Here is a 72,089-nt window from a genome sequence, read left to right on the forward strand (position 1 = left end):
TCTGGATCTCAATCTTCTCAGTTTCATTACTCCCAATTAAGCTTATGTATGCTCACAAAGCATCACTGCATGATTTAATCACAGGGTATTTTGAATTAATTATATGCCGACATTTTATAACATATTCTAGGCACCTCACTAACATCGGAGCTGCTTTTTATAGATGCACAAATGAGGTTAGCTATTGAAGTTCCATTTCTGAGAATCATCCTATACTTAAGTATGAATTTCCATATGTACGTTTTTAGAATGCCATGATTTAACATGGACCCACTTACTCTCAGTAAATATTTAACTGAAAAGAGAAGCCTGCACATCTCTACCTCTTAAAGCTGAGTAGCCTGCATAAATTAGAGCATATTCAGACATTTATTAATTACTTTTCCTCTGCTGGTTATTGGTGATGGATGAGGTTAAAGGAAGATCATCATTTCACAATGGCCACAACTACATTTGAGGTGGGGAGGTAATTAAGGCTCTTGAAAACCAGAGGGATTTATATTTTAGCTGGAGTTAATGATGAATCAAGTGAGAAAAGTACTCAGTTCCCCCTGAGGCAAATGAGATTACCATGACCTCTTCCAAGGTGCTAAGTGTTTCCTGAAAGTAAAATTCTACCTAACATTTTATTATATTTTACTCCCAGAGTGCTTTTCTCTCATAAGACTATAAAGGTAATCTATGCTCTCCCCTCCAGCCGATTTCTGGTGTCTAATCCTATATTTCAAGTATCCATTGCTCCTATACTTCCCATATCCACTCTCCAAACTACCTACCTCCAACCTCCAGCCTCCCTACTTTCTACCCATAGTTCCCCATCCTCCATCCACAGTTCCCCTTCTCTACTATACATTCCCCAGCCTCTCCCAGCCTCCATCCCTCAAACACCACTCCACTAGCCTCCCCAACTTTCAACATCCAACCTCCCTATCCTTCACTCCCAACCTCTCCACCTATTAACACCCTGTTTCCCATCCTCAACCATCCAGAAACTCCCTAGCCTCCACCACTTCTAATCTCCCCAGTTTCCACCCCTCAAGCTTCACTCCCTGAGCCTCCTCACCCTCTACCTCTCAATCTTCCTATCTTCCACCAGCCCCCCAGATTTCCATCTTCTACCCCTGTATATAGCTTCCCTACCCTTCACTCCCTAGCCTTCCCACCTCCCTTCTTGGAACTACTTCACCGAATTTTGGCCTTTATGTATTCTAAAGCCACCATCATTCTTACCTGCCTTATATACTATTCTTTAAGCATTCTCCTTTCTAACAGAAAATGTCATCAACAAGGTAATGCTAGATATAGATGACTGATGATAGGTTGATGTGTTACATTTCAGCAAATAATATTAAGTAAAAAAATATACTGATTGCATGAAATACAATACTTGTGCTAGGAAAGCAAAGATAAATGAGGAGTCATCTTGTCCTTCTCTCTTATTTTTTCTTGTTGAAATAACAAAAATGACATCATGGAATGTAGTCATCCACTTTGTCTTGACTTGTAATTAATTTGACTCTTCAAAATTAAATTTACCTTGACAAGACAATGGTCAACTACCAGTGAGGTTATTGGAAAGAATATGTTGCCAATTCTAGAGATAAATTCCAAAAGAGATCTGCTCTAATTGTAAGAGCGAATAGGCTTTGACACGTCTGGACAGGTAGGGGCTCAAATCTAAGCTTGACAGATGGTTAATAATAGGAAAATCAGCAAATACTTCCAAATGTAAGATTCCCTATATGCATAAAGGGGATAAAATCACCTACCTTATAGAGTGAATAGATGAGATTGAATGGCAGGTAGAATATTTTAAGCAAAGGCAGCATCATAAATAAGTGGAAAGTTTCTCAAGAGTCAACCTTTTATTTCATAATTATGTCATTGTATGTTCATTTACACAATAAAAAAGTTCTATTCTTTATAGTTATGCCTCCTACAGATGACCAAAGATGGATAGGTTGGCAATCTGCCACTTAACTGCACATTTTAAAAAATATTAACTCATCTGAAAATTCCCCACAGAAGAACATCTGGTCTTCTGTGAAATTTTTTAAGTCCACCAATATCCAATATTGGGGCTGGAAGATAGCAATAGAATATAATCTTGTAGCAATAGAATGCCTACATTCTATCTCTGCCCAGGGAGAATTGGGAAATGGGCAGTCCTGGGCTTACAAGTAAGAACCATATTCCTTCTAAAGATGTCTCAAAGCCAGTTTACTGTAATTTATGCTCATGCTGAATAAAGACTTGAGGCTTGGCGCTTTTGGATACTTTTTGGTGACCATTGGAGGGCTAAAATTTTCTAAAGCCTTTATGTGTGTGTGTCTTGGGGGTGAGAGGGTTAGAGGCTGCTTTTCGAAGGCACAGTCCTGCTTTCTCATGATATTATTTTGAGAGTTTACTTGTGATCTGAGAAATCTGTCTGAATTCCACTTACCCCCTTGTTATTTGGGCTCAAATTGCTAGAAATTCTTAAGCCTCAGTTTCCATATTGGGAGAGTAATAATCTCATCATAGGCTGTTATGAAAATGAGAGAGTGATTAGGGAGTTAGAGGATAATACGAAGCTGTTTAAAGCAGGGAGTGTAGTCCCTGGCACATACTAAGAACTCGGTAAATTCTGGTTTTCTTCTTTTATCTACCCCCAATCTCAGACTTAAGATTGATCTTACCTTTGCTAAGTAAATTTCCATCTATTGATAAAGCTTTACAGGTAACAGGAAATTCCCAGAAAAACAAACAGTCCAACAGAACACAACAGATTTGTCAATTCCTTCCAACAGAGCCTCATCTGACTCACTCACTTATTTCATGTAGAGCTGTATGCCTGTGTTCCCTCATCAGGGATGACTTCCCTGACCATCCTACCTAAAATAGCCCTGCCATATCTTTATCCCCTTTCTCTGCTCATTTTTCTTCATAGTATTTATCCCTACTTGAAACTATACTACCCACGTTTTTTGTTTATTCCCTGCCTTCCCGCACTAATATGTAGATTCAGGAACAGCAGAGCATGTATCCATCTTGTTCACTGCTGTTCTCTCAGCACAGCATTTAGAATGGTGCCTGGAGACATTTGACAGGTACTCCATAAGTATTTGCTGAATAAATGAATAAAGGGTGTCTTAAATTTTGCAACCAGTCTTTTTTAAAAAATATATTCTATTAATTTTTTACAGAGAGGAAGGGAGAGAGATAGAGAGCCAGAAACGTTGATGAGAGAGCAACATCAACCAGTTGCCTCTTGCACACCCCCTACCGGGGATGTGTCCACAACCAAGTTACATTGACTGGAATCGAACCCGGGACCTTTCAGTCCACAGACCAATGCTCTACCACTGAGCCAAACCGGTTTTGGCCACAATCAGTCTTAATTTTTTCCCCTTAAAGCTTTCATTATATGGATAATATAATTTAATCTTTTGGACATCCTCTATGAGGAAGGAGCAGTTATGATCACCTAATCTAGGTGAGAAAATGAAAGGTTAGAGATTAAGTAACTTGCCCCATCTTTCATTTACCCCTAATCTCAGATGCTGGCTGAGAAAAGATGCTGGCTGGTTGGATTTGATTATCTCCTGTGCAGTCACATCACTTAGTCGTTCCGCATATGATAGACCACAGCCAACCTGTCACTGTCTTCACAGCAGATAGGACATAGGTGTTTACTAAAAGGAAAGAACAAAAATAACAGGTTGTAATTTGAGAGATACCACAGACTACCTGTTTCAAAATATCAGTCTTAAATCTTAGTTTGAGATGTCCCCATTAGTGTCATTTCACTTCCATGAAGAGATTGTCTCCAGAAGTCTCCCCTGCTTGAGAAGGCAGGAAGGGCACATTAAGCTTGGATTAGCTAGCTGTTGCCATAGCAACTGGAAGTAAGGCCCTGCGGGGGATGAAACTTTGGGCAAGTAAGTTTTGATGAGGAGGAAAGGGACAGAGTAAGAGACTAGACCAAGTGGCACCATAATTGGTAGCCCTGGGCAGCCGTGGGGCAGTCATCTATAAAACAAAAAGTTACTAATTCTAGTCAGTTACAATCTGAAATTTCTCCATCACAATGTTGGCTATTGCTTACCTTAAAATGGTTAGTTCTCACAGTCTTTAATAATGTATTGTTATTTAAAATTCTTAGCCCTTCTCACCCTCCAGTCTATTTCTGAAGCAAATACAATTTCTTTTCAAGCAGCAACAAAAACAAAAATTAGACTCTACTTCTAGCCTTGTGTATGAAATTCAATTGACCAGATACCAAGATCTTTCTTATTATGTTTCCAAATATTCATCTGGGACAATTGATTGTAGAAGGGACTAGATTGCAGTTCATTTTTTAAAAAGTGAATTTTACAAAAAGTCAAACCTTCAAATGAAAGTATCCAATGCAAAAACAAATCTTATAAACATATCTTAGAGCAGGGAGGATTCTTAAAGGCCTTCAGATTCTATCCCCTTCTCTTACAAAGGAGAGTGCTGAGTGCCAGAGAGGTTAATTATGTCCTCTAACCACCTAATGACTCTGTCATTTCTAATTATTGCTAGAGGAAAAAAGAAAACCCACATAGGAATTCCCAATGCCCTCCATTTGTGTGCATTGAAAAATCAGTTTGCATGTCAGCAGGAAATGTCAGCATCAAGGCCAAGAATGTTTAATTTGTTCATAATAAGAATAAGAGCTGATGTGTATTGAGTACTTAAATGTGCCAGGCATGGGGCTAAATGCTTTACAATCTGTATCTCACTAAGCCTCCACATCATCCTGTAAGGCTTATCCCATTTTACAGATGAAAACATCAGAATTGAGAGAAGCTAGGTAACTTGTTAGCAGTCAAACAACTAGTAAGGGACAGACTCAAGTCATCACTTGTTGCCATGATATTAAATCATATTTCCTGGCTCTTTCCATATCTCATTTCCCTGTGAGAAGACCAGGGATCAATAATCAACTATATTCATGAGCTTAATACCTCACTCTGACAGCTAAAACCATCCCCAAGAAAAGCCATTCAATTATAGCCAACTAACCATATTTCCCAAGGATCTACTCTTTAAAAAAATAACTTTTTTTTCTAAAATAAGTGAAAATCATATAAATATGTAACATTTAAAAACATAGACAAATATAAAGGAGAAAATTAAAATATCCTATAATTATACCAAGCTGGAAAATCTTTTTTCCCCTTTCATTTTAAAGATCACTATACTTTTGCAAAAATTAGCAGTAGCTTTTAGTATTTTCTACATGTGTCATTTAGCCATAGGGAAATTCATGTAGTGAAACATCAAAGATTACTTGCTCTTTAGATTTTTCCTTTATTCAACTGAGATCTATTTCTTGAATATCTGCTCTATGCCAGGTGCTCCACTAGTTGCTAGAACCCACTGATGGTTAAAGACAGGCCCTGGTCCTGCCTCGTGGGACCTACAGCCTAATTCTCTGAAAGGAGTTTCCAGTATATTTCACCTTAACTAGCCTCAAAAGATACTAAAAGATGCTTTTAGTCCATATACCCAATTGAAATACAGTGGTGCCTCACACAACGAACTTAATTCGTTCCAGGAGCAAGCTTGTTATGCGAAAAGTTCGTTATGTGAAAATCGTTTTCCCATAACAATACATGTTAAAAAAAATAATTCGTTCTGTAGCATAAAATATGCTAAGATGATATAAAAAAATATGCTAAGATGACATATTTTTATTTAGATACATCTAAAAACATAATTTTTTTTTAAAAAAACACACATTTTTTTTAATTTTAAGACAGACTAAGTAGCGTCTACCGAATCTTGCACATCTTCATCCATTTTCTGCTTTTTGGCCGATGGTTTCATGAAAAACCTGTCCAAAGTTCGCTGTGCGAGGCGTTCGTTATGCGAGGCACCACTGTAATTCTTTTCCTCATCATGTTAGATGGAGGGCTGATATAAAGATAAGTCTCATAGCCTTGTACTGACACAGAATAATAAAATATCATTTTAAATTGTAGACCTGATACTCTAGTGTGGGAAACATAGCTGGAAGGCTGAGATTTTAGGGATTTACCACCTTAAAGATTCTTCCTATCCAGGACATGACTATCCCCTTGCTGCTAAGCTGGTAGCCTTACATAGAGAGGGACAAGAAATGGCCTCTTGTGCTTCGAATTCCTTTAACATAGACAAAATGTGCCTTTAGTTAAACACTGCAGATATTGATTGAAACATGTGACTAAAACGCATTATAAATAACACATGATGGGGCCTTCTCTCCCGAGAACAGTTGTTTATGAGAGTGCGGCTTCAGGAAACCTAAAAGCTATGGGGATGGAGGAGACACTTATTAAGTCAGCCAGGGGCTCTGTCTTAGTTTCCCATTTCTGCTGTAACAAATGGACATAAGACTCTTGGCTTAAACCAATACACATTTATTTCTGACAGTTCTGGAAGTCAAAGTCTACAATGAGACTGCAGGACTGTATTCCATCTGGAGGCTCCAGCAGAGAATCTCTTCTGGCCTTTTCTAGCTTCTAGAGGCTGCCTACATTCCCTGGTTCATGGCTCCCATCACTCTGACCTCCGCTTCCATTCCAGTGTTTCCCAAACTTTTGACATATGTGTACCCCTTCTATAATTTTCGTAACGCTGAGTACCCTTCGTACTCATGAGAATGTAGAATTAGGCACAGCTAAGCACGGTGCAGTGCATATCCCCACCAAACTCCAGTGCAATGCGTACCCCCACCAAACTCTTCCCGTACCCCTGGGGGTATGCGTACCACACTTTGGGAAACACTGCCGGATTAGCCCATCCCCTTCACCAATTGTGGTCTGTGTTGTGTTTATAAACACCCCGTGTTTACACAGGGCCCACTCAGGTAATCCAGGATAATTTCACCATCTCAAAACTTTAATCCCATCTTCAAAGTCCTTTTTACTATGTACAGGGACTAAGGATTAGGATGTTGGTATATTAGGGTGGGCATCATTTAGCCTACCACAGGCTCTAAAGATAATCTTGAATATTTCACATTTGTGTCCACCTGGGACTGTCTGCAAACAAAACAAAACAAAACAAAACAAAACAAAACAAAACAAAAAGAAAAAAAAACTTGAGTCCCTCCCAATTATCTTCTCTCTCTCCTCCTTCAAAATCCTTGTTTCCCTCAGCTCTGTCTGGTTCAAGGTCTAAGTAATTTTTCTTGGGCTCATTCTTCCTCTCACGGGCAGGAAGACCTTGATATCAGGGTTTTGTTTCAGCTACTCTTCCTTATTTATTTCACCATAAGCTTTATCAGTGCTTGAGAAGCCCAAGCATAATTGCATAATTGGATTTATGCTCAAAACTACTTACATCAGACCTTTAAAAGAAGTCTGAGTCACAGAACATTTATTTTAGCCATTTAATTACAAATTTGTGGTTGCTTACTTGTGGAAAGGTTAGGTCTGTTTAATTTTCAGAGAATGAACCTAAGAACAAAGGTCTGTTCTCTGATATAAGGTCTATAGGCATTTTGGTAACTGAGGCAAGCCAGTAGAAGAGCATTTCAATGCCTACTGAATCATACATTCAGTCAATCCCATGGGACCTAGAGGATCTAGAAAAAAAATAGTGCTGACTTGTTTTGCTTTCTGTTTTTGGTTACCACCACATGTCAGCTGAGGTGGTATCCCTGCAGAAGGAAAAGCATTCCAACATATAACTTCCCTAACCATTCCTCACCCAAGGCAGGCGTCACTAATCAGTCAAGCACTGTTCCTCCACAGCGCCTGGGTCTGGCCTTAAAACGCTTCCCAGCCAAAACCGGTTTGGCTCAGTGGTAGAGCGTCGGTCTGCGGACTGAAAGGTCCCAGGTTCGATTCTGGTCAGGGGCATGTACATTGGTTGCGGGCACATCCCCGGTAGGGGGTGTGCAAGAGGCAGTTGGTCCATCGACGTTTCTAGCTCTCTATCTCTCTCCTCTCCTCTCTGTAAAAAATCAATAAAATAAATTTCTAAAAAAAAAAAAAAACGCTTCCCAATTGAATGTCCCAGCCAGCACTGCCACTCAGTTCCAGTTGGCAAACAAATGGAACTCTAGCTGATGTCCCCGCATTATAGAGTCAATGCCCTCCTGTTTCCAGGCAGTAAGGAAAATTCCTTTTACTGCAATCCAGCCATAAAACACTAATGCCTAGAACACCACTTTGGAGCTGGCAAAATCCTGAGAGAGGCTGATTGGAAATGAAGCAAATGATTCCATCTCCCATTTTCTGTTTGGAGACCTTGGGGAGGGGGAGGGTTGGGGCTGGGAGCTCTTATCTTGCCTCCAGTTCTTCCTCTGGGGATCCCGGATAAGGGGACTTCTTCCCCCTTCCCCTCTATGGTACTTACTTCTGTGCTTTGAATTCCTGTATTTAATGAGCACCCTTGCCCCCAATTTCTGCTTTTTCTTGCTTAATTATGTGGCTCTCTCCCTCTTTCCTCAAACCAGAGTCCTGCTGGGCCCCCTAGAGCACCCTCCCCAGGGAGTAGTGGCAGTATTGTCAAACTCTTCAAAGGCAAGGAAGGGGAAGGAAACGCCAGCTCATCCATCCCTGTCTCTTTTTCACCTGGTGGTTTCCACTCACAATGGCAGCCTTAGAGGTTATCAAACACCCCAGCGTGCTTTGACAGCTATTCAACCATGGAAGCCTCTGATTGCCTGGCATAATTGCGGACTGCGCTCCTGCTCCGTGAACATGGCTCCTCAGTGGCTTTCAGGCACTGGCTTGCTTTTACATCACGGCTTGCTAGCAAATAGGAAAAAAAAAAAAAAAAAAAAGCTCATTCAAACAGCTCAGTGACAGGTGAGCCAGCCACATGAGAACATGGCGGGCAGGGGAGGGGGATGGGGAGGGGGGGCGGAACCAGCATGTGCAACTGTGTGCTTGCTTTTTATAAAGAGAAAATTATTTATGCAATTGGCTCCCCAAAATTTTAGCTAGGATCACAGGGAGATGTTTTGCTCTGGACCAAGGCCATCTGGAGCCTGCAAAATCCCGGGAGAGCCCGAATCAAAAGAGCAGATCCCTGCAGTCTCCCGATTTCATTTCAGCGCCTTTCTCAACTCAAGTCAATCATCCAGCTGCATGCACTGCAGCGAAGCACATTCATCCAAGCTTTGTGTCTGAGTCCCTGCCTTCAGAGGCGCTTTTCAGCGCGGATACAAGCCTGCTGATTAGCCTTCCTTGCAGGGTTCCCGCCCCGAACGCCCATCTGAGCGCTGGCAATGCGGCAGCCAATGCAGCAGCCTGCGGCGGGGTCACGCCACAGTGCCCAGGAGGCGAGCTGGCCTCAGTGCCCCCATAGTGGGGTTCCGAGAGCGCCAGAGCACCGCCACTGCGGCACCCCTGCTCAGGAAAGGGGCCAAGACAGGGAAAGCAGCCAGCAGCCACCGAGCCCAGGGCCCCTGCATGGGGGAGGCTGTAAGCCTCCGTTAGGGGAGCTTAAGGGGATGCTGAGAGGCATGTGGAGAAGGGCTTCAGAGGCAGGGCAATCTGTGACTCAGCAGAAGTCAATGGCAAAGCCTTCAGGTGGGAGAGAACTGGCGCGCAAAGCCTGGGCCTCATAGTTCGCATTTAGAGAGACATGGCCGCTAGATCTTTATTTTTTAAATTAATTATCATTTTTATTTTGAGAATAATTTTTAAAGAATAGAAAAGCACAAAAGAATATAATTACCTACATACCTCCCAGCCAAAATGTCAACGTTTCACAATGTTTGTTTCAAGACCTGTTTTTAAAATATTAGTGAAGTATAACACAAGATGGACGCCTCTTTTAGCACCTTGATCTTTCCTCCTTGGTCTCTTCCCCTCCATGAGAGGCAACCACCTGAAAGAAATTAAAGTACTTCCTTCAAATCCTCTTGCAGACTTTTACCTACACATAAACAGCATAGAGACTATATAATATTGGGGTTGCATTTTATAATTTGTATCTTTCTACACTTCTAATCAGTAATTTGTCTTCCCTCCCCTACCCCTACTCCACACTGTGATGTTTTGTTCTGTGTAGAGGTCTCCTTCAATCATTTTAACAACTCTGGTATTGGGTGGGGTGATTCCTAAGCCTTGTCTTAACACCAAGCCAGTGGTTTCGAGCTGCACATTAGAATAACCTGGGCTGATTTACAAATGCAGACGCCCAGGCCTAGCTTCAGAGATTCTGATTTCATTGGTCTAGTTTTGGGCCTGGACATTTGCCTTGGGATTCTGTGATTCCAAAAAAGGTGGATTGGGGATGCCTGCTATGAATCTCCTGGTATATTAGAAACACTTTTATATCTTCCAACAAAATTATACCAACCAAAATGAATTTGCTTGGGACACTCCCTGAAACCTCCTGATAGCTGTGTTGTGGGACGGCAAGAGCTTCTCTCATTTATCTTACTAAGACCGTGATGTTTATGGGCCCTAGCAACCAGCACTTCCTCACCCCTAACAAAAATGGAGGTGCTGCTATTGAGAGGAATCTCAGGAAGATGACCCCATCAGGTGAGGGGGAAAAACCTCAGAGAGTAGAATTTGAAAGAAATTTGAATTCCTTTCTATTTTCATCATGTTGCAGCATAACAAGGGAGATACTACTGCCAGGTAATTCTGCAGAAAATCTCCCAGACAACCAAATCTCCTTGAATTTTTATTTTTGCAAGGCTCAGCCTTCTCACAGAAAAGCATTTATTAAACTGCCACCTGTTGCTTTGCTAGAGAGAGGAATCTTGGAAACCTGGACCTTGTCCTCTAAGGGTCACTCTTTGGGACAGAGTTCAGACACTAAGGTGACCTTTATGGTATTTTATAATATTTTTCTTACTCTTTTCCCCCTTCTTTATGTCTAGCCACAGAGGAAAGTACCTGGTAAGAACAATGCAATAAGGTGTAGTTTAACCTTCTGTTCTTCTCTAATACACTCAACAAATATTTACCTAGTGCTCATTAGGTGCCAACCACTGTGCTAGACCATGGCCCAACAACCACAGGCTTTTCCTCCAGATTGGGATAAAGGCCAATGAACAGACAAACAATAGGTATACACGGTCCTGCAGCACAGGAAAGCACAGAATGCTCTGGAAAAGCAGAGGAGGTTAGAGAGAAATAAAGCAATTTAGTCTCAGGGTCTCAGGCACACTTCCTAGAACAGTGGTTCTCAAATGTGTAAGCATAGGATCATCTGGAGGGCTTGTTAAAAACACAGATGACTGGTTCTCCGCCTACCCCGAGGTTCTGATTTAGTAGATGTAGGGTGAAGCCTGATAATTGTCATTTTTAGTGTTTTGCTAGGTGATACGGGTAGCCTGGGCACCATACTTTGAGAACCACAATCCCAGAGGAATGGAAGCCTTTGATCTTCAAAGTATGGTCTTCAGACCAGCCGCATCACAACATGGGCCTCACCTAGGAACCTGTTGGAAACGTGGAATACTAAGTCTCATCTCGGATCCACTGAGTCAGGGTGATATCTATATACATTAAAGTTTGAAAAGCACCTCTCTAAACCATTGGCTTTCCAGTGTGGTTGCATATTGGAATCTTCTTGGTAATAAAAAAATATATAGTGATGTCTAGCTTTCACCCTCAAAGATTCTGGTTTTATTGGGGTAGGGTGTGAAAAGCTCCTCCCGGGTGATTTTAATATTTAGCAAATTTTGGGAATCATCTGCCTATGCAAAATGCAGCATGAGTAGGAGTTAGTCCCACATAGAAAAGCAGGAAGTGTGTTATGGAAAATAGAATGTGCAAAGGCTCGGTGGTAGAGAGTACAAAGTGGGTTTATTAAATGAAAAGAGTTTAGTGAACTCAGGGTACAATGTTAGAAAGGAGACGTGGGAAACTAGAGGATAGAGGGTTAAAGACTACAGAATCTAAGGTATCTGGTTTTTCCTTGAGGGTTGGACACACTGGTTTGCATTTTTAAAAAATGATCAGTCTGTGGGCCCTTCAGAGAAAAGCTTGGGAGTGTAGGGACAATGTGCCTAGTGTTAAGTCTAGGAGCTCTTTGACTATAAAGAGAATATTATTGCTCTTACTGAACATTGTTTCTTTCAGGAAAAACTGCTCTTTAAGCTAAAGAAGAGGGCAAAAAGATGGGTGCAGGGACCAATACAGACAGTACTGAAAGGTAGCAGAATGTTACCCCCAAAACATGCCACTTTAGCATGAGGATTATTTTGAGTTGAAAGCAATTAAGAAGAATCAGATATAAGAAAAACTCTCTGCCCTCTCCCTAGCTGCCTAAAATTAGGATATAAATTTGTAAGGGTGAAAAAAAACAAAATTTGTAAAGGTGTCCCCCCTCCCATCTGTCTCTACCAAACAGGATATAAGTAAGTTACCTGAGAAAGCTCTAGATACTTATCAGCCCAGAGGCAGCACTGGAGGAATCTACTAAGATTAGCCCTTATCTATAAATAATGTCTCCATATGCCTTCCCAAGATTTATTGTTCCTTAGGAACTCCAAGTGTTTTCCCCTTGTTTTGTTCCTTCCTCAAAATGTAATGTTCCTTTGTTAAAATGCTGTATAAGCCTAATTTTTAACCACTCCTTCATACTCCAGGTGTATGAACAATGCACACATTGACAAACTTGTTTTTCTCTTGTTAATCCGACTTTTGTCAATCTAATCCAGCGTTTTTCAACCGCTGTTCCGCGGCACACTAGTGTGCCGCAAGATGTTGCCTGGTGTGCCGTAGGTGCAGACAAGACAAGAATTTTATAATTTTTCACTATTTTGTTTACTTAATATTTCGTAATAAAGTAATTATAAAATACTTTCTTTGTGTTTATTTGATTCCTATTCAAGAGAATTACTTTATATATAGTCAATATAGGCACAGAGTTAAATTTTTTAACATTTTCTAATGGTGGTGTGCCTCGTGATTTTTTTCATGAAACAAGTGTGCCTTTGCCCAAAAAAGGTTGAAAAACACTGATCTAATCTACAAGGCCCCAGCCAGGAAAGCTAAAATGGGTAGAGGAAAATATCTCTTTTTTCTCTCCCCTACAGTACCAACCAACCTCTAAGACTTCATTTTGGCACTTGTGTTTCCATCATTCAGTTCAAACCAATATCTACTGAGCACTGTGCACAATGTTCAGTGCTGGTGCTGAAGGAGCAGAATCCTGATCCCTTTGCAGAGTGGCAAGGTGGAGAACTCAGACAAGGGAGTGATTTTTTCCCAAAAAGTGTTTGTTTAAGTCTGGTTGAAGATTTGAGAGAGCTGTTAATAGGAGGATTCTGTGCCATCCAACTCCACTTAAGCCCTCAGCTACACCATCAAATGGTCCCATTCACGCTGCAGCTGCAGGATTCCTGAGGTCATGCCAGTGGGCGCTGGGAATGCAAAGAGGACTCAGCCTTGGCTTCTGACACCCTGTGAGCTTTGAGGAAGAACAAGAGGCATTTGTTAGGGGATGGCCCACAAAGACACCACAGGAGAAGGGATTGTATGCCCCCACGGGATTCCAGGCCAAATGCAAAAACAAACAAACAAAACAAAAACTGGGGTAATCTCTGCACCACAGCTTGTGTGACCTCACTTGCTCACTGCCTATGGAGGCAGCTGAGGGCCTAGGATAGAAGCAAGGTCTCAAGCAGTGTGGGGGTGGCAGTGGAGGTGGTGTTCTATAGCCCATACCGTGAGGACTGTTAGGCCACGCCAGGTTAAGGAAACAAAGGCGTTGCAAAGCAAGGAGAGGATAAAAGCATCTTTTGTGAGTCTTTCTTTAGACCATTCTTCCACAGATGTGCCCAAGAGGGAAACAGGGAAGAAAGAGCACAGGTAAAGGGATAGAATTCCCTTACCAGAAAAAAAATTAAACACTTTCTAGATCATTCTTTGAGGAATTCAAAGAATGCCATTGATGGCAGTATTATTGCCATTGATACTGGCTATGTTACTCAGGCATCACTTAACTCCTCCTTATACTGTAGAGGTTAACACTTTTTCATGTTATAGGGTGACTTAGACCAAGTGTATAGAGTAGGATTACTTAACCTCAGCACTACTGAAAGTTTGAAGCACATAATGCTTTGTTAGATGGCTGTTCTGTGCACTGTAGTACATTTAGTAGCATCCTTGGCTTCTACTCACCAGATGCTAATAGAACTCCTGGTCATGCAAGAACCGGTTTGGCTCAGTGGTAGAGCTTCAGCCTACGGACTGAAAGGTCCCAGGTTCGATTCTGGTCAAGGGCATGTACCGTGGTTGTGGGCACATCCCCAGTAGGGGGTGTGCAGAAGGCAGCTGATCAACGTTTCTAACTCTCTATTCCTCTTCCTTCCTCTCTGTAAAAAGTCAATAAAATATATTAAAAAAAAAAAAAAAAAAAAAAAAAAAAGGAAAAGAAAGAAAGAAAGAAAAAAAGAACTCCTGGTCATGCTCCTGAATTTATCTCCTGGCTTTGCCACATATACCCTGGGGGCAAAATTGTCCCCAGTTGAAAACCACAGATATAAAGGAAAGGTGGAAGAAGGTGTTGATACAAAATCTTTAAAGAAAATAGAAAAGGGATTGATAGTCTTTATTGCTTAGAATTAGTTTCCATACAGGAAAGAAGCCTCAAATGACCACATGCTTGTGTAGGATTTTATCCTTCAACATAAAAAAAAGCCTATGTAGTAATAAAAGAGTAAGCCATATTTATAGCCAATCAATTCGGTCATTAACCCAACTGTCTGTTAAATTGCATTCAGAAGGCATCTTCTCTGCTTTGACTATGTGTTGAGTATTGCCTAGGTGCTCAGGCAGCCCACACACTATCAGCATTATTTGATTAAACAGTAATGCCCCAGGCAACAACTTCTGGGAGAGAGTTAATGGTGTTACACAGGAGGTATCAAGAAGCAGAATACAGAAGTTAGTTTCAGCTAGACCCAGAGATGGAAATGACTTCTCCCATGTCCAGAGGTTCAAATGCTTCTCTCATTGTAATGGTGCACCACAGAATGGCTGATTCCTTGGAGAAAACATACCTGCCAAAGTTAACTCAGATATAAGGACTCAGAAGATGAGAGATCTATGGCAATAAGCAGCCATCTTAATTAAGAAGAGAAGCAAACAGGCACATGCCAGGGGTTGCAGGCTCATCCTCAGTAGGGGGCGTGCAGGAAGCAGTCCATCAATAATTCTCTCTCTTTTCTTCTTCCTTCCTCTCTGAAATCAATAAGAATATATATTTTTTAAATGTTTAAAAAGTGGGATTGTTATTAATTAAAAGACACAAAGAGAAAGGGCAACCAAATGTAATATGTGATCCTTAATTTGATCCTAAAATGAAAAGGAAAAAGCTATAAAGAATATTTGGGAGACAATTGGAATAATAGGAATATAGACTGTGTATTTGGCAATAATGTATCAATATATCCACAGAACTTTGCACAATAAGGTTCATAATAAGCAAAAACTCAAAAGATCCCAGATAATATGGATAACAAACTGCTATATTTAGATAACATAATACCTACTCAACAATAAAAAGGAACAAACTGATACACACTATAACTGAGTGACTATTTCAGAAATATTATGAGAGAAAAAAGGTAAAATATGCATACCATGACTCCATTTATATGAAATTCTAGAAGAGTCAAAATGAATCTATGATAACAGAGATAAAATCAGTGCTTGCTTTTGGGCATGAAGAATATTGGAAGGAGCATGAGGGAATCTTTCATGGTGATGGAAATGCCCTTTATCTTGATAGGAACAGGTCTTGGTGAGTAGGGGCATGAATGATATGCATTTGTCAATACTTATAATCTGAGTATTTCTCTTTATGTAAATCATATATCCATAAAAATTTATTCAAAATTTGTATCAGTATTAAAGTCTATGGATATAATAATGATATTGTGATTAGGAGAAATACCCAAAAATATTTGTGGGTGAAGGATTATGATGTAACTTATTTTCAGTGGTTCTGGGGAAAATAATGAAACTCAGAGATATCAAGAAAATGCAGCAGAATTTAACAATTACAACTTCAATAAACTTTTATGCAGGCCTGAAATTTTTCAAAATAAACAGTTGGGATAAAAATAAATAATAATTTTTAAAAACTGTTCCCTTAGCCATCATTTCCTCAATAAGAGGAATGGAAAACTGACATTGACTACCACTGCACATTCTTTCTAGTTCGTTGTAATTAAAAATACCCAATTCCTCTATAAAATTTTTATTATGGAATGTTCTATTTATCCTTTTGAGGGGGCAAAAATATGTAAGAATCGGTCTCATAAGAACTTTGGTTAAAGGTAGTAGGAAATATGGGATGCCTCCAGCAACTTTCTGAGCTACTACCTGAACTTCACTAGGTTCCTTCTAATATTTACTGGACATACAGAATGCTTTCATTTACCTAAATGTTTAATATTTTTTTCATCTAAGTGCATATTTTGCAAGACTTCTGCATAGACTGAGTTGGCAGTTCAGATGGTCTGCCAACTGCTCAACTTGTGATCTAATTTGTATTCCAAGATTATCAAGCATAACCTTGGTCTGGAAGGAAGCAAACACAGCTATTTGATGGTGCTCTTGCCTTAAACATCACAGGTGAGAAAGGGCAGGTGCCTGGCTTGTGCTCAGATGGCACCCCATGGAGGGCAAAGGCAGAGCAACTTTAATTCACTATGTATATTACACTGTCTGTCAGAATGTCAGAGGGGTGAGAAAACAGAGATGTGAATTTATAGGGCAAATGTGTGAAAAGAAAATGATATGCCAGGTTCAAGCAGAGGATATGCCAGGTTCAGGAGAGATTTACTACAAGGATGGTTTCAGAGGAAATTCTTTCAGAAAATGCAGGGTCCAAATTTTGTTACTCTTGGCTCAAAAGGCAATGTGAAAAGGAAATTTTTTTCTATTGAAGAATGCACATAGCAAGTATAAAAATGGGGACACCAGAGGAAGTATTCTGTCAAGGAATTTCAAAATAGTCAAGGAGGCCAAAGGAGTTTTTAGGAACCAGACAATGTCTTCTGGAAAAATACCATAAAGAGGACCTACATGGTTGCCTGATAATGAAAAGAACTTGATTCTTTACTGTACTAACCTTTGCTTCTGTGTTAGTAACAGCACTGGGAAGAAGTAATCTCTATGATATATTAAAGACCATGTAAACTTGTGTATCTCTGTGAAGATAGAGATTCTCTTATCAGGCACAGCTGGGTCTATGGACAAGTTGAGCAGGGAATCACCAGAGCATGGGTCTTAAGAATACTTGGGAGTTCTCCATTCCTGGCTTCAGATTCCTACCACAGTGTCATTCATAGGGGTTATTCACAATGCATTGAGTTTACAAAGTGCTTTAAGTTTATCAAGCTTTTTCACATACCTCTCCACATTTGAACCTCCTCACTTGGTAAAGCATGGACAGTGGGAATTTTAATCTCTGTTTTATAGATGAGGACATTAAAGCTCAAAGACACTGAGTCTTGCCCAAGGTCATATAGCTAAGACTGAAGTTCTATATTCCCATTCCTCTTTCCATTATGTTCCTGAACAAACAGACAGGGCATGGTGGCTAGGTTGAGAAGGATAGCTCTTGGAGTGTCTTTTAGACTCCATCAGCATGATAACTTGAATAGGTTTAACAAATTATATAGCTAGAGACTTGTCTGGCAAAAGACATCTGGCCTTGAAGGACAAAATTAAAAAGATGTATGCTTCACTTGGAAGCAATTTGTTTTGGCCAAAAGAATGAAGAGATCGGGCAAGAGTGAAGAATTGCAACAGGCATATGGGGTCCAGAATTGTGTGTGTGTGTGAAACAGGTGGACAAAGAGATCCTTGACCATAGACTGTCTTAGAGATAGGACTATCCAACAGGTCACACCAAAGGCTCAGTGTCCATTACATCAATTGGGCAAGAGTAATCTGGGGACAGCATTTCACTCTTTCTTCCCAGGAGAACTGCTTTCCTGAAAGTATTCACTTCAGCAAGAGAAGGGATTTCTAGACATGCAACTAAAATGTTGTCTCTTTATCTACCTTGCTTCTTCTATTTGCTTTACTATGCAGTATGGAGGAAATTGGACCTCATTGGTAATTAGGAGAAGTGAGTTCAAGCCACAGCCTCAGCAGGTCTGTGTCACAACTCCTGTATGACCTTCAGCCTCTTTGGATTTGATTCAATTACTAGGAAAGTTCTTAAACTAAATCTCCCCTAGCTCTAACATTCTGTGAGCCTCAATGGAATGAGACATATATTGTAAAATGGCTCTCTTGGTCCCTTCTGTATCTGACCTTTCAAAGTCATCTGGTCAATACATGTGCCCCAATTTTTTCCATCTAGGGGTACCTGGACATATGTAGATAAAACTCCACGATCCTGATGGGCACAGTTCTGTTAGAAAGTGCCTTGATCTTCATTTCTACTTTTTAAAAAATACATTTTATTAATTTTGTACAGAGAGGAAGGAAGAGGGATAGTTAGAAATATCAATGAGATAGAAACATTGATCAGCTGCCTCCTGCACACCTCCTACTGGGGATATGCCCGCAACCAAGATACATGCCCTTTACCGGAATCGAACCCAGGACCCTTCAGTCTGCAGGCCGACACTCTATCTATTGGGCCAAACTGGTTTCTGCTCATTTCTATTTTTTAAGAAGCTCCTCAATGCCACTTCTTTCCCTGCTCCTCAGCATTCTAGTGGCAGAAACTGATTAATCTTCAGATACTCACTGAAGTCCTTTAGGCTCCTTCCTGGAATCTTGCCCTGGACTTTTTGAAGATTGACCTGCCATCAATAATGTGGGATAAATCAGAGATTATTTGTTACTACTACTAATACTTTATGTATTGGTTTTCTGGCAGTTCAATGTTTATATAAGTTAGAGTGAACACAATTGGAGAAGACAGTGAAGTTTAATGCACTGGGAATTGTACATAACTTTGGGTAGCCCACATCTGTGTATAATATACAAGGTCTTTTCTCATGTCTCCTCCAATGAAAAACAATATTTTAACTGATAGTACCACCTATGATTGCCTCTAAGGGTGGCATTTCAGACCAGGAGGAGAGAAGAGTGCTATGGGGTAGAAGAGGCATTTTGACCCTCCAATGGATTGGGCTAACCCTAAGCACTATAGTTCTAAGGAAAATGGGTTTGTTTAAAGCAATGTAACCAAGCTATTGACAGGTCCTTATTTTTATCATCTCTAATATATTTTGCTGCCTATGACTGGTGGCATTGCTCGACTGATAAAATAAATAGGTTCATGAATTTTGTGTGAGTGTATACAAAACTATGATAATATGATTATATATGGAACAAATATTTATGAAAACTAATAAAACTGTCTAAGACCCTGGGCTCACCTACCTAAATAGATCCTCATTATATTTATAGTTACCTATAGTTAGATATATGGTTAGATAAAGCAAGGATATGGGTGAAAATATTTTGCTAAACTGCAGCCAGGCCCCCAAAATAAATAGTTCTTGATTCCTCTGCTGGGTGGTCTAAGAATATTACTACAAGGTAAATGAAAATTTTCTAGTAGCCCTAAAGCATCTATGATTTCTCACACACAGAAATGCATTATATTTATGTGCTTAGCTCTACATAAAGGCAGTGATAAAAGGAGTTATTGACTTTGTATTTTGCATGCTGTAAAGTAAATGTCTAGCTACAGAGTAGTCACTATTCTGGGCATTTCAAAGAGAACTGGGGGAGAGAGCAGTATATGGGCTAGTCTTTTGAGTTCAAAGAAATAATTTTACCCACCTTCAACTCTGTGGGCATGCCAACATTCACAGCAGATCACAAACCTAAAGTTTACTTTTAAATTAAGTGATGACCTGTGGTCAGCCTGTAATTCTTTAAAATCCAATATCTGCCTTGGTGTTTTACAGCCATAAAATCCATAATGACATGTCATTTGTTTCCTCTACTGTGTTAGAAACACTCCAGAGGCTAATTCACAGTGTCATTTGCTTAGTGGCCATGATATTAAAGGGCTGAGATTTTAAGAGAAAAACAATTGCTTAACTGATACAAAGTCATGATGAGTGAGGAGCTATTAGGCAAATGAGGGGTAACCCAGGCCTCTATAGCCATGCTCTGTGGTTGCCTGGTGCTGCAAATTCTTGCAATGAGAGTGGCAATTTCAGTGCCTGGCCCGTAGGTGGCTATGATTAGTGTTAAAGAGAATAAAGCTAATGATACAGAGACATGATAGAGTGTCACTTTGATGGATTGTTGCTGTTTAGATTAGTTAACCCTAGAAATACAATGAATATTCTTTTGATTTAAAATTATTCAAGCCACTTTTGACTCTTAGATCTCCAAGTTCCTCTCCTCCTGTTCTTTCTTTTATTATTGGACCAGTCTTCTCTGCCTGCCAAGATGCCAGCAATATAGTCTGAAAAAACTGCCTTTGCCAAAGAAATCACAAAGAAATCAAGAATTTAATGAAAACAGTTTTCTTTCTTTCTTTTCATGGCCTAGAAGGCCCCATGAGATCTAGTCCCCTCCTTATCTCATATCATCTTCAGCCTGGTTCTGTGATACATGTTGGAATGCTCCTCACCCTCTCTTAACTAAGAATCTTTGAACATGCTGTTCTTCTGTCTGGACTACTTCTCTCTCCAACTAATTTCCTGTCCATTAAAACTCATTCTCAAATATTCAGTATTTTACTAAAGAAGTATGAAATATATATATTTCAGAGAGGAAGAGAGAGGGAGAAACATCAATGATGAGAGAGAATCATTGATCGGCTGCCTCCTGCACGCCCCCTACTGGGATCCACCCTGCAACGTAGGCATGTGCCCTTAACCAGAATTGAACCTGGGACCCTTCAGTCCACAGTCCCAACCTCTATCCACTGAGCCAAACCAGCTAGAGCCAAAGAAGTTATTCTTGACACCCCTTCCCCCCTCAGCATGTTCCAAGGTCTACTATGTGCTTCTCTATAGCCTCTTACCTCAGTGACCATGATTCCTTTGATGGCACATTTATCCCTCTGGAGGATGAGGTTCCTAAAGACTGAGATTGTATCATTTTTATCTCTATATCCTCATTACTTAGCCCAGAATCCGAAACACAGTAGACTTGATAAATAGTTGTTGAATTAATTAATAAATGACATGAGAGAAGAAATGCATGGTTTTTTCCAGTAACTATATTGCCTTTCAAAGTATAGTTTAAAAGGATGCCAATTATGCAAGTGTGGTGAAATCTAGGTCTAATGGAAACAGAGAATCCATGGGGTCCATGAAACTATCTGCTGGTTAAGAACAGCATTCTTTTTCTTTTGTTTAATATTTTTATTTATTTATTTATTTATTTATTTATTTATTTATTTATTTATTTATTTATTTTAAAGAGAGAGAAGAAGGGAAAGGGAGAGTGAGAAGCATCAATGTGAGAGTGAAATATCCACCAGCACACCCCTTACTGGGGATTGAGCCCACAACCCAGGCATGTGCCTTAACCAAGAATCCCATGGGCAACCTTTGATGTATGGGATGACCCCCACCAAGCCATACAGACTAGGGCATGAACAACATTCTTTTTAATGGTAATTATTCTGTACCTCCCTTAAGCTTCACCACCATTCAGACCACCAGTATCGCACTGGTAGCAATTTCATATAACAATGCACATCTGCCATCTACTGGTCATATCGGATAGCACTCTGAAACCTATGACCACACATTTTCATTTTCTTCAGAATCTTCTGGATTTGAACGCTATGAGGGGTTTAGATTCCGGCACACCAAACCGTCCCATTTTACAAAGGGGAAGCCATTTCCCGTGGAGAGTTTATGATCACCCAGGGCCATGCAGCTAGTTGGTGCAAGAGCTGGAATGGTCATTTAGGCTTCCTGACAAAAGCAGGATCTTTTTTGTTCTTCTTCTTTTTTTTTAATTTATTTATTGTAATTCTGGATACTAACAGAAGTACATTTGGTGAGCAAGGATGACTTTTTCCAAAATGAAGCGGAACAGTTGAGACTTGTTCTAGTTTGCATGCCAGTAATCTTTTACCCCCTTGTTTAAAGCTCCTCACGTTCCAAAAAGTACAGGATCTGATTTTCTGCTTTCTTGCCCAAGTATTTCCTGGATCTGAAGACAGCTTACGGGTCATGTGGGAAAGACTAGACTTACAAAACTTGGAATTTCACACCAAAAAGTTAGGCAAAGATATGGTGCAGGATGTGAGTTGCATGCCATTGGATCACATGCCATCATTAAAACTCAGAGGGATTAGAAACACGCCAGAAGTTTATGTTCCGAGAAGCTGTGATCTTCAATGGAAAAACTGACACATCATAATTGAAAAAGCTAGGAACTGCCTCCCTCATCAGAATAAACAGAAGTGACATAAAACCTTCCAGAAAGGCCCGCTCCATGAACCTGGCGGAATTGGCCACAGAAGCACTGCATTCTCCAAGATATGCATATTTTTCAGCTGCCCCATGGGACTGGATTTAACCAAAGTCATCTTTTTGTTGAAGTGTGGTTTGTATGGGAACACACCTCTTAACATTCCAGGGATCAACGCAAAGTTAAAACAAACCAATCATCTCAGTACCTGCCAGGAGGACTCTTGTCTTTCCCTAACGATTCCCAGAACCAAGCATTTCAGGGACTGGGCTGCTGAAATGAAGGAAAGATGAACTTTTCGGCTCTCAAGGTACTTTTAAATCTTCTGGACTCACTAATGAACATGTTCGGGCTGGTCATTTTGTTTCATAAGCTGGAAAAAAAAATAGCACCTTTCACTCCCTCGGACAAACCTGATAAGGAAAATAGTAGCAAGTCCCCACTAGAGTAAAAATCAATAGAAGTGCTAATTTAGTCCCTCCAGTGTTGCGACAAAGAAAAAAAAATTCCTCTAGGGAAAATAAAAAATAAAATCTACGGGAAATGTTTTATCACTATTCATTCAGTTATTCCTTTCTCATGATAGGCTCTCCTCTGGTCTCAACCACTGGTGTGGGGAGGGATGGTCACCATTGCCCCACCCCCCGATGTGATGTTCTTCCTTTGAATCTGAACCTCTGGGCACCCTTTTCCTCTCAACACAGTGCCCATGGCGGAGGGCAATGACACTGTCCTGATGGCAGAGCTGTAGATCACTGCATGGAAGTACGCTCCTCAGTGAAGGAAAGAAGGAGGATATTTGTCCAGAAATTCAGGGTGGGGTGATATTAGGACCCAGAGGTCCAAATGAGTGCCCAAAGCCAGGTGACGTTTCCTCTACTTTGGCTATTCCCACCACCGCCATTTCCCTCTTAGGAATGAACTCAGAGTTATTGAACTCTGCATGCTCAGATGTCCCAGATAACCTAGAGGCAATGCTCATTGCAAGTGACCATCCTCTCCTTACAAGACCCGTGAGGGACTTAACAGAGCTCAGCCCCTTCCACCATCTTTCCTCTGATCCATAGGAGGCACAGGTAACCAGAGCCTCCTTCTCCCTTTCTAGCCCTCCCATAATTCCACACCTGCCAACATAATTCCTTTAATTTCCACCCATTTCTACTTTTAGCTACATTAACTCCAAATTCATTTTCATCTCTTCCCTGACTCACCCTCTTATTTCATAGTCATCAATCAAGATCAAGCAATCCAAAATAGCCTTGCAGACTTGCCTTGAGACACAGGCTCAAAAAAAAAAAAAAAAAAAAAAAATACTGGCCTTAATCCCCCTTTCTGGCCTTGCAATGAGGGTATATGGTAGGGGGATTATCATGCTACATATTTGGACATTTACATATTTACCAAAAAGTTTAGTTTGACTTAATTTAGGTTTACCTTACAAGATTTAAAAATAAATTCATAGCTTAAATTCATTCATATGGACAATCTGATACAGTTGTTTTCCAAACAAAAATCTTCTATTATAATAAAAGTATAATATGCTAATTAGACTGGTTGTCCTTTTGAATGTCCTTCCAGACAACCTTCTGGATGAAGCCGGGGCTGCAAGGGAAGCCTAGGTCCTGGGTGCCAGAGGGAAGCTGGTGCCAGTAACAGGGGGAAGGAAGGCCTACTCCTATATGAATTTCATGCATTGGGCCTTTGATAGTATAACAATGTTTAAAAGTGTGGGCTCTACCGGGACCGGTTTGGCTCAATGCATAGAGCGTCGGCTTGGGGACCGAAGGGACCCAGGTTCGATTCCAGTCAAGGGCATGTACCTTGGTTGCGGGCATATCCCCAGTAGGGGGTGTGCAAGAGGCAGCTGATCGATGACTCTCTCTCATCGATGTTTCTAACTCTCTATCTCTCTCCCTTCCTCTCTGTACAAAATCAATGAAATATATTTAAAAAATAAAAATAAAAAATAAAGTAAAAGTGTGGGCTCTGCCAAAACCGGTTTGGCTCAGTGGTAGAGCATCGGTCTGCGGACTGAAAGGTCCCAGGTTAGATTCCGGTCAAAGGCATGTACATTGGTTGCGGCCACATCCCCGGTAGGGGGTGTGCAAGAGGCAGCTGGTCGATGTTTCTCTGTCATCAACGTTTCTAGCTCTCTATCTCTCTCCCTTCCTCCTCTCTGTAAAATATCAATAAAATATATTTAAAAGTGTGGGCTCTGACTTTAGACTGCCTGAGTTCAAGTTTGCCCCTCTGAGCTGGAAGACCTGTGCAAGTAACTTAACCCCTCCAAAACCCAGCACTTACATTTATAAAAGGCAGATAATAATAATAATACTTGTCTACCAGACTGTTAGGATTAAATGAGATAATGCATAAAATGCACTTAACATAGTATCTTATGCATTATACATGATATTTTTTAAGATACGTAAACTCATCATGTTATGTGGCACTAACACCATCTCATTTAAACTTAGTAATCCAAATTTTGTAGAATGCTAGCTCTCTCCTGAAGATATAACTTTCCACACAGCTTTATCAAGGAGAGTTTGCTGAATCACATACCCCAGCGTCTGGAGGCGGAAGCAATGCCCTGCTGCTCCACACTGCTATTTCCCCACCATTGTCACCGCCTCCTCCGGTGAAAACTCCTACTCCCTCAAGACTCATGCTTTTGAGTCTACCATCCTCTCCTTTTTTGTTACTATTATATACCAAAACCAGAATCTAATGTCAATATCCCTGTGACTTCAACATTTATATTAATACCTGACACCCTGGTTGCTAGGTTCCTTGAACTCTTTAAAAAAAAAAAATTCTTTATTGTTGAAAGTATTACAATGCTCAGGACTTCTGGTTCCCAACTGCTCGCCTGCCTGCTTTCCTGATTACCCCTAACTGCTTCTGCCTGCCAGCCTAGTCACCCCTAACTGCCCTTCCCCACAGGCCTGGCCACCCCTAACTGCCCTCCCTGCAGGCCTGGTCACCCCCAAATGCCCTCCCCTGTTGGCCATCTTGTGGTAGCCATCTTGTGTCCACATGGGAGCAGCCATCTTTGACCACATGGGACATCCATCTTGTGTGTTAGAGTGATGGTCAATTTGCATATTACTCTTTTATTAGATAGGATAGAGGCCTGGTGCACAGGTGGGGGCTTGTTGGTTTGCCCTGAAGGGTTTCCCAGATCAGGAAGGGGGTTCCTTTAGCACATGGAGCGGCCTGGGCAAGGGGCCTCTGGTGGTTTGCAGGCCAGCCATGCACTCTGGCAACCCAAGCAGAGGCCCTGGTATCTGGGATTTATTTATCTTCTACAATTGAAACTTTGTAGCCTTGAACAGAGACCAAGGCCAGCCAAGATGGGTGGGAAGCTTGGCTTCCTCCATTGCCAGGGGCAACCCAAACCTCTTATCTCCCCAGCTTTGTGGCTGCCACCATTTTTGTTGGGATTTATTTATCTTCTATAATTGAAACATTGTAGCTTTGAACAAACGCCAGGACTGGCCAGGGTGGGTGGGAAATTTAGCTTCCTTCATCGCTGGGGGCAACCCAAGCTTCCTGCTTGCTCCAGTTCCATGACCACCACCATATTTGTTAGGTTAATTTGCATACTCTCTTCTGATTGGCTGGTCAGTGTGGCTTGTGGGCATAGTAAAGTTTCTCTTTTCAGTTTGCATGTTTCTCTTTTATTAGATAGGCCTAGAGGCCAGATGCATGAAATTTGTGCCAGAGTAGGCCTTCTCAGCTCTGGCTGCCCTCACAGCCCCGGCTTCATCCAGAAGGACCTCTGGATAGTCATTCCACTGTTCGACCATTTGGTAGATTTGCATATTACTCTTTTATTATTATAGATTGTTACTGTGACCACTCTCTTCAACTTCCTCAAGTCCCTGGCCTCACTGTTTTTTCATCATACCAAATTGATTTTTCTCAAGTGAATCTAGCTATTAACCAAGTTTGCTGAACATCACTGCAGAAACAGCAACAGGACAGTGTTGTCATCATGTGTTCATGGTCAGCATCCTCAACAGGACATGAAACACTGCCAAGAAATTCTATTGAGTTTTACCAATTCTTTCTCTTATTCTCCACTGTGCAGATTCTATAGTTTCTCCATTGTCCTCAGTTCTCCAATATCCTCGCATTCCTCAATACTCAAAGCAGGTAGTATCTACTCTGACTTCATAGAGAAGATAGAGGCCCCTCAGAGGAGGTATCCTTCAATTTTCCACCACTATCTTTGCAACCATTTGTCCACTTTGCCTTCTGCCATTGGAGAATAGGGGCCCTTCTTTCTAACTAAAGCTTATCCCTCCACCAGTCCCTGCCTGTTTTATCAGAGAGGAACTTTGCTTTATAAATTATCTTCTATGTCTTCTAGCATAAATCTTTTGCTCTGTGTTGCTTCTTTCCCATCAGCTTTTAAATACGCTCAAGGCTTTTTCATCTCATAAATCTGGAAACAACACTGAAATGCATATCTGCTTTTCTCCATTTCACAGATGAGATAATGGAGGCTCATGGAGATTAAGGAAAAGGGGATTGAATAAGGCCCAAACTCAGGCCCAATCTCAAGAAAAGTTTGACATAGTACCTGTCATTATGATGTGATGGTATGTCCAATAGCAGCTGTGGACTGAATAGATCTCTATTTTAGGTATCTTCACTAGAGGAATAGATTGATTTCTACTGATCAGTGCTCCACCATCATTACTTTCCCTCAGGCCCCAAATGATAAAGAGAAATAGTTGGATAGACCTAATCTGTACTTTGGTTGTTCCATCTGTAAAGTATAATTTATATATTCTTCCCACCTCCTTGTCCTCCTACTCTCTGCCTCCATTTTTCATCAGCAATGTAATAGGGATGGCGTATCTCTTCCCTACGGAAGGTTTTCAATTGCCGAGGGGGACCGTGCTACATACATGCTCAATATAGCCATCTTTTTTGGAACGTTAACTCCCTGCCTGTGCTGACAGAAACCAGTGATGTGGATGAAGCTGGGTACATTTTATTTAGACAGAAAAAAATAGAGCAAGTGAAAGAAAAATTAGATAAGCATCTGGAGAAAAGACTCAGAGAAGACCCAAGTAAAAATATGACAAAGAAATTAAATTAACATCCTCCACTGCAGCTATTTGTGGCTATGCTTTGTCAGTCTTAGACCCAGGAGAAAACAGGAGGGGTATAGAGTGTGGGATATTATTAAAGGAAAGAGAATTAGAGGTAGAGAGGAAGTGAGGGGAGTGTAAGTCTTACAAGGAAGATAGAAAGAACAAAATAAAAAAAGAAAGATGAACCCACAAAGCTAATCTCTCCTTGTCAAAAAAAAAAAATATATGATGGAGCATAAAAAAGAACACTGCATGTCAATGTTCAGTCCTTGAATGTTCCTATTCCTTTTCTGGTAAAGGTAGTAAAGCCTCTAAAATATAGAACTAAGGGTAAGAAAACTAAGAGACTAAAATGCAAAATTTATTTTGATTTTTGCAATGGAATAATTGGAAAGCCTGAGATGAAATTAAATTTGAAACTAAGTTGATATAAAGTCTAAAGTTTTAAAGAGTAGACAGAGTGGTACTGGGGTCAAACCCTGGATTTTCAGCTAAGTAGCTATGTTATATTGATCAGGTCATACTTACCTATCCAAGAATCAGTTTCCTAGTTTATAAAATTATGGGGATTGACTAGATCAGCTGTTCTCAAACTATGTATCATGTTCCCTTAAGAATCACTCATTTTAATTTAATGAGAGATGTTACTGAGGAAGATTGAGCATGGGGACAGTGTGAAAAAAGAAAAGATTCAGAAATACTGTGCTTTCTCAAGGATTTCTATAAGATGCATAATAAGATATTTTAAAGAACTGGCATTGGACCAGTTTCACCTTTATACATTTTTACAAATTAGGTCAGTTGAAGGGAATATATGTATAATCTGTCATATCTTTTTATGTGCACTTAATTGAAAATTGAATATAAAAAAAGGATAGCAATAGTTAGCAGAAACAAAGGCTTGGAAGAATCCATAGGAAGTCAAAGTCCCTTTTATCTTGGTGTGTGTCTTCAGATAAACAGAGAAGAGGAGACAAATAGTTTTTTTTTAAATTACTAAGTTGCCTGGGGTCAGGGGCAATGAATAATGAATAGTAATCAGTCATCAATCACTTTCTTTGCCAATGACCCACAGATATCAGAGACCAGTTCCAGTCCCCAGAGAGCAGAGCACTGGCAAGTGAGACAATCTAAACTAAAAAAGAGAAATAAGAACCATGCTCCAATGCACAACAAACACACAGGGCTTTCCACCCATGATGTGGTCCTTGCCTACCTCATCTGAGTCATCCTGCCTGTGGAAGGCAGAATAATGACCATCCCCAACACCCAAAGGTGCCCATATCCTAATCCCCAGGGATTTTGCAGATGTGATTACAGATATTATTCTTATTTATCCAGGTAGGCCCATTCTAATCATATGAATCTTAAAAGTGGAACCTTTCTCAGCTTTGGTCAGAGAAATAGATGTTCAAAAAATCAGGGTCACAAGACACTACAATGCTGGCTTTGAAGATCTAAGGGGGCTACAAGCCAAGGAATGTAGGCTGCCTCCAGAAGCTGGACAATTCAAGAAAATAGATTCTCCCTCAGAGCCTCCAGAATGGAATGTAGCCCAGATACACATTGATTTCAGCCCAGTGTCACCCCTTCCAGATTTCTGACCCTTAGAACTGTAAAGTAATACATTTGAATTATTTTAATTCAGTCAATTTGTGGGGCTTTGTTATGGCGGGATTAGAAAACTAATCTTTGCACAACCTTATAGGACTGCTAGATTTCCTGCTTCTGTGTTTGGTCCATGTTGCTTCCTTTACCCAGAATGCCTTTCCCAACCTCTTCTTTTTACCCCTACAACCTACTCTTCTACTAAGACTTAGTTCAAGCATCCTCTTCTCTAGAGAGCCATTTCTAAATACTCAAAACTATCTCTCTCTTCCCCAAACCTAGGGTAGATTCTATTACTTCCATCTCTATGATCCCACTATTCCATATGCAAATACCTATTACAGCATTGTATTGAAAGTATCTATTTAAAGTATGTCTCTTCTTAGGAAGGATCCAAGGCTGGGAACCTAGCAAACTGACCATCAGTAGGTCTACAATGAAACATGAATGAGAGCCAAGCTTTGGGGAAAATGTATCTTCAATCATATTGTTAAACAAAATGAGATAACAGATGTTAAATACTCCCAATTTACTAGCAATACATTCTCTTAGTTAAGTAAGGGGGTGGGGGCTGTTTTGTTTTATTTTACATTTCACAACAGTTGCTTAGTACGTCTGTATTTTCCTTTGAATGTCATTAAACGACAAGATACCACCACTTTCATGCTTGGAGGCACTTGAATGTTCACAAAAAGAGCACATCTTATAAGCAGATATTTCTAGAGTTTACATTTTAAGTCCAAAGTTGAAAAAAAAAATTTGAACTGAGCAATTTTTGTTTCCAGAGAAATTTGTTCACTCTCACAATTGCGAAAGCTACCAATGTTCTTCTTTTCAGCTTAGACTCTCTTCTCCATTCAGTATGTCCCATGCTCTTAGGGGTACTGTCATACTCATCAGAGCATTTGACTCATACACCCTATGATTTTAATGATCACTTTGACTCCTGAAATAACTAATCTCATCTTGCACTTGGGACAAGTCTCTGGTCTTCTACCCACTCTCAAGACCTTCTTCATAATTGAGACAGATTTCCTGGCTGCACACCCACCAACCACTTTAGGCATCTATCTGCACAATCATCTCCTTCATTTTGTTAGTCAGCTTTTGACTTGATGAGAAGATAAAGCCAAACTTCTATTTAACATAAGTTGTAGGTACATCATCAAAAGTCACTTAAGAAACTGGAAGAAAGAGAAGGAGCATTATGGCTACCAATAAGATAGTTCAGGAAAAAGGAATCTCTGCCTCTCTGTGGCTAAGTCCCCAAAAGGTAACAAATTAAAATATGGAGACAAAGAGAAAAATGGGGAAAAAATAATTTGGCTATATGTTTACATGTATCTTTTCCTGCCATTTACACATTTTATAACAGTTGCTTCATAACAACCATTTTTTTTTTGTTGGGCGCTTGTCTAATATGTTATGTATTGTGAAAGGTCTTCAATTTCTCCTCCCCAGAAAATACAACATTGCGGGTGGAGGAGGCAGAGGAGGCTAATTCAGTCCTCTTTTCCTAGAATTCTCTTGTATCCCATGAGATTTAATAGATGTTCCAAAATGAGGGAATCTCTGATCAAAATAATTTAAGAAAAAAAAATCTTGGGTTAATCAAAGAAAAATGAAGCTGATTTCTTGGCTGCAAGACTTATCTGGAGCTTTACTATTTCAATATGCCCTATGACTCAAACAGAAAAGTTTATGTTGCAAACTCATTTAGCCAGAAACAATTTTGTCAAAGGAACATCTATTAGCCTCTTTGATATTCAATTTGGAAAGTAATGCCCTAAATATTTCCATAAAGCATATAATACTAAAATATAGTAAGCTCTCAATGTTCAGATTTGAAAACACTGCCCTAAATATTCCCCAAAAGCATATCATACTGAAATATAGTAGCTCTCACTAACCATTTGACCACTGAGTGAGAAGCAAAATTTCAAAAATGACCATCCCAAACCTTTTACCACTGTATTTCTCTACCAGAATGTAATTTGGTTTCATAAACCTATTTTCCCTCAGTCAACAAAATGTTTTCAGGCAGTTTTAGCAGACTACTTTGGTCCAGAGCTTAGTGCCCACTAGTCAAAAAGAAGCCAAACATTTCCTAATGTCAGTTGCACACAATATTCTCGACATTTCAGTTATTGAATTCATCTTTGGGAGGAAGAAGAAAATGATGTCAAACAGAAAGCATTTGAGGAGATACTAGTAAGAGCCCAGCAGCATCCCACTAGAAAGACTTAATATGTGGCAAGCAAAATGTCATCCAAAATAACCCCAGACAAAAACACAACAAAAGTCTGGCCAAGGCCAGTTAATTAAGGGAAAAATCACAGAGATCATTCAAGGTCTTTGGCCCTGCTTCTACCATAACTTCTGAGACTTTCAAACTATTTGTTTAAAACTAACCCTTTGAATGGCTGTCAAACATGTCCCGATTTTCTGAAGACAAGAGATTCTTCAAACTCAGTCAAATCACAAAATTGATTAAGCAGTAAGCTTGCTGTTTTCCTTTAGCATTGCATCAACTACATTGATTGTCTTTTTAAATTTCCTATCAATATAGCTAACTAACATGAATAGCCAATATTTCCCCTCCCAGTATTTTCCCCATTGTGTTCTAGCTTTGTTTATGCTGTGTTCTTTCCTGTGTTTGTTTGTTTGTTTCTGATATTGACAGTTTGTGTTGTCCCTTGATCAGTGTTGCTAAGCTTATCAATTTCATTAGTATTTCAAAGAACCAATTATTTTATTTTTTCCTATTGTATATTTGTCTAATATTTAATTGTTTTCTAGTCTTTCCTTTCTTATTTACACCTTTTCACTTTAAGTTTTGTTTGCTCTTCTGTTTCTTCTGTGATGTTTGCTTAATGTCTCCTTTTCTAAGACAGACATTTCAGGCTCTGCATTTTTTGCTTTGACTATTATATCCTTATGTCTTAATATGCCATTTTTTTAGTTATTCAGTTAAATAAATTTTCTAACAAATTATAATTTCTTGTTTGATCTATAGGTGTTTAGAAGTATATTAATTAATTTCCTAAATTTGGGTGGGTTTTTTTTTTCTGGTTTTGATTTCCAGTTTAATTACACTCCTGTCAAGAGTACAGCCTATTAAATTCCATCAAGACTTTTTTTTTATAGCTGAATATAAGTCTATTTCAGCAAAAGCTCACATGAACTTAAAAATAAGGTTTTTTTTGTTGTTTGTTTGTTTTGTTTTGTTTGTGGTGTACTGTTCTGTATAGGCCAGTTAGTTCAAGTTTGTTAATATATTGTCCAGATGTTACCCTGGGTTTTATTTGTATGTGGGATTGTGTGTGTGTGCGTGGGGGGGGGGGGGGTATTGTTTGGTTTCTGTTTTGTCAGATTGTCCTTTTTATCAATGAAACTATTGAGTTTAAATATTCAACTATAATTTTGGATTTCTCAATTTCTTCTTTTATTTCTTTATGTTTGCTTTGTATACTGTGTGCCTATCTTATGCTATATAACACCTCCTAGTGATGCTATTGCCTTACGTTTACTTTGCCTTATAATGGAATCATTATATCAGCTTTTAGGGGGTTAGTGTTGCATATTATTTTGGGGATTGTTTTATACTTAACATTTGCGCCTTGTAAGATGTAAACAATTGGATTTTGATTTTTCTATATGCACTCTAGCAATCTTTGTCATTTAATCAGTGTTTTAGCTCTTTTGCATTTACTATAATTACTGCTGCATTTGGGTTTAAATCTACCACCTGATTATCCTATATAATAAAAGCCCAATATGCAAATCGACCAAATGGCAGAATAACCAATCACTATGACATGCACTGACCACCAGGGGGCAAACACTCAATGCAGGTGCTGCCTATGCAGGTGGTCAGTGTGCTTGCTAAGGAGCATCGAGCCAAGAGGTAAGGAGCAGCAAGCAAGTGAGTGTTAGGCACAAGGGGTCTCAGTCTGCAAGAGGGAGCAAGCTGGGCAAAGGGACCCCCCCGACCCCCAAGTGCACAAAATTTTATGCACTGGACCTCTAATTTATTTTATATTTATTGAATCTTTTTTTGTTGTTACTGTTATTCTTGTCTTCTTTTGAGACAATCAAGTATCTTTAAAACTATTTTTCTATTTTTTCCCTTAGTAGTGATTTTAATGATTATCTTAGACATATCTAGATGCAGTTTTAATTTTATAAGTCTTCCTAACATTAGTTCTTTCACGTTTACCAGACAATGCAATCTATAGCGCTTCTACTCTCTTTATCATTCCCCATATCCTTCTATCCTATTGTTCTCATCCTAATATATAAAAAGCCAGGGGCCGTTATGACTGAAACAACTGGTTGTACAACCGAACAGCAGGCTGCATGGGGCAACCAGGCCAGCAGAGGAGGGGCAGTTGGGGGTGACCAGGCTGGCAGGGGGTACTTAGGGGTGATCAGGCCAGGAGAGGGGGGCAGTAAGGGGCAACCAGGCTGACAGGGGGGTCAATTGGGGGTGACCAGGCCAGTGGGAGTAGTTAGGGGTGATCATGTAGTCAGGCAGGTGAGCAGTTAGGAACCAGTGATCCCAGATTGTAAGAGAGATGTCCAACTGCAGTCAGCCATCCGCCAGTGTCCCAGATTGGAGAGGGTGCAGGTTGGGCTGAGGAGACTCCCCCTACCCCTGTGCATGAATTCCATGCACTGGGCCTCTAGTGTATTATAACACTCTGAATATTTCAAACCACAAAATATTTTGTCATTTTTTAATCATCAATATTTATTTAGATTTCCCCACTATCTCTCCACCCACAGTGATCTTCATTTCCTTCCTGCATAATTTTGTCTCCATAAGAGATCATATATTTCTTTTTCTGAATAACATTTTCTTTTTAGTAGTTCTTTTAGTGCAGATCTTCTGGAGACAAATTCTCATGTTTTATTTGTCTAAATCTGTATTTATATTGCTTTATTTTATGGTGATGGCTTCACTACAGATAGACCTTTAAATTGGCAGTTATTGTCTTTCAATACTTTTAAAATATCAGTCAATGTACTGAATTCTGGCATTCAATGTTTCCATTAAAAAGTCAACTGTAAGTCTTGTTTTGAAGGAGGGTATCTTTTTTATTACTTTAAATATTTTTGTCTTTATATTTTGTGTGTAAATCTGTGTTAATCCTTCTTGAGTTTTATAGCACTTCAGTGTCTTGTAAGCTGATGTTTTCCAACTTACGGAAAATTTTGGCCAGTATTCCTTCAAGTGAATTGTGTCTGTTTCCTTTTATTTCTTCTTTTCCTGGAACTCGAGTGATATTTGGTAGACATTTAACCATCTACAGTATATTTCCTACACCAATTTTGTATATTTAATTCTTTTACTCTCTATATGTTTGTATCTGGATATGTCCTATTAATCTATATTTTAGTATAATGATCCATTCTTATTTCACGTTTGTTCTGCTGAAGTCATAACAGCTGAAATTTATTTTTAAGTTTTGAATTTTAATTTGACTCTATTACTTTTTTTAAAGATACCAGTTTTCTAGCAAAACTCTCCATCTTTTTTTTTTAATTTCTCAATTATGCTAGTCATACTTATTTTAAATGTCCTACATTATAACTCCAACATCTGGACCTGTTTCTGTTGTTTGTTTTTTCATTTTCTTTTTGGTCTAGTTCTATTTCTTGGCCTTCCTAGTAATATTTCATTGAATGTCAAGCATTGTGTATGAACAACTCGCAGGATCTCTGGATGATGTCATCTTTCCCCTTGCAGGACTTAATTTTTTCTGACAGGCAGATGAGTATGTAAAGATCAACTTCATCCAGTCAAGGCCTGGCTTAACACTTTATTAGCACTAGTTTGTGGCATATTAAAGATGGCCTTACTTTCTTTGACACTCCCCCATTGAGCTGAGGGAGTTAGGTCTCCTGCTTTAACAACTGGGTGGGCTCTGAGATTGCTTTGACTAATATAATATTGCAGAAGTGATGCTGTGCCATTTTGGAACCCACGTCTTAAAAGACTTTCTGCTCTACTTCTCATTTTTTTGACGTGCCCAGTCTGGAGGTAGCTAGCCACCATATAACAAGTCCAGCCACACTGAGACTTCTGTGTGCAAAGAAGCCCAAAATATTCACATGGAGATGATTCCCATAGACATTAAAATCTCCAGCTGTTCCAGACCTTCCAGCCCAGGCTCCAGACTTGACCGAAGAAGCTTTCAAATGAGTCCAGCCTCAAATGAAGGCACCAGGCAAGCACCACCCAAATGAATCTGTCAACCTCTAGAACTGTGAGAGATAGTAAGTTATTGTCATAAGCCTCTAAACTTTGATGTGATTTGCAAAAGAGTGATTAGATAATGGAAGCATTGTTTATTTCAAGGTTGTCTATAATGCTATGGCTTAGCCCAAACACTTAGTTAATTCTTCTGAAGCCTCAGCTAAAAGCATGAGGGTATTTCCCAGGGTTTCTCTGCCTTATTGATCCCTGAACCCCAACCTTCAACTACTCAGTGTTAGATGCCTACCATAAATCTGTGCTCAGCTACTTAGCTTTCCAGATGCTGCTGTCCACTATTTTCATCAGAGACTTGGTGTGTTTATCTCATGTGAGTGCAACTGGGAGTTGGTGAATGCCCCAGGGGAAATTTCACACATAATTTCAGCCTTATTTCTTCAAGATTTCCTCTTTTCCAAGACTTTGAGTCTTCTATTCCTTGTTACCTTGACAGCTCAAGTTCCAACATCTGTTTCCTTACTTAACAAGAATGTCAAAATTCTAAGCTGCCTCTATTTGTGAAGTTTCTATTTCCTGATCTATAAATTGGCAAATGATGTGGAAGTAAATGTGAGCTCTCCTCAGTGCACCTCACTTCTCTCAGACTTCCTGGCTGACATGCCTACTCCTCAGGACTTTCAAACTGTTGTTTTACCCAGCTTTTATAGTTTGTCTCGGCAGGAGAGTTAGTTTTTCCTTTCCATCATGGCAGGAACAGAAGTCCTAATGATGGAGAAATTCTTCCTTACCCAGTGCTTGTGACCAGCAAATATTCATATACTCTTAATAGTCTTAGATATGCTTCAGTCATTTCTTAAAAATCCTTACAGACTCAACTTCTGACCCTGTGGGCTTGTGTCTTCACCCCTCCACAGAGACTCAGGACTGGATGGTAATTTGGGTGAACATGCAATTATGACAGGGATGAAAGGAGAGACATGCTTATCATATCTCACTGTTCCTTCTCATATTGTGTATCCTGTGATGCTTTTACTTTATGAGCCACCACACCACACTGGAGTACTGTCCTGAATCCGAATGCCATATCTTTCATCCATTTTGGGCAGCAGGAAACTGTGTACCAAGAATTATTCAGAAAAGTCTTAATTATTATCATCCTCACCATCAGCAGCAGCATCCGTAGCATCATCTGCTCACTGAAAATGTGTGGAGACTGCAAACAGCTTTTTCTGGAAATGACTCAGCAGGAGGTCTCCATTTGACCTCATCTAACCAGAAAGGAACTGAGCCTGCCCTGGCAAGGGGAATAGAATTATGCAACATGTCATTTTTTTAAAAAAAATTCTGGCCTTTTCAATTTTGGCAAACACAACACCCCCACCCTGTGACTTGTAGAAAGCAGAAGCCCAAAAGACGAGGCTTCAAACTATACTCAATTCTACAAGTGGTTAAAAGAAAATAAAAACAAAAGTACTCTAAAACATTTTTACTTACCAAAAAAATAAAAAAGAAAGAAATCCACAATATTCCATTTTAAGGGACTTTCAGTTGGCACATAGGACCTGATTGTTTTGCCTTTAGCTTCCAATTTAAAAAGTGTTTTTCCACCATAGTAACACCTGAGTATTAAGTTATACTTTCTTCTTTAAATGTATAAATTTATTCAGTGACACAAATTACCATAATGATGTTTAGAGCTCATGCAGAATCTGTTACATAAAAAGGATGGCTTAGAAAATGTTACAGAGGTCAATATATTTAAATTTCTATGTTGCCCCCATCATTGAGAGGTAAGAAAATAGTAAGCAAAAAGAAATAGAGCAAATGAGGGAGAAGGAGAAAAAGGTAACAGTTATATGGAGAAAATAAGTTGGCAGGTCTAGAATAAATGCACATTTAAATTTTTAAAGATATCTCAAGGCTTTTTAGATTCCTTGCATTGTTGTTGTTGTTGTTATTATTATTATTATTATTATCATCATTATTTTGTTAATCAAAATGTGTTTACCTTGATTATATAAATTCTTTCCTGTTTCCATGTCCATATTTACTCCCAGGCCATGTTTTTTTGGCATACCCTACTGGTGTGAAAGGTTGAAAATAAGAAACATTTTTATTTTTCAAACTTCAAATTTGCAATATGACCAATTTGGTTTTAGTACATCTTCTTTCTCTACCTTGTCATATTCATCAGGGAACAACCAACAGATACAACTAACAGTATGCCTAGAAATCTTCTTAGCCAAATCCGAAAGTTCATTGGGGATGTGTTCCACCCTCTAAGGCACATGTGTCAAACACAAGGCCCGCGGGCCAAATCCGGCCGGCCAGGCCTTGCAATGTGGCCTGCACTGCGCTGTCATCACTGCACTCCGCTGTCAGTTTATGACATTGTCAGTTTATGACTGTTCAGTAAACCATTCGGCCCGCGATTTAGGCTGGATTTTAGATTTTGGCCCCTTCTCTGATTGAGTTCGACACCCCTAGGTATTACAAACAGTTTGCCAATCATTTCATTACTGTACTAGAGGCTCAGTGCACAAATTCATGCATGGATGGGGTCCCTCAGCCTGGTCAGCGATTGGGGCTAATTGGGGTCATCTTGATTGGGGCTGATGGGGGCTGGCTGGCTGGAGAGGGACCATGGGAGGTTGGCCGACTGGCTGGGGAGGGACCGTAGGAGGGCTCCACGGTATATCCAACCTTCTCTCCTAGTTCCAATCAGCCAGACCCCAGCAGCAAGCTAACCTACCAGTCGGAGCATCTATTCCCTGGTGGTCAGTATGCGTCATAAGCGACTGATTGAGCAGTTGACTGAATGGTCAGCCAATCAGTTGGACACTTAGCATATTACACTTTTATTATATAAGATTAGAGGCACATTGTACGGAATTCATGTAAGAGTAGGCCTTCCTACCCCCAGCTGCCAGCATTGGCTTCTCTCTGGCACCCAGGACCAGGGCTTCCCTCCAGAACCTGGACTTCTCCAGGACCAAGCTTCTCTGAGGCCACCAGCAGGCACCCAGGACCTGGGCTTCTCTCACAGCTCTGGCTTCATCCAGAAGGTGGTCTGGAATGATGTCTGGAAGGACATCCAGTCTAATTAACATATTATGCTTTTATTATCAGAGATAATATGGGTTTCCATTTTTCTAGTCATTTTTTTAGCCCAAACTTAGTTTATCCACAATTTATTTTTTTTAGCCTCCACTCACCACTCAGAAACAAAGCTAATGCCACATACTTTAGCATTTGGTATGGCCAACAATTTCTGTATCTGTCAGTAATTGCTATCTAATATATCAACCCAAAATTTACCAGGTAAAACAAAAACAAAAACAATAACTGTTGTTTCTCATGATTTTTCAGGCTTATGAAGAAGTTTTGCTGATCTGAGCCTGACTTGACAATTCTCTTCTGTATTCCTTTATACAACTACAACCAGCTGGCCTGTTGGCCAAGGGCTTTGTTCCAGAGAGTTAGTTGGCTCAGCTCTCCTTCACATGCTTCCCCAGCCACTAACAGGGCATCCCAGCCTGTTCTCATGGGAGAGGAAGGGCCCTACGAAACCAGAGGTCACATGATCTCTGGAGATACAGTCTGAAACCAAGCATACCCTTTCTCAGACCACCATTGGCCAGAGAAAGTCACAAGGCCAGCCCATGCTCAAGAGTCAGGGGAAATAGAAACCCCTGATGGAACTACAAAGTTATATGGCAAAGTACATGGATACAATAAGAGGTGGAAAATTTGGGACATTTTTTTTTACTCTACCACAATCTTTGACAGAAGTCAGCACAGGGTGAATGGGGAACAATAAACTAAGAGCATTCATGCAAGGAGGGCTTTAATCTGAGCTCAATTTGATAGGATGAGTAGGAGTTAGTCAAATGAATGAAAGGGAGCTCATGCAGAATCTGTTACATAAAAAAGATGGTTTAAGAAATGTTGCTGAAACCAGTTTGGCTCAGTGGTAGAGTGTCGGTCTGCGGACTGAAGGGTCCCAGGTTCGATTCCGGTCAAGGGCATGTACCTTGGTTGCGGGCACATCCCCTGTAGGGGGTGTGCAAGAGGCAGCTGGTCGGTCGATGTTTCTCTCTCATCGACGTTTCTAACTCTCCCTCTCCCTTCCAATCTGTAAAAAATCAATAAAATATATTTAAAAAGAAAAGTTCATTCTTTAAAAAAAAAAAAAAAAGAAATGTTATAGAGGTCATTATATTTAAATTTCTATGTTGCTCCCATCATTGAGAGAAAAGAGTAAGCAAAAAGAAATAGAGCAAATGAGGGAGAAGGAGAAAAAGGTGACAGTTACAGGAAGAAAAGGGAAAAAATAAGTTGGCTGGTTTAGAATAAATGCATGTTCAAATTTTTAAAGATATCTCAGGGCTTTCTAGATTCCTTGCATTATTTCCTTATTACTAACCAATTATGTGTTGTGGTTGTTTTTAGTTGATCAAAATGCATTTACCTAGATTCTATAAATATTTCCCTATTTCCATGTCCATATTTTTTCCCAGGTCATTTTTTAAAATATATTTTATTGATTTTTTTACAGAGAGAAAGGGAGAGAGTTAGAGTCATCGATCAGCTGCTTCTTGCACACCCCCTACTGGGGATATGCCCGCAACCAAGGTACATACCCTTGACTAGAATCGAACCCGGGACCTTTCAGTTTGCAGGCTGACGCTCTATCCACTGAGCCAAACTGGTTTCGGCCCAGGCCATGTTTTTCTGGCACACCTTTTATTTGATCTTTTACTGACTTAAGAGTATAGACTGAGACTAGAATCTAGAAATATAGAAACTAGCACATGCAAAGACATTAAGGAGAGAGAAATTACAGGAGGTTCTGGGACCATGGATAGACAGTATTTTTTGGACTTGCCATACCCCCTCCCATCCTGTCCTCAGGCTTCTGACTTCTGCTTAGAGGAATGACAAACATTCCTCCAGGAAACCTTTAATACATTCTTCTCCTTTTCTGATCTATCAGCATAGTCTCATGTGGCCTTGGCACTGGAGTCAGAATGTCTGGGTTTAACCCCAATTTCCCCACCTACCATCTGAATAGGCCTCTCTATAACTTAGTTTCTCCATCTGTAAAATGGTGATGACAGCTTAGAGGGCTGTTGTAAGAATTTATGACAATAATGCATAAAGGGTTTAGAGCAATACCTGGCACTTAACATATTCATCGCTTATAAATATTATTGGCTTTCTTGTTGTTAATATTGTTATTATTATGGCAAATTGCCAGTTTGCGATTCTGAATGGAATTTGTTGTCTTTGTTACTTTTCATGTGCTCCCTTCTCCCTCCCTGAACAAACACGGCCCTAAACACTGGATCTCGGTGGGGGTGGAGGAGCTGAGATGGGAGTGAGAGTAGAGCAGAGTGTGGGCCAAGGAAGATCCAGAAGCTTTTCCTGTGGAGTGAATAGAGACTGGGATCAAAGTGTTACTATCAAGAGGCCCATTTGAGATGTGTTAAAGCAGGAACTGCTGCCTCTGGGGCAGAGTGCGTGTGTTTGAGAGGGAAAAGATCCCCTCCGTAGCTGTAGGGCAGTCTCAAGGACTTTTTAAACAGGGTAAAGTTAACTGACTTCAGGAGCTTTTCTCAATTAAAATAAAACTGCTTTGAAGGGTAGAGACAGGGGCTACACATTGAGTTCAATCCTGATAACCAATAATTTATTTACTCAATCATTTCTACATAAAGAAATACTCATAAAAACAAAACAAAAACAACAACAACAAAAAAAACACACTAAGTGATGGGGTTCTGAGTTGATGAACACATTGAGGCATGGGGAGGGTGGCACACCCCAACTTCAGGAAGACAGAAGCTTCTGTGTTTAAGACTCTTTGGACCTCACCTTATACACCTCTTCATCTGGCTAGTTACTTCTATCGTTAATAATAAACTATAATAGTAAGTACAGAATTTTCCTAAGTTCTGTGGGTCCTTCCAGCAAGCTAGCAAATCTGAAGAGGGGATTGTGGGAATCCTCAAGTTTGTAGCCAAGTTGTACAAAAGTACAGATAGCCTGGGTACCTCATTACAACTGGTATTTGAAATTTGGGGGGGGGGGTAGTCTTGTGAGACTGAACTCTTAACCTGTAGGGTCTGAATTGAAATGTTGGACACTTAGTTTATGTCAAGGAGATCCAGTTTAATTTACTTGTCAAAATATGGGATCTTCCACAAATATTTTAGGCCTTCCACTGCTATTGGTGGGAAGATCTCTATGTCTCCACAAATTGCTAGTGGGAGTGAGTTTCTTGCAATATCCCATGAAAAGGAACTTTCTGAGACTTGCATGGGAGGATGAGACATTGTAGAAAGCTTTATTTCTGTGGACTTGCACTCCTGAGTTTGCAAGGACCCATGCCCTCTGTTCCGGCAAGGAAGAAGGCTCAGAGCTAAAATCAAAGCCAACGTCCAGACTTTCCTCTCCATGTGCGACACAGTCTAATATGGTAGCAGGCTCGCTTAGTTTGTGCTCCCGGCTGCAGTCTATTAATCCATTGTGTGTGGGGTCCACATGGCCACAGGTCATGGAGGGAACATATATGAATGCAAGGAAGCAGGAGCAAAACTAAAGGAACCAGAGAGCCAAGAGACGGAACTCCTTGTTTAGGGGATTATGTATTCCCAAATTTTCGGTGGGCTTGCAATGGTCATACCCACTCTAGCCAATGATCTCTGTCCCCAGATTTGAGTGACAGACGCCTTCCCTTTGCTACCCTAACTTCCCTGTGCTTGCACCCATCTTCCTCTTTGTCTAGTCCCTCACCCCAGTGATCCACAGGGAATGGCCCCAGGGTTTCCTGGGGCATGCAAAGCTGCAGCTTCCTGGTGAGGCTGTGCAAATGACATGCCGATAATGTCTGGCCTTTCCTTTTGCTCCTTTTCTATGGTTTAATTACAACTAGCTCATTACAACGGTATCATTATGATGGACCAAGATTATCAGAGCATTATAGAAACACTTAATGCCCAATTATAAAAGAATGGTTAATTAAATTATAATGCATAAGTAAAGGTAGCATTAAACAAATATTAAATTTATGTTTGCTAAACATTTGAATAGCATTGGGAAATGTTTACAATTCAAGATTAGGTTCAAGAAAGGCAGTATACAAAGCAGGGAATAAAACATGATGCCAAAAACAACATAAATGCACACATAGAAAGCAGGCTGGAAGCATATGCTTTGAAATGTTAGCAGTAATATTAATTTTCTTTTATAATTCTGTGTATTTTCCAAATTTGTCTGTGTCAACGTCTGCTCCCTTCCTCATGTGGGTTAATTATTTTTTTCTTTAGGAACCACCAAGCAAAATACAAATGCCAAGCAGTTGGCTTGAACCGTGCATAAATTTGCTTGTTAAATTGCACTCTATCAGAATAATAGCAAGCAGTCCATTCTTTTTATAATGAGTTCTTTGCTTTTTCTCTAAGATGGGCACAATCTTAAATTTATCTTAATCAATTTTCTCAAATTAAGCTGCCGCAAGACCTACTTTCCTCTAGCTTGTTACAAGTGTTATCTCTAATGAGAAATACAATTTAACAAATGCAAAGGATGGGATGCCTGAGCAGTAGCAACTGTTTGGCTGGCTGGCTGGAGCTCCCAAAACTCACAATAGGATTTTCTAGAATCACACTCCTGTGTCCTCCATTGGAACTCAACCAATAGGCTCATGCATGACAATGAGCCTCACCCTTCTAGAAAAGGCACCGGAGAGCTTTTCAGCACACATTTAATTTTTCTTCTATTATTGGAGGCCATAATGCCATTCCCAGTTGTACTTAGCAAAAGTTAAATGGCAAATGAAGGGGAAAAGAAAGTGCATTTGATGGGGAAAGAATTTAGGGGAGGATGTAATGACAGTGTTTCATACAATTCATCACTAAAGAAAAGGCTAAAATCTGAGGAAAAGGCAAAAGTTATACTGTGCTGATAATCAAATTGCCTTCATATTACCCCTTGCTGGTTTTATAGTAATTGCCACAAACATGAGAAACTAAATTGCTTTTTATACTGGTCTTCTAAACAGCCAGAAAATGTTCACATTCTATTATTAGAATAGACATAGGAAAGACATAACAAACATTCTTGCTTTCTTGATTCTGAACGTAACTCAGTAGTCTAAAAGAAAATGGGATGGAAGCCCTGGCCAGTGCGTCCTAGTTGGTTGGTGTCATACTGTGCACCAAAAGGTGGCTGCTTCCATTCCTGTTCAGGGCACATGCCTGGTTTTGAGCTCCAGCCCCATTATGTGGCGAGCAGGAGGTGACTGATCCATGTTTCCCTCTCACATCAATGTTTCTCTCTACCCATTTCCTCTCTCTCTAAAAATCAGTAAACTATTCTTTTTTAAACAGAGAAAGAAAATGGGATGGGAGGAAGAATGGAAATGAAAAGGCTCCACTTCAGTGCCACGCATAGTGGTTTCTATCCAATGCTTCAAGGGAGACATTCACATGGCCGCCCAGGGGTCAGTGCGCATCCTGGCTGCAGAATGCAATTACATTAGGTACTTCATGCTTCAAAGTGACTGGCGTTCACTAAGTGAATTGCATTTGTGGCCAGAATATTAATGACTATTATCATACTTGATGCATAATAACTCTCCAGTGAGTCATTTTGCCGAAGTTGTCATTTATTTAAAAAAAAAAAAAAAAAGGCAGTGAAAGGGAGGCTCATTTTCAAAGCTAGATTTTCTCCCCTTATATTTTAACCACTTTTATTTTGCCTCAGAATGTCTATGTTGGTGAAACTCAATATCTTTGCTGGTTTTCAGTAACAGGAATCACAGAAACATGCAAAATTCTCAGAGATGATTTCCTTACCCAGGACTATTAAAGAGTATTCTATGGCCCTAGTTTTCCCATATTAACCACTATTATTTGAAATCCTCTGTTACTAAGAGGTACTTATTTAAACATATAAGTTTGAGGGATTTATCCCAACATTAACTACACACAACTTCTGTGGTTAGGAGGTTAAGAATCTATTTTAAAAATACAACAACAAAAAACATGTGTTCTGTGAAGACATTGTTTTTCATGCCTACTAAAATGTGAATATCACCACTCTAAAAGAAAATTTTCCTTAGAAACAAAGTGATGAGCAAATCATAAAAATCAATATTAGAATAATTAATTTACTGCAACTTATCCACCTTCAGAGGATTTGCCTGAAGTTCTATCCTCAATGAAAAAGACATGCCCAGTTGCTCTTTAGAGAGATACTCAAAAGTGTATTAACTTCATTAATTTAGAAGTTGCACAGACACGGTGAGATGCATTTTCATTTAATGACCTTTTAAAGATAATATAAATGTTTTACATTGTATGTTTTGCTTTTCATGAGCGATGCATGCCTGGTTTCTAAAGCCACATTTAAACTACAGGTGCAACAAGGAATAGAATAAACAGAAGTTACAGAAGAACCATAATTGAAATATCATTCCAAACTCCTTCAGGCTGCTGGTGCACACACCAGAAAGCTACCCAGATTAGAAGGAACATGAATGCCTGAGACTGGAGTTTATATTTATGTCTCTTAGCCAACTTTAATGTAAGACAGAAGGTGAGTTCTGTTTCTCAGAAAGTGAAATAGGATGCCATAGAAGAGAGGTTTCCAAATTTGGCTGTATGTTTGAATTATTTGGAGAGCTTAAAAAAAATGGACTTATTGTTAAGATTTATGAATTATGAGTTTTCTAGATACAGGACCTTTGTCAAAAATTTGATTTGAAAATATTTTCTCCCAATTGCAAGTTTATCTTTTCATGCACTTAACAATGTCTTCACAGATTAAAAAAAAATTTAATTGGATAATATCCAATTCATAATTTTTTCCTTGTATGTATCATGTTTTTTGGTATAATGCCTTTAAAAAATCTTTGCTTAACCTGATGTCACAAATATTGTTTTCCTAAATTTTCTTCTAGAAGTTTTATAGTTGTAGGTTTTGCATTTATATCTACAAACATTTGCGTTATTAGCTTTTGTATAAGACATGAGATATGGTTTCAAGTTGTGTTTTGTTTTTGCCTATCAAAGTAAATTGCATGTCATGCATTTCTTTTAACTTCAAATTTTCTCTTTTGCTTTCAACTGTTTTGTTATTATATGCATAGGCATGTGCTGTAGTTTGTTTGGTTGATTGGTATTTATCCTGCTTGGTGTTCTCTGAATTTCTTGAATTTGAGGTTCCATGTCATTAATTTTGGAAAATTGTCAACTATTATTTCTTTAAATATTTCTTCTACCCATGTTTCTCTTTTCTCCTTTTGATATTCCAATATGCATATATAATTTGGGTTTATCCCACAGTTCTTGGATATTCTGTTTGTTACTGTTTTTGTTTTTTGTACCTTTTATTCTTTTGTTTCAGCTTGGGTAATTTCTACTGACATTTCTTCAAGTTTACTATTTCCTTGGCTATGTCCATACAGGGCACTCTTCAGCTTTGTCTACTCTCAGTGCATGCCAGACTTCAAATTCCCCTAATGATAAAGTGTCCAGATTGAGGGCTGGTTGACCCATTATCTGTTCCACCCTCAGCTTTCACTCTTCCCTTTATATGGTACTACAGAGAGGATCTGCATATTGCAGTTCTCCCACCAGTGCTCACTGTTTCTTGTACATCATGCTTGTTCACGTTGTGGAGGGAGTGGGGCACGGGTGGCATTCTCTGATGTTCTCTTTAGTATACGTGCTGCCACAGCAAGCACTCTGATGCTGTTTAAACCTCAGTATAGATAGGTATCTTTTCCCTGGGTTTGGGGAGTGTAACCTTTAAAATTCTCTTCTTAACCTCCAGCTCTGGTTCTGGGCCCAGCCTATATAGTAGTCTCAGGGAGACTGGTTTCAGGAACCCCCATGGACATCAAAATCTGAGGAAGGTCATAGTACAAAGCATAATGTTCCAGTTCCTCCCTCAGGAATAGAAGGTATTTTCCAGTTTCTTTCCTGCAGTTGCAATGAGTTTTTATCATTACTCTAGAGACAACAATTTGTGTTTTCTTCCCCCAACTCCATTTTCTCCTGCATTTCCATATTTTTGTTTATATTTATTTCTCTCCTATTGGAAAAATTTCTTTTTCTTATCTTTTAAATATATTCATATATATATACAATGATTTCCCTCAGTATTTGTCAGAAAATGTTTTCACTTTATTTCTATTTTAAAGGATACTTTTGCTAAATATGTAATTCCAGGTTGGCAGTTAATTCTTTCAGCACTTTTAAGAGCATTTTCTCATTCCCCACCTGGCTTCCATTTTTTCTCTTCAGAAATTAGCTATTAAGCTTGCTAATTCTTGCAGTTAATTAATCTTTAAGTTCTGACAAGTTTTAAAAAAATTTTTTACCTTCGTTTTTTAGGAATTTGACAATGATATGTCTAGGCTTCTTTTCCAAATCCTGCTGGACATTCCCTAAGCTTCTTAACTGTGAGTTGCTGATTTTCATTAGTTTAGGGAAGTTCTTGGATAAAATACCTAAAAATATTGCTATCATTTCACACTATTTTTCTCTATTTGGAGACTCCAATTACATGTAGATTAGATCTTTTTTAGTGTGTCTCACCTACTTTTGTGTAATGTATGAGTTTTTCTCTCTTTGATTCTGTTTGGCCATTTCTACTGACCTATTTTATTCATTGATCTTGAGTTCTTTGTCTAATTTGTAAAATATATTCATTTAGGTTTTTAAAAATATATTTTATTGATTTTTTACAAAGAGGAAGGAGAGAGATAGAGAGTTAGAAACATCGGTGAGAGAGAGACATTGATTAGCTGCCTCATGTACACTCCCCAGTGGGTATGTGCCTGCAACCAAGGTACATGCCCTTGACTGGAATCGAACCTGGTACCCTTGAGTCCGAAGACCAATGCTCTATCCACTGAGCCAAACCAGTTAGGGCTCTTCATTTAGTTTTTAATTGCAGTAATTATATTTATAGTTTTAGTTCTAAAACATACATTAGATTTCACTTTTTAAAAATTATAATACTTGCTGAAACCGGTTTGGCTCAATGGATAGAGCGTCGGCTTGGGGACTGAAAGGTCCCGGGTTCGATTCTGGTCAAGGGCATGTGCCTTGGTTGCGGGCATATCCCCAGTAGGGGGTGTGCAAGAGGCAGCTGATCAATGACTCTCTCTCATCAATGTTTCTAACTCTATCTCTCTCCCTTCCTCTCTGTACAAAATCAATAAAATATATTTAAAAAAAAACAAATAGACCAACTTCTCTTCTGATAAGCAACATTTAAAATAAATAAATGAATGAATAAATAAATAAATAAATAAATAAAAATAAAAATTATAATACTCTAGTGAAATTTTCCATCTTTTCATCTATTTTATATCTTTTCTCATAGAGTAAATGTATATTCTCATCAGCAAACTCTAGTGCCTGATCTTGTATTGTCTGCTTTTTTATTTTTTTATTTTTTTTGGTTACCTATTACATATTACTTCTTCACAGGTCTCATACTTTTTCTGTATGACACATAGTATGTATGAGGGAGCTATAGCATCCCCAGATGATGTTATATCCTACCATAAAGGAGTTTTTCTTTCCTTTGTTAAATAAGGCTGGGGACTACTTACCTGAATCTATTCAGAAATTGAGGTGGGTCTTCATTGGACTTCAGTTTTGCTAAAGATTTCATGAGTTCTGTCCTTCAGAGTTTTTCAGTGTCCCACCTTAGCCTCCTGGCATGGCTGCAAATCTGTCAGATGGTTGAGAGGGGACACTAGCAGTGTGCTTGAGGCAGCTTGACTTATGTGCATGAATACTGAAATCTTTGGTGGTCTTCCCCAATAGCAGTCTTTTGCCAGGGCAAACCCTGAATGGATGGATAGGTAGATGATAGATAGATAGATAGATAGATAGATAGATAGATAGATAGATAGATGGATATTCAATTGTTCATGCATCACTTATTGAAGACTCTCCTTTATCTTCTGCATTGCCTTGATATCTTTGTTGAATATCATATCAACTAGTTTCTGGATTCTATTCCGTTCTATTGATCTATATCTCTATCCTCATGCCAATCTAATTGTATTAATGCTTAATATTTTTAAATGAAGGTTAAATATCTATAAATTAACTTTAAATATATTTCACATAATTTGAAATCAATACTTTATTGAGCTACAAAATCTTAAGACTTAAAGATATTTTTAATAGAATTCAGAGAAAGGAAGGGAGAAAGAGAGAGAGATAGAAACATCAATGATCACTACTTCCTGCATTCCCCCCACTGGGAATGGAACCCACAGCTCAGGCTTGTGCACTGACCAGGAATAAAGAAAGCATCAACGTCCTGGTTCATAGGTTGATGCTCAACCAGCAAGCCACACCAGCCAGGCAAGACTTAAAGATTTAAATGATTAAAGTTTTAAGAATTGATAAATGTAAAACTGATAACTCATAAACAAATGTTATGACCAAACAGAGAAAAGAGGCTTTTAATATAAAATAAATCTTGATGATCATACAGAACAGGAGAGACTGAAGAAAAAAAGAAAATTATTGACATTATGAAACGGGGAGAAATTATGGAAGACTTACCAGAGTTGGCTACATTAGTTGTGCAGGAGAAGTTGGGGAAACTTTTCAATACCTGATCCCCAAATGCAAAGATATGGATTCTTTTGGAACAGAGCTAGGTTTGAGAACCACTTAACAATCAAATGGATATTCCAGATATAATGATCAAACATGCTTAGTCATTGTGGAAGGAGCAAAAGAAAACAAATATGCCATACAGAAGAGAGGACTGTAATGTAAGATATTTGGAATTAGCTAAGTTTCAGAGAAATGCAGTTATTGTTAATAAGTATTAATAATTATTAACAAAATTGCATACATCTACATAGACTCAGGTATTTGATATTACACGATCTAACTTCTACATGGTAGGCTAGAAATGTTTATAAATTAATAACTACCATTTTTTAAATATCTCAGGTTGAGTTCCTCCAGAAGCAGATCCTGAGACAATGACTCAATGTTGTTACTTTATTTAGAAACCACAGTAGGGGAGAGGAGAAATGATAAAGAAAACAGAAGGCAGCCAATAAATGTGTTATTGAGCTAGCTACCACTGTGATTGGCTAGAGCTGGCTCCTGTGGAGACACCTGGGAAGGATGCAAATAAGCCTCAGAATTATCCTGAGGTATTTATGCATCAACACCAGAAAGTCACCATTGGAGGACTTCTGGAGTGAGGGTGTAACTTCCCAGGCATTACTGGCCTTCCAGGATTTCAGAAATAGCCCTCAGGCAGAGAGCATCATGCATTGGCAGCCAGAAGCCAATCAGAGTCCACACAATTGGTAAAGTCTGGAGGGGAGGATGGAGAATGAAACAGACAGACTCTGCTGCAAGATGCCAGGGAACTTAGAAATTGCATCTAGTACATTATTTATAATCTTTACAAACACGGCAGGGAGTGTGTGTGTGTGTGTGTGTGTGTGTGTGTGTGTGTGTTTTGTTTTTGTGTTTTGGTTTTTTTTTTTTCCTATCTTTGCTTAGTGAGAGAGAAACCAAGAGACATCTGATAATTACCATGTGCCTTTTTTGTACCAGGCACTGTTCTAGACATTTGGGACAGAGTGGTAAATAAAACAGACTAGATATGTGGCCCTGTGGAGTTTATATTGTAGTGGAGGAGACTGTCGGCAACATAAACTGATACAGCTTCAGACATAGATAAGAGCTGAGAAGAAATAAATAAAACAAAATAAGGGAATTGACAACAACAGGGAGGACCTTTTTAGGTAATTAGTTTTGAGAAGCCTGCTCTTAAGAGATGAGATTGAGAAAATCAAACGCAATGAAGGCACCAGCTGAGTGACTAAATCCAGGCAGAGAAAATAGCAAGTCCACGGACCCAAAGAGGGTTCTTACTTGGAGTGAGTTTAAAGAACAAAACCTGTGCACCTATAGATGAGGACAATGGGGGGTGTGGAAAGGGGAGAGGGTGGGGTGGGGTGGGAACCTGGTGCAGGGGAGCAATGGAGGGGGGAAAAATGAGGAACATTTGTAATAATGTGAACAATAACGATTTATTAAAGTAAAAAAAAAATAGAACAAGGACGTCAATGTGGCTCAAATAGCATGGGGAAGAAGAGAGATAATCAGGAGTAAGGTTAAGAGAAGTAAGTCCTCATAGACCATAGTGAAGACTTTCACTTTTTTCTTTTTTTTATCCTCATCCAAGGATTGATTTTTAGAGAAAGAGAAACATCGATAAGTTGCCTCCGGTACATCCAGACTGGTTTCTCTCTCACTAAGCGAAGATAGGAAAAAACCCTCCTTGCTGTGTTTGTAAAGATTATAAATAATATACTAAATGCAATCTCTAAGTTCCCTGGCACATTGCAGCAGTCTGTCTGTTTCATCCCCCCTTCTCCCCCCCGCCCCCCTTCTCCCAGACTTTACCAATTGTATGGACTCTGATGGACTTCTGGCTGCCAATGCATGCTGCCCTTTCCCTGAGGGCTATTTCTGAACCTAGGTATGTGCCCTGCCCAAAAATTGAACCCACCACCTTTTTTGGTGTATGGGATAATGCTCCAGTCAACTGAGTCCCCCAACCAGGGCTATATTTAATTTCAGATTTAATCTTGAACATGTAACCGGTAAGAGTAGAATGAAAACAAGTAAGTTGAGAGTCAGAGTCCATTGCACTAATTCAGGAACAACGATGGTAGGGGTGTGGATAAATGATAAAGGACTCTCCCAAGAAGATAAAATTACTAATCATTCAATCCACTATTCAAACATAAGTCTTTCTTCCTTCTGGTGTGATGATCTTTGCACTGTTGTGCTGCTTTTCCTTAACAGCATAACATTTGCGTCTCTCTAGAGTTCTTTATGAATATGTACAGTCCATGGTGTTTCTTTGTCAAATTAAAATAAGAAAAACAAGGGAAATCTCCCAAAAAAATTGATAACAAGAAATCCCATTGATAGCCTGAATTTAATAAGCTTATAGCTGCCTTATTTTTGCAAACCCTGGGAAGTATGTATGTTGTTATACTTGCGGCACTAATACTTCATAGAACCTTTGACTGCCAACCTTCAGCATTATCTTCGTGAGACTCCCAGACTCACTGGAATCTCAAATTGCTGCTTTTCTACCTGCTGTGTGCTGTTAGTTGGAAAGAACCAAGCCATTTGTTTCCTCCACAAGCCTGAGATATTTCTTGAATCCACATGTAGTTCAAGGATGCTTTCACTCTCTTGTGGGGAGATTTTAAGTCTCAAAGGTCAATAGAAAGCTTTAGAATACACAGCCCTTTTCATCTTGCTAACAGCAGGGAAAGACTAAAAAAAACAGAACCTAACAGTAAGAAGGCATAAAGTATAAAAGGAATGGCAATGTACTTTCATTTATGTTTTTCAGACAAAAAAAAAAAAAAAAGGAAAGAAAACCAAAATAGCCTCACACTGTAATAATTACCTGGTTAGCATCTGGGTTTGTCATGCTGCAGGGATATTGATGGGACTGACTGTGGGGACTCTGGTCTAACCAATGACAGGATCATGACTTCAGAAACTGCAGTTGGCTTTTATGGGCTTCCTGGTCAGTCCTCACCACACTAGCCCTCCCGAAGCACTATTCATGTATTAGTATTAGGGATGCCTGCTTCTCCCTTTTCCTTCTCTGAGAGATGCAATCATCTTCTTTTGTTGTTTAAATCAATAGTAAATCCCTCTGCCATTACCAAAATACTTGAAGAACTCTAGTGGGTGGGTCCTGGATAACAATTCACAAGGTAAATACATGATCTGTCCTTAGGTGCCATAGAGTAGAAGAAGAAAAAGGGAGCAGTAAAGTAAAGCCAGACTGCCTGGGCTTGAATCCCAGGTCCTTCATTTACTTACTATTTGAGCAAATGGCTCAGCCTTCAATGCCTCAGTTTCCTAATCTGAAAACTGGGGATGATAATAATATTTGCCCTAGGATTTGAGTGAGTTAGTATAGAAAATTTCTGGAATATCACTTCCCATGATAATGCATATTCACATATAACTTGATTCATTTCTATCCTTACAGCCCAACCAGTGTCCCCACAAATCTGCTGGCCACATACCCCAGGACTGGGCTGAAGAAATGGGTGTCAGCTAATTGGGAGCCTCAACCAGGATTTCAGACCCAGAATCATTGCTCCCAGATGACATCAATCCACAGCCAGAACAAGAATGTCCTAGGGTAGTGGTCGGCAAACTCATTAGTCAACAGAGCCAAATATCAACAGTACAACGATTGACATTTCTTTTGAGAGCAAATTTTTTTAAACTTAAACTTCTTCTAACGCCACTTCTTCAAAATAGACTTGCCCAGGCCGTGGTATTTTGTAGAAGAGCCACACTCAAGGGGCCAAAGAGCTGCATGTGGCTCTCAAGCCACAGTTTGCCAACCACGGCCCTAAGGTATCAGTTAGAGCTGTCTTTTTTCTTTCTTTCTACATTTATCACATTCTGTGGCCAAGCTTTTTAGCATTACTATTTAAAAGTTAGCAGAGAGGGAGTGCCTGTCACTCTCCCAGGTGGTCTTTCTGCTCCATGAATGCAGGGACCTCATCTCTCCAACTTGAGTCTCTTCCTGTTTAATAAGGGTGCTGTGACCTACCCATGGAGTTAGTGTAGGTTAAATATCCTGCTGTTTACTCAAAAGATATCACCTGCTGTCTTCCTCAGATCTGTAAATTAAACTTAGAAAACAAAGCATCACTTGCACAAAAGACCAGAGGCCCCAATACTTACAGTGAATAGTAATCCCTTCAAGGTCAGGCAAGAGGTGAGATCAAAGCCTCTTAAACCCAAAGAAAAGATTGATTTCCAGGAGTGTAGGAAGCACTAATGTACTCAGTGAGGCCTGAATGACAAGAACTGTGCAGCTTCATCTTATCAAAAATAAGGAGGTCTTTGCACATTTGAATTCAGGTCTCTTACTTTGTACTGGGTTAGGGTCAATAAGTAGTATTTTCTGGTGTTTGTTTTGTCTTCTAAATCAAAACCATGTTTTTCATTTTTTAACCCTCATTACCGTAAGCCAATATTAGGTAATTTTTCATTCTGACTTTTTCTGTCATTCATGACAGCAGCCTTTTCATTACTTATGTATCACCAACCACACACTCATTTGCTTATGCATTTAAATATTTTCAGGCATAAATTGGTTTTATATATTCAATCTTGGTATGCAGTCCAAAGAAATAGTAGTTCAGCTTGAAATTTCAGGTGCTTATGAAAAGAGAAAACTAGCTCATTAGTGGGCAGACAAGAAGTCAGCCAAAAACACATACAAAGGATTTTGTTTTCCAATGAAGGTTTCAACACTTAGCCTAAACCAGTGGTCAGCAAACTCATTAGTCATCAGAGCCAAATATCAACGTTACAAAGATTAAAATTTCTTTTGAGAGCCAAATATTTTAAACTTAAACTTCTTCTAACACCACTTCTTCAAAATAGACTTGCCCAGGCCATGGTATTTTGTGGAAGAACTACACTCAAGGAGCCAAAGAGTTGCATGTGGTTTGCCAACCATTGGCCTAAACTATCTAAATCTAGGGAAGCTGAAATCTGTACTTCAGCTCTTGATAATCTACCCCAAATACACACTATAAATTTTAGTTACACTATACAAATACTTTAATGTATATTTCATTTAAAATTTCTTTCTAAGAAGAAACCATCTATATATATCTATAAAAGCCTAATATACAAATTGTCCCTACAGGAGTTCAACTGTAAGACCAATCACTTGCTATGATGTGCACTGACCAGCAAGGGGCAGCGTGGAACATAAGAAGGCCCTGGCCAGCAGCCAGAAGGTCCCAATTAGCCCTGATCACCGGCCAGACCTAAGGACCCTATCCTTGCATGATTTTGCGCTCCAGGCCTTTAGTTTTATTATAATAAAAAACATATTTATTAATAACATCTAGTATAGAGGAAGCTACTATTAACCATTTTCCACAAAGGTTTCTTGAGTATCTATGCATATAAAATGTCATAATAACATAGAGCTTAAAAGCATGAGTTTTAGAGGTAGGATCTGAGTTCAAATGTTGACTCTACCACTTACTTATCTTGGGTAAGTTACCTTCTTTGTTCCTCAGTCTCCTCGTAGACAAAATGGATAAAATAATGTAGCTACCACACAGTGTTGTTATGAAAACTAAATTCAACAAATGTGAAAAAAATTCTTATCATAGAACAAGTACCCAATAAACATCAACTATTCTTAAAAGAGGCTCAGCATTGGAAAATCTCCTAATTGCCTCTCTGATTAGCAATGGTAAAAAAATAAATAAATAAAAAAAAAAAAAATGCTAACACTCATTGGTTGGAGTGGGTGCACTGTGAAAAAAAGGGTACTTTTATGCAAGGAGACTAAATTGGCCCAAACTTTTTGGAAGGTATTTGGCAGTAGACAGCCCAACCTTTAAAATGCATATTCCCTTTGATCCAGAAATTCAACATACAGAAGTTAAGCCTAAGAAAGCATTAGACAAATGGGCAAAGATGAATAAACAGAATGGTCATGGTCAATGTACTGGTTTTTTAACAACTTCGAATTAGAAGCTACTTAAAAAGGGGTACAGTTAATGATAGTGGACCTTGTCCATAAAATAGAATTCAATACTATTATTCATGAAAATGGTAGTATTGATATAGAAAGATGATAAAGTGAAAATAGCATTAATTTAGTCTGATTCAAGTTTTTGTAATATGCATAAATGTGTGTGTGCATAGAAAAAGTCTGAACGACTGTATACTAAACTATTACCAGTTGTTATTTCTGAAGAGGGGGCGGGCTAGAAGAGGTCAATGAGGAGAAAAAGGGGATATATGTAATACTTTCACCAATAAATATTTTTTAAAAGAAAATATATTACTTTCATGATCATAAAAAAACACCTGTGAAACTGGTTAATAAAAGTTTGATTTAAAGAAACCCCTAAATCTACAGAAAAGCATTATGGTGTTAAATTATTAGACAACAGAGAGGCATTAAAAATATGGCATTATATGTACTCCAGCTTTTTTATTACCCTAATGGTCTTTAACATGGGCAGTACAACCTGATAGAATTTCAATCAAGGAGGCTATTTGCACCTCTACCTAGAATAGAATTGTGACTTTTTGTTTTGTCTCCCCTATAAGATCTATAACCTCAGGGCACTTTATTTCAGTTAATGCTCTTTCAATCTGGCTGCTAGGTATAATTTGGAATTCATTGAGTTGCTGACATAGTTGACCTGGCCAGTGTGATTCAAGGTTAATGGGCCTAAAAGTAGAAATGAAAGAAGTTCTCTGGTAGACATGAAAGGCAATCATAGAAGAGCTAGCTATTCCAGAACAGTGGAGTTAATGAAAAGCTATTTGTCTTCTGTCACTAATACCAGAATTCTAAAGATCCATATATTTAACTAGTCCTAAATAATGATTAAAACTGAGAGGGGAAGAGGTTTTAGAAAAGGCGATTGTCAGCCAGAAATCAATAATGCGAATTTTATGCTTGGTATGAAGGGTCATCAGGGTTAAGCAAGTAAATAAAAGAGCACTTTAGTTTGGTAACCTAATATTACTCAATATTAAACTTGTAAATATTAGTTACGAAAAACAAAATACTATGTGAGGGCATCCTAATCAAAAAGCACATTAGTAATTTTCTGTGAGTAGATTATTATTTTTCAAAAAAAAAAAAAAAAGCCACATATAATTCCTCATATATTATTGTATGTTGTTTATAAATAGTGTATTTTATATTATGGTGGCCAAGGAGGCCTTTTTCAGAAATACTTCAATAAAAAATTTATCTGAGTTACTGATTTGATAAGGCCAAGTTAGAATGAGCCAAGATGAATGTCTTAACAGAATCATCTCAGTGGCGATGTTTACATTTAAGGGGGATGCAAATGAGAATGAGTTGAAGAGAGAAACATTTAGAGGGTAGAGGAGAGATTAAGATAAGAAAGATAAATTAACCCAGGAGTTAATACTCTGGGTTCTTCTCTAATCCCTGTGAGTAACTCTACAGATCTTGCTCTCTCATTTATCATCAATGTAATAAAAGCCTAAGCGACTGTTACAGCAGAATGACTGGTCACTATGATGCACACTGACCACCAGGGGACAGATGCTTGACACAGGAGCTTCCCCTTGGTGGTCAGTGCTCTCCCAGAGGGGCAGTGCCGCTCAGCCAGAAGCCAGGCTCATGGCTGGCAAACGCAGTGGTGCTGGTGGGAGCCTCTCCTGCTTCTGTGGCAGGAGGAGCAGCGAGCTGAGTGGTAAGGAGCAGCAAGCAGGCAGATGGTGAGGAGCAAGGGGTCCTGGACTGCGAGAGGGATCCCAGACTGTGAGAGGGATGTCCGACTGCCTGCTTAGGTTCAATCCCTATGGGGAGTGGGCCTAACCCAACAGGTGGACATCCCCCAAGTGTTTCTAGACTGTGAGAGGGTGCAGGCCAGGCTAAGGGATCTCCCCCCCCCCAACCCCAGTGCATGAGTTTTATGCACTGGGTCTCTAGTTATAAATAAAAGATGCAAACTATAGATGTCTAAAAGTCTTTATCAGTCTATAGTTTCCTTATTCTCTGCCTCCCTCTGTGGCCTGCCTTATTATTTGAGGTGGCAAACTACAAAATGGCAAATTTCAATTAGAGGGTGCAGAAATAGGACATTCATGAAAATGCATTTCTCTTCAGCAGACCACTCAGAAACCCACACTAACATGACACATATACTGTTAGGTCCACATTAGCTGATTGAAAGTAAGCCAAGGAAATGCAAGTGACCAAGCAGCAGGAAAAAACTGTGTCACCCACCTACTGAAGAAAACCGATTCCAAAGAGTAATATCCATATAGGTTTCACAGTTTATCACTGAGATCACAGACTACCAGTTTTAGATGACCGATAATTTAAGTGGTTGAGATTAGAGAATATGCCAATTTGTACCTCCTAATGGCATTTCTTTCAATCACATTCTGTCTTTTCTCTGTTTAATAGTATTCAAACAGTAAAGGACTACATTTTAATTTTTTAAAAGATATGCTTGGGCATAGAAGTGTACACTTTGGTAAGATTATTCCTGGAACAATTTGAAGAAAAAGCTAGTCTACCCTAAAAAGACAGAATATTTCACCAGATGTCTCTTAACCAAACTCCTGAATATTTCCTAAGCAAAACTAGCTACTAAAGGTTAAATCTTCTAAATGCAACCTTAAAACATAATGACCAACATACAGCCACGCAAGGAAACTAGCAGGAACTTGACAGATTCTACATCAGATATGACTTTTTCTCTCACTCCCTCCTTCCCTCCTCCTTTCTTCCCTCCTTCACTCCCTATACCTCCCTATGCTCCACTCTTCCCTTTTATTTCTTTATTTTTCTTTCTCTCTCTCTCTTTCCCTCCCTCCCTCCCTTCTTTCTTTTCTTCTTCTTCTTCTTCTTCTTCTTCTTCTTCTTCTTCTTCTTCTTCTTCTTCTTCTTCTTCTTTTCCTTCTTCTTCTTCTTCTTCTTCTTCTTCTTCTTCTTCTTCTTCTTCTTCTTCTTCTTCTTCTTCTTTTTTTAAAGCAAAAACTGCCATTAAGTTTCAGGATATTTATAAAGGAATACTTTATTCACAAATTACATATTCTACAAAGCTTTTCCATTGGAAGAAAAAATGAAGGAAAACAAAGCAAATCTGCTGCCCTGAAAACACATTGAGTCTTGCAGACCCAGCATCTCTGGAAACAATATAAAAATATTATTGCTTCAGTGTGAAAAAAAATATATATATATATTCTACAGAATATGTAAGCCTGAAGAATTGAATTAATGGGGTGCATATTTTAAACATATGATGAAAAACCAATTTTTCTAATGAAGTAATAAAGAGATAATATGCAAATTGACCCTCACACCCTTGCACAAGATGGCCACCTCCATGTGGTCAAAGATGGCCACCCCAATATGGTCAAAATGGCTGCCACAAGAATGCCAGCAGGGGAAGGTAGTTGTGGGCAATCAGGCCCACAGGAGAGGGCAGTTGGGGGTGCCTGGGCCAGCAGGGGAGGGCAGTTGGAGGCAATCGGACTGGTAGGGTAGAAGTTAGGCATTAATCAGGATGGCAGGGTTAAGGGGTAATCAAGTTGGCAGGCAGGTGAGTGGTTGGGAGCCAGCAGACCCAGATTGTGAGAGGGATGTCCAATTGCCAGCAGTCAGACATCCCCTGAGGGGGGTCCCAGATTGGAGAGGGTGCAGGCTGGACTGAGGGACCATCCCTATCCCCCCATACACAGATTTCGTGAACCAAGCCTCTAGTTTCAAATAATTGTTTTAGACATTGACCAACCTAAATTTCAATAAACCCTTTAATGTTTTACCCCCAGAAAAGCCTAGTAAAAATGCACAGAAAGAAAGAATAATAACTAGATCAAAGTTAGTTTATTGTAATTGCAAAATAATGGTAGATTATAAATAGGAATGTACTCAGCCAGTGAAAAAGATCTGGTGAAGCAGGTCAAAGATGGATGCTAAGTGCCATTCCCTTCACATCCTTTTGATAGATGAGCTGCAAGGTACAAAAGAAATAGAAAAAATACACTAATTTTATCTTTCAATGATAGAGTACTAAATATTGTTATGAAAGCTACACACATAAAGGAAAAATACAGAGAAATCTTAAAATGCACTGAATGATTTATCTTAGTGACTGGAGTTGCCTACGAAATATTATGTAGGGAGTGGGTAAATAATTGAGCTAGACACAGTACATGGCTACCTCTAATACCAAAACATTTCCAATGCCTCCTCATTTCTCACCATAGCCAGTCCTCCACTACTCTTCAACATACACTCCGCCAGAGTTTTTCGTGAAATCTTTTCCTCTTTGTCCCTAAACTCTTCAGGCTCAACATTGCCTCTAGGTCTTCAATCTAGTTGACCCCCCACACTCACCACCAGCCCAACTTCACCCATTCTCCCAGTGTTCTCCTTTCTTATTTAAACCCAACCACATCCCACTTCCTCCTTGAAGCCATTGTGTCCATTTCAACCTGCATTGATCACCATAGTCACAGAACTATGATGGTGAATACTTAATATGCCCTCCTATCTTGTTCTTTTATAGTTTCTGCTGTGAATCTAATCTCTCCAACTACAGCTTGTCTTCAAAGGTAGAGATTAAAAATCACAAGTTTATTTGTTGTTGAATTGAGTCTATCATGATAAGCATGTAGATTGATTGTTTCCAGATAACTTTAATAATAAAATATAAGTGATTTACTTCTTTCAGATCATCAACATATTTGAGATATTTTGGCACATTAATGGTCAATTTTCATAATCAATTAATTAATAGCAAACTTTTATTAAGCCCTTTCTAGGTTCCACACTGTGCTATTTGAGATAAGAGTTACTACCACTTAGTCTAATAACATAACAGATAACATTCTTGGAGTTTTAGCATTTACAGTTTATAAAACAATTTGACATATTTTACCTCATTTAATACTTGCAGTATTCTTTATCAATGACTTTAAATGGAAGCTAGTAATGTACTAATCACTCTCTGGAAATCGCATTCCTATCAATTCCATTGCTGTCAGGAGGCAGTTTCTACACAGCATTTCATACCATCACCCATGACTTACAGAGGAGGGTCATAACTAAGCTTTTCACCAATGCTCTTCCCCTAACTTAGTGGGCTGTGGGGCGGGGGGGGGGGGGGGGGGGGGGAAGAGCCTGAGTTATGGGCATATCCACTCTAGCATGTCTAGTTAACTTAGCTTTTTGATACCTTCTCTATTTGTCATGGTAGGTATGGCATTTTTTTTTACTTAGTGTTGTTTTCCTCTAAGCTTCTAAGAACTATCCTCAAAGATAGCATTAACACCATCTCCTAAGCAGCAGCCTCAGGATTCAGTCCCACTCATATTCTCCCAGTTTTTGCTGGCACATGTTGGCTAGAACCTGCAGTTCCTCATAGTGTAGCCCTTTTCAAACTCTCATCAGTCCCAGCACTTTCATAGCTGGGCTGAATGGTGACTTAACTCTAGTTACAACCTGGTGGCCAAGGAGGGAAGTGAGGGCAAAGCAGAGTGGGAAGAATAGAACTTTAAGAGAAAATTGGACTACTTTTTCAGGCCCAGAGGATTAAGGAGAATCTAGGGATGCAAGATTTCTGAGAGTTATCAACCCAGATTTCCCCTTTGCATATCCTAGAGTCACACTTTCCCAAATATATCCCTGTCTTTAGCATAGAAAACTTGCCAAATTTGAGAATTTAGCCTGTTCTATAATTTTGCTACTTTTCTAAGTTCTGGGACTTGATCCTCAACTTTCTGGAAGATGGGAGTTTTCTTTATATGCTGCCAAGGAGAATCTCTGGCTTTCACACTCACTTTTAATTGGTGATTAAAACATCCTGTTTTCACTATCTTCTTCAATATATTGATTGCCTCCAGCTATAGTCATCCAATTCCATAGTCATTATAGTTACTATTTTTCCTTTGCTCTGGTTATCTATTACTGCATTAAATAACACCCCCCAATTGCTGCTGTAAAACAATAAAAACTTTTGTATGTTTACAGATTTGCTAGAGAGAAATTTGAATATGGCATAGTAGGGAGGGATTGCTTTTCTCTTCTTCAAGCCGTCTGGGACATAAGCTGGGAAGACTCCAATATTTTGGTGTTTCTCAAAGGGCTGAAAACTGAATATAGCTGAAAAAGTGGTTCCTAAAGAAGGGTGATGTTTGTCCCCAGGAAACACAGCAATCATGGAAAAACTTTTGTTTGTCACAACAGGGAAGGGAGTGCTATTGGAATCTAGTAGGTTGTAGCCAGAGATACTGCTAAATGTCCTGCGATGTTCTAAAGACACCATGACCTAGTTGGTCCGAAGGTTGTGGGTTATTGTTAAGCTAAAGACACCATGACCAAAATCTCTTATACACATAAGATTACACCTCTCAATACATTTTCTTCTGCCAGAATCACTTTCCAGTTCCCTACCAAAGAGATGTTAACAGTTGCATTCCTATTGTGTGCCAGGAACTAGTCATCCTCCATCCACTACCAGTGTTGGAATTCTCATTAGTATTCAACTGGAGTGGGGGGTGGGGCTTAGAAGGGGGAGGAGAGTTATCCAACTACTCCAATATTTCATTTTAGAGTCTAATTCTCATGATCACTTCTGGTCCCAACCTTCACAGATCAGGGTTCCTAGGAAACAGACACTAAAAATTCAGAGATTTGCATGTGAGAGATATTTTTGAGGAATACTTTTAGGAACAATACTTCTGAGGGTATAAGGTCAGAAGGTCTGGACAGAGAAGCAAGTTGAACTGTGATGCAATTGCAACAACCCCAGTGAATCCTACTGAGAGTCCAAAAGATAGGATGACCCTTTAAATGTGCCATAGTAGAAGCAAGAGTTTCAGGCTTTTGTATCCCTGCATCGGCCAGCTATTGAATGCAGGCTGCTCCCTTGGAGGGGGCATAAACTTGAGCAACACAGTTTCAGTAGGCTGAGGGCAATTCCCCAAATAGGGACATAGTCACGAGCCGTCAGTAGCTAACACTCCTGCCAGCTAGAGGAACGAAAGCTCAAAGAGGGATTTGGATCTGGACAATGTATTCATTATACATTTGGTCTTATTTGACCAAAGAGAGCTTTTAGAATCCACATTTAATTTACTAGGGAAGAAAATTGTCATTTGTGTTTAGTCCTTGCCCTATAATTGCCATTTGATTTACTTTCAAGTCCAATATGTTTGAGATGTGCCCTGGAAGCTGTTATATAGTGGCTCATCATTGGAGTAACTCAACAGTTATGGCCAAAAACTTATAGCCTAGATGCAAATAATTCTAGACCACATGATTCAAATATTTTCTTTTTTTATGTTTCAATTTTTTTTTAGATAGAGAGGAACAGAGAGGATAGAGATATAGAAGTATCAATGAGAGAGAAACATCATCTATCGCTGATTCTTACATGCCCCCTACTTGATCGAACCCATAACCCAGGCATGTGCCCTGACCAGGAATCAAACTGTGACCTCTTGATTCCTGGGTCAATGCTCAACCACTGAGTCACACTGGCTGGGCATGATTCACATATTTTAAGCAATCCATTGGGAAAAAATTATCCTTGTTTTTCTATTCTATGAAGAATATTTGATCCTTCACCCACATGGCATTTCATTCTTCACCTCTGAAAGAGAGTTCAAGTTTGTGCAGTTCACTGGAGCTCAGCTCAGAAAATAACTAGATGTTTTGTTTATCATATTCCTTTCAATACAGGAGGAAACAGCAAAATTCCCAAACTGTCTTTTATTGTTACTTTACTTTACTTTTCAATGTGAACTAAAACCTGCGTTTGGTCATCTTTTTTATTTTTTAATTTAGGAAGACTTAACTAAATGCTACCCTCTCCATATAAAATGCAACCCTGGGGACAGGTTTTTTTTTTTTAACTTTTGTATTTTTATATTAAAAATAGCATTGTTAGTGGTAGTCACATCTCTAAAATTCAAATAATATTATAGAAGGTAAAAAGGAGATCAAAATAAAAGAATCTGCCTCTCAGTATCAGGGCCAGGAGTAGGGTGAGGCAAATGAAGTATCTAAGATACAAAATTTAAGGAGACATTCACTCTTAGCTGCCAATTCTGAGAATGAGTGCCTCCTAAAACTCTGCACCCACACCTCTCTTGATTCACCCTCATCCCAGTTCTGTTCAGTTGGACAGCTGAATAGCAATCAAATATGAAGAAGGTGGAATGGGTGTGTCTATATGGAGTATATATTTAATAGTTCATATTAAGTGCCTGTTATTCTTATAAGTTCTTTTTTAGTGATTCTTTACCCAAAAGTCACCCACTTGGTATTATGGGTTCTCCTTAGTCTGTTCATATCCAATTTGACCAGGGTTTGACATCTGAGTAGAAACAGTTATCTATGACCTGTGTCTCTGATGTGGTCTACCTTGTGACCTCTTCCCAGCAGGGGTATTTCATATCTGATGGTAACAGTTCAAATCAGTCTAATCATCTTTTGGAGAATTCAGTGGAATTTTTAAGCAGAGAGCAAAGTAGTATCAAGTAGGAAATCCCAGAGAGAGAAGTGTAAAGAGAGACAAGTAGCGAGAAAGAGGGTCAGGAGAGAATTCATTGGTAGCAGCCCATGGAGAGTGGCAGAGATTAAAGAGATTAATAGAGTTGAACACTATTTGAGTCAAAATTAGTACTTTATTGTAGAAATCATGGACATGTTTAGATCATGACACTGGCGTCTGATTCCTGTGGCACACATGTATGTTTAATTGTGAGGGTGATAACTTTACTTTTGTTGAAGCCTAACTATTTAATCCTGAGATGTTTCTCATGTCTACTTTTCCTTTTAACAAATCACTATTAATAGAAATAAACTATACATTTTTCTATATATGTCAGGAGTATGATTCAAGAGGCTCTCAATAAAAGAATTTTCTCCTAAAATCTTTTCCCCAGCTGCTGACCATAGTTTCTTGAATTTTTTGACAGATGATTCATCTGTTTGTGTCCTGAAGGAATTTCAAGCTTGGTGACTGCCTAGTAAAATGTAAGTACATCTGGAAGGGGAAAATTTTGAGTTGCTGCCAAGCAATCTCTTATTTTGTTTAGTTGCAGGTGAAACTCTTGAGATTGAGATAAAGAAAACCCTTTAGATCAGCTCCATCCTATAAACTTTGGCCACACCAATCACAAGGGCTCTGCTCACCTACAGGTCATATTTTTACCTACTTTGCATTATCTGTCTTAATATACATCACCCTCCTCTAAGAGTTAACAGCTTACAAAATACGGTGTTAAAGTGACTGCTGACCAAACCAGAGCTGAGTTGCCATTCTGTGTCCTGGCATACACAAAGAGCACAGGGTCAGAGCAAGACAGACCTGAGTTCAAATCCCAATTCAGCTATGTATGTGGTGGGTAACCTTTTGATGACCATTTCTTCTTCTTTTTTTTAAGCTGAAGTGTTTACTCATTTGTAAAATGATGATAATAAGGTCCTTTTGGTAGAGCTATTTTGAGGATTATGAATAACACTAGTGCTCCAGTGCATGGATTCGTGCACATTAAAAGGAAATTAATTAGAAGGTGGCTAGTGGGACACCACTAGGCAAGAGGGCCTTGACATACCCTGGATGCAGCCGCCCACCAGTCCCTCCCCAGCTGGTCACACCTGGGGTAGCGCTGTGGCTCGAAGGGCATCTGCGGAGTAAGTGGGGTCCCTCCTGCAGGTGGGGTCCCTCAGCCTGGCCTGCAGGGATCAGGCCAAAACCGGCTCTCCGACATTCCTCATGGGTTCCTGGATTGTGAGAGGGTGGTTCTCAAGTGATGCACCTTAGAATAGGGCTCCCTCCTCTCTGGTTCTGCGGTGCATCACCCAAGCAGCCATCGCTGCCAAGTGACCACAGCTCAGCAACTCCTGCATTGAGCATCTGCCCCTGGTGGTCAGTGCGCGTCATAGTGACCAGTTGTTCTGCTGTTCTGTTGATTTGCATATTAGCTTTTTATTATATAGGATTCCTTTCAACAGGGCATCCCTAATGTACTGTGGTAATTATCTACCTATATGCTTTATCTATTTTTTTTTTTTTTTTGGAATTTTTTTTTTTTTATTTATTTTTTACATATTTTCTTGATTTTTTTTTTATTGCCCCCCTCCCTCCCTCCCACACATCCCCTCCCTCCCCATAGTTTTATGTCCATTGGTTGTACTTATATGCATTTATACAAGTCCTTCGGTTGATCTATTATCTCCCCCTGATATCCCTACCCTCCCCACTGTAATTTGACAGTCTGCCTGTTGCTTTACTTTCTCTATATCTGTCTCTTGGTTCATCAGTTTATAAAGATCTTTATCATCCACCGATGTGTGAGGTCATGTGGTGTTTCTCTTTCGTTGATTGGCTTATTTCACGAGGAACTTCTTTCTATCGGCACAAACTTTAACAGAAATAACTGATATTTGGGTGAGTACCTGAAGATGAATAATTTTAAAGCTTTTAAGTGTTGACTCTTCTTTTGGCAGGAATAAAGATTAAAATGCCATCTGCTTGTGCTAATAACTGAACTTCTGCCCTTGCTATAGTGCAGGACCAATATGGTCACCACTTGTGAGTGTGTGCTTCAGACCTGGCATTCCCTCCTGATGCTCTTTAACTAGCTCATCTTCTTCCTCCCCTGATGAAACCACATGGAACAAAATAATCGACTTTCCCATTTTGCTGGCCCAGATCTACACTGTGCATCATTTTCCTCTCACAGATGCTCTATCCAGGTGGCAGAAGATCAGCTTTAGAAACAGAAATACGGTTTCTTGTTTCCTTTATTTCCTCAATCCAACCCACAAAGCATTTTAAGATTCCTGTAAATCCGATATTGGAATGTCCAAATTATAGCTTCCAAAGTACCTTTGTGCCAGGAAGAAGGATAAAAATCAAATTGGCTCCGAGTGTTTTCAGGAGGAGCCGCAGCTGTTATACTGTTACTCCTTGTGGCTTTTGATGGCTCCAAATTTGGGGAAGCTGTGCTGTGACCATCATAGTAAGTGTGCAGGCTTCTTCCTGGGGCTTCACTAACCCAGGGAAGCCCGCCAAGCAAGGAAGAGGGAGTTAATTTCATGGCCAGACTTCCAAAGAAGTTCTGAGTTGTTTCAGATCAGCTCACCAAATCTTTATAATGGGAGTAACATTCTCAGTCCTTAAATTTTACCTATGTTACTTGTGAGATATGAATTTATTATGAAGGTTTAAGCAGCCAGAACCATGAGCATAAATTCTATTAAATGATTTATTTTCCATTTCATTTTTTTTCTTGAAATAAGGCTCAGCTTATGTCTGGGAATATGCACCCACAGAGATTTACAAGGAAATTAATGCTAAGATGCTTGTGTGCATTTCAGAATGTTCTCTTTCATTTTCTAAGAAGGAAGATTTGTAAAGACAATTTGTTTACCCACACATGTTGTTCTCCCTAGAGTGCCTTTCTATTCAGCATCAGACAGGACCCAGGTGGTAAGGTGGCAGTTTTTTTACACTGAGGCCAAGGTTCATGGAGATATGAAAAGTCCTGTCACACGGAGAGATTCTTGTACAGACAGCCTCAACGTTGTGCTTGTTATTTATAGTGAATTACTTGTCTCCTGTCCTCCTCCTTTTCCTGCCACAGCACCTTCCCCCAAGGTAATGCTAGCTAAGTCACCTGTTGCTCCACTGCTAATTGCTATTCACATCATTTGGATGAGTTGCTTGTAACCAAGACAACCAGGAGTGGCACTTGCGCAGTCAGCCAACCGTTTCCTCCATCTGGTCAGGCTGCAAGAATGGTCTAGTTCATGTCACTCTTGTGGTGGCAAGAAATAAACATTCAGCAGAATCCCTCTCTCTGTATCATCAGTTTCTCCTCAAGGATTCAGGGACTGTACACTTTTCTCTAGATTTATCAATTAACTTATTTTATTCCTTCTAACAAATCTCGATATATTTTGCTTCTTCAATACATTATTACGCTTCCAGTCAGTCTGATGCACTCAACATCTTAAAATTAAATGTACAGACACGCAGGCAAACACATTCCTTTGCTTGGATCACTTCCAATGAATGTGTGGGTCCCACTCTTACACCTTTCTATCTTTGTTACTCAGACGTAGCCACCTGTGTGGGCCTCTTAAAATTGAATGTTGAACCTGATCAGCATCCTCCAATGGCTTTTCATCTCACTCAGAGTGAAAGCCAAAGCCCTTACATGCTTCCAAGGTCCAGCTGATCTCTGACTTCATCTTTTCCACCCTTCTGTCCTTGCTCAATCCCTGCTAGTCATACCATGCTCCTCTCCAAGGATCTGAACTTGCTGATTCCTCTTCTGGAAAGTTTTCTCACCAGATACACATTTATATGGTTGCTCTTTTGTCTCTTTTAAGTCTTTACCAGATAAATTAGAAAGAAGGAAAAACTAAACTAATGTAGCTTCTTAGGGAAAAGGTAAATGAGCAAAATTATACATATACTAAAGGCCCGTTGCACAAAGATTCGTGCAATAGGCCTTCCTTCCCCTGGCTGCTACCACCAGTTTTCCTCCAGCACCCGGGACCCAGGCCTTTGCTCTGGCCACCACCTTCAGTCTTCGCTGTGGCCAGAGCCTTCAGTCTTTGCTCCAGCTGGAGCACACACGTCAGGAAGGTCCCCTTCATCCCCACTTGTGCACACTCTGCTACACATCCTTGACTTCCTTTTTCCTGGTCTTACTGAGGTTTTATCTTTAAACTGCCCCTTTATTGAAGCACTCTTTTTCTAGAAGCAATGCATGACTCTGCAAGAGATGACCAGGGGACATATTGAGAGGCAGACACTGCACTGTACTCAGAATTACCTCTGCCCTCTAACCCCAACCTATTTTTCTTGTCTTGAACTTACTAGTATGAACCCGCCTCCCTCCTCCAGATGTGGAAGTCTTTCCTACTTGGCCCCCTGGGGAGCAGCCTCCCGGCCCTCCAGACATGCTCAGACCATAAGCAGAGTGAAGTTCTGACAGTCCTGGGAGTGAGAGCACTTTTGGTCAGGAGCAAGCACATAAAACAGCCACCACCCTTCGACTGCATATCTCACTGTCTGACTATTAATTTTTATTGCATATTTTGAATAACTTTTCCTAGAGCTATTTTGATGATAATCTTTTTTAAAAATCATTAAAAGATGATGATTTGGGGGAAAGTTTTTTAGAAATGCAATCGTTATCCTTCTCCCTCCCAAGCTACCCTTTTGACTCAAATTTATCTGTATGCTCAGGCAAACAGCTTGGTTCAAGCTGGAAATCCTACATAGGAAAAAAAAAAAAAAGCTTTTTCTGATTAAGTTTCTGTCTTCCACTGGGCTATTCACTAAGGGATAGCTGTGGACAGCACCTTTACCCTTTAAATCTGCCCTCTCCCCCATCCCAGTCTTCCAGAAGAATCCATCAGTGTGGATGGGGGCTGGAGTTAAACCTTCAGGTTACATGGCAGAATTGTCAAGCCTTGAATCCATAGAGCCATCAGATGAGCTAAAGAAAGTGTGAGAAGCAGAGAGGCCTGAAGCCTGAGGAATATTGATAAATTACCATTTTATTGGTCATCAAAAAGAATTTGTGCACTGCATTGTTTAGAAATTGACCCACTATTACATTTTATAAAAGGATATGCCTACATTTATAGATGCACACAAATAATGTATGCTAAGTTACGTTTGTTTTATTGGCAGGGACACCCACTACACCCTGGGAAATCCAGAAAACATATTGTAACTATAACTTCAAATCTCTTGTGTTGCACCTTGGAACAGAATTATCTGACAGTGGTAGCAGTTGTAGGATTTTGCCAATGAGAGCAGAAAATCCCAGAAGCAGAGAGCTTTATTCTTTGTGAATTTCTGGCAAAACTACATCTGAACCATGTTTTGAGTTCTAATTAGGAAAGTAGTTCATGATCAGAGTAAAACATTTTTAAAACACATAAAAGTATAAAGAAAACAAAGGGAGTTTACAATGTCAAAATCTAAGGATAAGTACTCTTACTATTCTGGTGTATTATATTCTGGAATATTACATATTCTTTTATGCACTAGAGGCCTGGTGCATGAAATTTGTACACTGTGGGGGGAGGGTGTTCCTCAGCCCAGCCTGCACCCTCTCACAATCTGGGACCACTGGCTCCCAACTACTCGCCTGCCTGCCTGCCTGCCTGCCTGCCTGATTGCCCCTTAACTACTTCTGCCTGCCAGCCTTATCACCCCCTAACCACTCCCCTGCCAGTCTGATCCCCTTCCAGCCCAATTGCCCCCAACTGCCCTCCCCAGTTGGCCCGATCACCCCAACTGTCCTTCCCTGCTGCCTGGTTGCCCCTAACTGCCCTCCCCTGCAAGGCCTAGTTCCCCCTTACTACACTCCCTCCCCTGCCAGCCTGGTTGCCTCTAACTGCCCTCCCCTACTGACCTGGTTGCTCCTAACTGCCCTCCCCTGCTGGCCTGATCGCCCACAATTGCCCTCCCATGTCAGCCATCTGTGGCAGCCATCTTGTGACCACATTTGTGTGAGGGCATGAGGTTCAATTTGCATATTACCTCTTTATTATATAGAAAGATATTTTTCACATTTTAACATCTCTGAAAAAGATGCATCTTATAATTGATCACTTGCTAAAATAGTAATTGGAAGTATTCTCTCTTAAAGCTAGATATATGAAATAATGGTGTATTTAAAATCAATAATCACACATTAGATTGAAATTTCAGATTACGTGGTATACAGAGTATGTATATATGCATTTGTGAAATTCTAGCTACTAGTATATTTAGGAGGATTTATCATGGTTCTTTCCTATTACTATTCGGTCAAAGGAAAACACCCTAGCTACCAAAATGAATCAAAATCTTTATTCCATTCTCTCAAAGGACATTAATATATAACCCCAATTTACTTCTTAAAGTTATCTTTCCCAATTTTATGCTTTCAAACTTTTTTTCTCAACCCCTCGCTATTCTCCTTTTCTCCCCAGATGTCCTCATTTCTCCTTTCTTTGGTTTCAATCATTTTTCTTGAAATTATTACTCTTGAGAGTGAAAAATGGCCTTTTCTGATGCAGTTCCTTTCATTATTGCAAAGGTCCATAAACCTAGCACTCAAAGAGAATTTTTATTAGAGGCCCAGAGGCCTGATGAGATGGAGAGAGAGAGAGAGAGGTGGAATGGGCAAATAAAATTTCTTTAGCAGATAAGGGGAAAAGGGAAACATATCTATATATATAAAGGCCTAAGCAACCAGCCAAATGCAGTAGCTATAATGTGCACTCACCACCAGGGGTTAGAAGCTCAATGCAGGAGCTGCTGAGCTGTGGTCACTTGGCAGTGGCAGTTCTTAGGTGACGTACCCAAAACCAGAGAGGAGGGAGCCCGATTCCAGGGTGCGACACCCGAGAACTGCCCTCTTGCAATCCAGGACCCCTCAGGGGAAATAGGAGAGTGGGTTTCAGTCTGATCCCCACAGGCCAGGCCAAGGGACCCTACCTGTGCACGAATCTGTGCACCAGGCCTCTAGTTAATTATAATTATTCCTGACAAAAATACACAGATAGAGTATAGATATAAAAATTACGCAGATAGAGTTCTAGGTATAAAAATATACCTAGCCTGGTGTTGCTTATCACTTTGAAGTAGAAAAACAAAAGATCGTATGGAGTGCCACAGGAAGGGTCTGATGGGATCCCATTACTGTGCTAAGGAGAAAGGGAGCATGAGCTGGGACAGCAAATGTACAGGGTATCTGTGAGATCTACCGTATTTTCCGGCATATAAGACGACCCCCTAATTTTACAGTTAAAACATAGGTTTAGGCCTATCTTCGCTGTATAAGACTACCCCCCCACTTCCGAGGCAACACCAGTTCTTTTTTTAATAGACTGCCGTGTTTACTAGTACACTGTGTTCTAGTAAAAAGCCTGCTCAGATTGGCCAGAGTCAGAGAGGCGGTCTATTAATAGACTGCCGTGTTTACTAGTACACTGTGTTCTAGTAAAAAGCCTGCTCAGATTGGCCAGAGTCAGAGAGGCGGTCTATTAAAAAAAGAACTGGTGTTGCCTCGGAAGTGGGGGGTAGTCTTATACAGCGAAGATAGGCCTAAACCTATGTTTTAACTGTAAAATTAGGGGGTCGTCTTATACGCCGGAAAATACGGTAGACACGTTCATACATTGTTAGAGATGGATTAAATCTGTAAAGAAAGAAAAACAAAAGAAACAAAAAACTCCAGTTGTACAAAAGGTTTACATTTCCTTTAATTCTTGCTCTTACTAGAATACCTGGCGTGTGATCAGGAAACATAAGTTAATAAACATGTACACTTTACTTGATATGTAATTCCTTTTGTATAGAGAAGCAAAGGAGGGTACACTTGCCCACACTTGAACAGAACCTACCAGCACTCCTTTGGAGCCTCTGACAGATGCGGTCTTGAGGAGTTAAGCATTATACTCAATTCCTATCTTTTCCTGAGTGCTTTCTCGGAGTCCCAGCTTTTTTTTTTTTTTTTTTTTAATATATTTTATTGATTTTTTTACAAAGAGGAAGAGAGAGGGATAGAGAGTTAGAAACATCGATGAGAGAGAATTACTGATCAGCTGCCTCCTGCACCACCCCTATTGGGGATGTGCCCACAACCAAGGTACATGCCCTTGACCAGAATTGAATCCTGGACCTTTCAGTCCGTAGGCCGATGCTCTATCCACTGAGCCAAACCGGTTTCGGCAGAGTCCCAGCTTTTGATACAAAATGAGACATAAGGTCCCAAATGCTAGCAGACTTTCATTCACATTAGGGTGTGAATTCCTTCCAGGTGACATGTCTTGGGGACGGCAGGAGGAGGTAGGAAGGGCAGACCAAGAGGAAGCAAACAGCCAAACCTACTACCTCGCCCTTTGAACTCTGCTCATTCCTAATCTGTATTACGGAGAGTTCACTATAAAATGTGGCTGGTGACTGCGTCAGGACTTTATTCTTTAAAAACGGAAATTACATGGATTCCAAACCAAATTTTAGATTCAACGGAAAGCAGCAGAATGTTCCCCACATCTGTTCCTCAGATTATAGTCATCATACAGAAAAGTCTCCAGACACCTCCCTCCCACCCCCATTCTTCACCTCTGTTTTCTTCAGATATTTTACTTAGGGAAGAAGCAAGAGTGGGAATG

The 72,089-nt window shown here is 39.6% G+C and overlaps 1 long non-coding RNA gene across 1 annotated transcript; it reads right to left on the reverse strand.

The window, feature by feature from the left end:
• Window positions 1-13,313: 13,313 nt before the first annotated feature.
• On the reverse strand, window positions 13,314-48,989 carry LOC311632867. Its single transcript, XR_014796845.1, has 5 exons — window positions 48,887-48,989; window positions 47,917-48,038; window positions 36,445-36,576; window positions 14,978-15,158; window positions 13,314-13,383 (listed from the first exon to the last, which is right to left on the reverse strand). It is a non-coding gene; the product is annotated as an uncharacterized lncRNA (long non-coding RNA).
• Window positions 48,990-72,089: the final 23,100 nt, after the last annotated feature.

Source organism: Pipistrellus hanaki, assembly GCF_964339955.1.
Source record: "Pipistrellus hanaki genome assembly, chromosome: 14".
Classification (NCBI taxonomy): domain Eukaryota; kingdom Metazoa; phylum Chordata; class Mammalia; order Chiroptera; family Vespertilionidae; genus Pipistrellus; species Pipistrellus hanaki.